This window comes from Strongylocentrotus purpuratus, unplaced genomic scaffold (assembly GCF_000002235.5).
Source record: "Strongylocentrotus purpuratus isolate Spur 01 unplaced genomic scaffold, Spur_5.0 spur5_scaffold_20, whole genome shotgun sequence".
NCBI classification, from domain to species: domain Eukaryota; kingdom Metazoa; phylum Echinodermata; class Echinoidea; order Camarodonta; family Strongylocentrotidae; genus Strongylocentrotus; species Strongylocentrotus purpuratus.
The window spans coordinates 37,146,673-37,218,761 of NW_022145606.1; the positions used below are offsets into that span (position 1 = coordinate 37,146,673).

The 72,089-nt window shown below is 37.4% G+C and overlaps 2 long non-coding RNA genes across 2 annotated transcripts; one reads left to right on the forward strand and one right to left on the reverse strand.

Moving 5' to 3' along the window:
• Positions 1-3,743: 3,743 nt before the first annotated feature.
• On the forward strand, positions 3,744-9,549 carry LOC115927433. The gene is made up of 3 exons (XR_004065628.1): positions 3,744-3,857; positions 7,435-7,611; positions 9,230-9,549. It is a non-coding gene; the product is annotated as an uncharacterized LOC115927433 (long non-coding RNA).
• A 10,067-nt stretch (positions 9,550-19,616) lies between these two features.
• Positions 19,617-29,983, reverse strand: LOC115927434. Its single transcript, XR_004065629.1, has 4 exons — positions 29,566-29,983; positions 21,634-21,750; positions 20,264-20,371; positions 19,617-19,805 (listed from the first exon to the last, which is right to left on the reverse strand). It is a non-coding gene; the product is annotated as an uncharacterized LOC115927434 (long non-coding RNA).
• Between the last annotated feature and the right edge of the window lie 42,106 nt (positions 29,984-72,089).

Sequence of the window (72,089 nt, forward strand, 5' to 3'; positions counted from 1 at the left end):
CTGTCTAAGGTAGTTGTCATCAAAATGTATTACGTGCATACATTCTAAATCTTCCAAGAGCCCGCCATCCCCCCCCCCCCCTCCTACAAAAAAAAATCACATGGAAACATGGACATGATAGAACGTCCCTGATTGCAGCATGGTTCTAAAAAAGAAGACTAATAGTAGATAGTCTGTGATATATGCCTCACTATTAATCGTATTGGTACATAGATTCAGTTTTCTACGACAGAACTTTAGGCATGTAGCCGTTGCAACTCCAGAAGAAGATATGAAAAGATAAAACAACAACAGCGCCGTAATATTTATATACCAAAGCATCAATGACAGTAAAAAAGGAAAAAAGGGTTTGGGTCCCCCCCCCCCCCTTTCCCCCTTTTGCTCTGCTCATAGGGGTTGTCAATATATAAGGAATGTGTAACAAATAGCTGTTTAATTTCCAGTACTTCTATACAAACAGACCCACCCCCCCCCCCCCCCCCCACCCCCTCCCCATGCGACACGATCACGAGGAAAGCGTACAGATGATAGAACGGCCCTTGTGAACAAAGTGTACTCAAAGAAAAGACTAGCTGAAAATAGTCTTGTAACTTAGGCATCTTAAGCCTTCCGAAGCGCTTTGTTAAGTTTCTGGCAGGAATTCACTTTCTTGCCCTGGCACTACCTGTCCAGGATATGTATAAACTGAATCAACCCAAGAACATGTGTATGTACTAAACGTAGCATTTGAAATATAAAGAAAATAGGGATATGGTCCCCCCCCCCGCCTCTCTTTAGAACCGCTATGCCCACAGGTCTGATCACTCTATAAGGAAGGCGAAACAAATAACGATTTCATTTCTAGCTTGGTCGCTCTGCTCCCTCGCCGTTAAAGCCTCGTTCTGTTGCTTCATCGTTTTACATATATTTCACCCCATGCCATTTTGTGCCCCCCCCCCCCGGTAAGAAATTCCTGGATCCGCCACTGATGCCCATACCCCTTGAGCTTCGGGGGGCTTCGCCCCTTGAACCCCACCGGTGCTTTTCCCCTAAACCCCACTTTGTGAAACGTAATTCAGCGGCCTGCATGTTAGAGTGGGGTGATTCAGATTTTTTTTTTGTCAGCCCCCCCCCCAAACGTTTTTGCTCATTACGCCACTGCCCCCCCCCCCCCCCCCCCACCATAGAAACGATCTGCCCACATGTTTCATCACTCCATAAATAAGGTGGAAATAAACAACGATTTCATTTCTAGTAATTCAACTCTAACAGCCCCCACCACTCACAATCGGACGCCAAAACGGGGAAAATGTAGATTATCAAAAGTCCTTTATTGAGATTCTGTTCTCAAATCAAAGACTAACTGAAAATAGTCTATTAATTTAGGCATTTTAAGCCTTCTGAAACATGTTGTTTAGTTTTCTGGCAGGAATTTACTTTCTAGCACTGGCACTACCTGTCAAATATATGTTATAAATATATATGTATAATCTAATCAACACTGGAATATGCGTATAAAAGCGGCAGCTGAAATATATAGAAACAAATCATCTAGGGTCGCTCCCCCCCCCCTTTCCCACCATAGAAACGATCTGTCCACATGTTTCATCACTCCATAAGAAGGGTGGACAAAATAACGATTTCATGTCTAGTAATTCAACTCTAACAGCCCCCACCTCCTCCCAATCCGACTCCAAAATGGGGAAAATGTAGATTATCAAAAGTCCTTTATTGAGATTCTGTTCTCAAATCAAAGACTAACTGAAATTAGTCTATTGATTTAGGCATCTTAAGCCTTCTGAAACATTTTGTTTAGTTTTCTGGCAGGAATCTAGTTTCTTGCACTGTCACTATACCTGTCAAATTTATATTATATTATATATATAAATATATATATATAACATAATCAACACCAGAGTATATGTATACTAAAAGCAGCAGCTGAAATATATAGAAACAAATCATCCATACTGCAGGGTTTGCCCCCCCCCCCCCCACCACCATATATAGAAACGATCTGCCCACATGTTTCATCACTTCATTAGAAGGGTGGAAGAAATAACGATTTCATTTCTAGTAATTCAACTCTAACAGCCCCCACCCTCTCCCAATCCGACTCCAAAACGGGGAAAATGTAGATTATTTAAAAGTCCTTTATTGAGATTCTGTTCTCAAATCAAAGACTAACTGAAATTAGTCTTTTGATTTAGGTTTTGATTTAGGCATATTATGCCTTCTGAAAAATTTTGTTTAGTTTTCTGGCAGGAATTTACTTTCTTGCACTGGCATTATACATGTCAAATATATTATATATATATATATATATATATATACATAATCAGCACCAGAGTATATGTATAATATACTAAAAGCAGCAGCTTAAATATATAGAAACAAATCATCCAGGGTTTGCCCCCCCCCCCCACCATAGAAACGATCTGCCCACATGTTTCATCACTCCATAAGAATGGTGGAACAAATAACGATTTCATTTCTAGTAATTCAACTCTAACATCCCGTACCCCCTCCCGACCCCAGAACAGGGGATATGTGAATATTAAAATGCCCCTATTGAGATTCTGTTCTCAAATCAAAGACTAACTAAAATTAGTCTTTTGATTTAGGCATCTTAAGCCTTCTGAAACATTTTGTTTAGTTTTCTGGCAGGAATCTACTTTCTTGCACTGTCACTATACCTATCAAATATATATTATATAACATAATCAACACCAGAGTAATATACTAAAAGCAGCAGCTGAAATATATAGAAACAAATCATCCAGGGTTTGCCCCCCCCCCCCCCCACCACCATAGAAACGATCTGCCCACATGTTTCATCACTCCATGAGAAGGGCGGAACAAATAACGATATCATTTCTAGTAATTCAACTCTAACATCCCGTACCCCCTCCCGACCCCAAAACAGGGGAAATGTGAATATTAAAATGCCCCTATTGAGATTCTGTTCTCAAATCAAAGACTAACTGAAAATAGTCTTTTGATCTATAGGTATGCTTTCTGAAAAGGTGTGTTAGTTTTCGGACAGAAATTCACTTTCTAGCACCGGCAATACCTATTATAATATATATTGTTTGAATATAAATACATGATTTTATCATCACTAAAATCTTTGTAGGCCTATATACTAAAAACAGCAGCTGAAGTATATAGAAAAATTGGGCTAGGGTTTGCTCCGCCCCCCCCCCCCCCCACACCATAGAAACGATCTACCAACCTTTTTCATCACTACATAAGAAAGGTGGAACAAATAACGATTTCATTTCTAATAATTTAACTCTTATAGCCTCAAATCAGCTTTCAATTAACATAAGAAAAAGGGGGTCATAGGGGACCAACGGGCTATAGAGGATGTGGATAGGGGTCCCTCCACCCTCCCTCTTTTGAATCGCTTAGAACAAAGGGGTGGTCACTCTATTAGGAAGGTATACGAAATAACTGTTTAATATCCTGTCCTTAAATTCTTACAGCCCCCCCCCCCCCCCCCATGCAAGACGACACGTAAACGAGAAATGTGTAGATGACAAAACGTCCCTTATCGAGAACAGAACTATAACAAAATTATTAATTTTTGTTTTGTTTTCTAGCAGGAATTCACTTTCCAGCCCTGGCATATTACCTGACAAATATGAATAGATATATATATATATTTATGTATATATATAGTACTGAATACTGAAGATGGAGTTACTCTTTACTTTTTACACTTTTGGTACACCTGATCAGCTAAATGTCACAAATAGCGTCTGCGTATGTTTAGACTAGAGAATGTTGTTATCACCTGACTTGGTTACTCAGTACCGACCCGTGACGCACAACTTCATAAGCCGTGAAAAATCTCTAGTCTACGCTGTTTTAAGGTAAGATTTGTTTCTGTTTTTCCTTTGATTTACCAACAAGAAGCATAATTTTCGTTTTAATCATTAATTGGCCCTCGGAACTATGTGATTCTGCCCGCGGCCCGCAGTATGTAACTACATATATATACAGCCTCTAGCACTGGCTCTAGTACTAGTACTAGTAGTAGTAGTGAATACTAGCAGAGGCCAGATAGCCTGGTGCTCCGGCCGTGCCAGGGCGGCTAGGCCAGGCGTGGCGTAGCTTAGCTCACTAATCATGCTAATCTGCAAATACCAATCGAGTCGTTGTTTAGTTCGTACAGGATTCCCATCTTGACAACCTCTTTGTCTTGTAAAATAATGTTGTAGTACTAGTTTATGAATGGGAGTGCACCTAGCACTGCATGTAGCTCGAGCTCGACTGATTAATAGACCAAAAGCTTCACTAAGTTCAGAGTGTCCGAAGAGTGTGATATCGTTGTTGGTTGTTCTGCTATAAACAATATGGACTTTTGCATGTTGAAATAGTGGACTGCTACGTGTGACGTCCTTTTAAAAGTACCTTAAAAGGATGTTACACGGAGCAGTCCACTATGTCGACGTGCAAATCTAAAAGTCCCTAATAGTAATACTAATATGTCCACTGCACTGACTGCCTCTAATACTAGTAATAGTAGAGTCTATGAAGAGACTGACTGTAGTGACAGTGTGTTGTACGGGTAAGTGGATGTACTGTAGGCCTACATGTAGGTGCAATGCAGTTTGTGTATGATTGCCATTCACAAAGAAGACGAAAAATACATCGTCAACGAAACATAGTTAAATCTTTTGTCTACTCTGTTTGTTGCTACGGCAGGTCGCCATTGAAAACTAATTTGTTTTCAAAGTTTTTTAACAATATCATCAATATTTTTTTCCAAATTGTTTGTTTACAAAAGACCGATATAAAAATCAATATCTACTTTATAGACATGCTTTATCATTTCCATTAATTTTTCAAAGAAGGGCATGTTCATTTCACAGTTCAAAAAAGCATGGAATAAATCTTCTCTACAGTTACATGTTTCACATTAGATCTACATCAGAATTACTAAATTCCCATAAAATAACATTCTTTTTACAGGAATCAATTATAAATTGTCTTAAAATCAAATTGTTTCAATTTAGTTTCCTTTACATTCATCAAATTTCTTTGGAAGATCTTTTTCCACTTTAAATGATCAATTAAGTTTGTCCCTTGCTAGAATATGATAAAATACCCTACTTGACACAAATTCCATTCGTTTTTCCTTTTTACCAATTTGTATAGTGGGATTTTCTAACAAAATAGATTCTTTTAAGTTATCAGAATATCAGTGCAAACTTTTGGTATTGCATTTCTCAAATAAAACAAAAACAAAAACAGTGCTGTCACTTTTGCTTTTTATTTTTAATTTTCAATGGTTGTTATCAATTTTGTCATCGATATAAATATCTTTTACAAAGATTATGTTACTCACATGTAGGTACCACTCTCTATAGAAGATTGGCTGTTTTTCATGCGTAATAGGCCTATATTTATTATACCATAAATCTGATTATCCAAATGAATATAATCCTGTTTCACAATATCATTTATATATGACCAGGCTTTCATAATTTCTAAATAAAACCTTGGCAGTTTGCCGACAAAATATTTTTTCTATCATGTTTCGACAGTACAATTCAAAAGTAAATCGTTGAGACCTCCTAATGGTTGGAAATATAACATTGCAAAGTCTTTCCAATAACTTTCTGTGTCATCAACTATTCTTCCAAGCCTATTTCAACCTGAAACTATGTATTAACTTGTTAAAATCAATCATTCTTATTCCATCATCAGTATAATCTCTAACTATCATTTTTCTTTTCACTTTGTCAACTTTTGAATTCCTTCCAAAATTGTATTTAATCTTTTCTATTTTTTTTTACAATATAAATTTGGTACTGAGCAAAACATAATCAGATGAACTATTTGACTAATAAGCAATGTCTTAATTATGAGAACTCTTTCTATAATTGTAAGTTTTCTCTTCCGCCAATTGTCTACTATTCTCTGTATCTTTTCTAATTTCATTTCCCAACTTAATTTCACCACTAAATCTAGGTCTGTGTCTATATAAACTCCTAAGTATTTGATACAGCCATCTTTCCAAAGAAGGCCAAACGCTTGAAAGTTTCATTTATGCTGAGTAGGGCCCACCCATTTCAAAATTGTTTTATCTTTATTGAGCACTGGGCCAGCAATGCTTCCAAATCTGCCTAATTCTTCCAAAATATATTTCACAGATGATTCTTCTCTGAAAAATATAGAAGTGACTGTCATCTGCATATTGCACCTCTTTTAGTTATTATACTTTTTTTTTTAAATAAATACTAATATGAACAAGGATAACATAAATTCTAGTACCTGCACATGCATTTCTCCAGTATTTTCATAATGTTTCTCAAATGTATTTCCCACTAAAAATATTATGTGACATTGGGCTTATCAAGGTAATGATCAATTTAATATTTCAAGAACATTAATCTTGTAATGGAGCTTGTAAATAGTAAGTCACAAATGTGAATATTATTCAGATGATTTACATGTAAATTCCAAATTAGGACATATTATGAAGTTTTATACACTAACTCAAGGAACCTCAGTAGACCATCTACCGGTAATGTGAATGATGGATATATTGATACTCTTGAATTTTCATTCTCTAGCTTCCTCTGAAACATGGAGTCACAAATTATTCAATAAACAAGGTTATACTTTTATCCAATCCAAATGTATGTTTTGAAGGGGTGGTGGTGTTGCTACATGTATGTTAAATTCAGATTCACCTAACATTACTGTATAGAGATGGCATTAAACTCATTCAGATGATTTTGAATATCTTTTTATTGAAATCATCAATTATTGACCGGCGCGATTTTCCAATTTTCGGGAGCCAAAAAGAAGAAAAACAATTATTGCTCCTCTTCCCCCCCCCCCCCTCCACCGCTTATTCACTGGCTGGCTTTTTCGCCGCTAAATATTCTCTCATGAATTGGGCCCCCTCTTTGGCCCCCTCCCCTGCTGCTGGCTGGATCCGCCCCTGGATACATTTATATGTTGATTTGATTAGATTGTATCTTAATGAAAAATTAAATAAATAAATGCATGAACAAACTAACGAATGATACATGTATACCTGTTATCAGTCATGAATTTCAATTTTGCTTTATCGCTTTTTTGAATTTGAAAAAGTTTGTTACCAAGATCATAGAGCAACATAATTCAGGGTTATTATCACTGATGCATATATATACACACTGTTGCTCGTACAATGTATCACATCTTTGAGATGCTTTTAGCAAAAGTTTATTGGAAGATGTTAATATCATAATTTGCATACGTGACATGAATTTCTTTAGCTTTGTCAAAGTAATTTTCGATAGTTGGTGTAGCATGTAGACATATTGATCAATAAATTACACATCTGTACTGAAATATTATACGAATATGTACTTCTTGTGATCCTGTATTGTGTATGATATGTTAAATATTTGATATATTTTGATTATTCTCAAAACACATATTCATTTCCAGAGGAGCAGGCAGATACTTGGTCACTATTAAGGCAGAGGCGGCACAAGGTGACTGTCAAGATGAAGAAAGAACTGCATACATGTGTACTCCACTGACTGGGACAAGAGGCTTTGATTATCCTTTGACAACGTGGTAGATCAAGATGATCCAGTATACCACTAGCAGCCAATCTATGAGGTATGTAGTATGTACATGTATATGTAGATAGATTTTAATTACTAGGAAACGTTGGACTTTAGAAAAGATGAGGGTATTTCAGACTCCTGCCCCATCATCTTAACCATTTTATTTTTTATTGATGGTCTATTACCTGCTGCATGTACTCTAGCTCTTCAATGAATACCTACTTAAAAATGTATGCCTCCGGAACATAATGTACTAGTATGCTCATGACCATTTTTAATTTGTTTTAAACTTATACATGTTTACTTTGCAATGAGCTATTACATTTACCTGTTTTGTATTATTGTTTCTCAATAGTCTGAATACAGTTAGTCATAACAGGGGAATGAAATGATTTTTTAAGGAGGCAGTTAACAAAGACATATGATTTTATATAATTAGAGTGATGGGAGATGGCCATTATTTTACCATGCATCCTCTTTTTTAAAAAGCCTTTTTGATAGCTACATTATATTTTCTCAATTGGCATGTAATTTTTGAAAGCAAAGCAGATTCCATAAAGAGATAGCTATGTGTACTATCTTTGTTACTAAATTTTGTTTTTTTGTTAGATGAATAATCAATACTTTAATTAAATCAGTGCCCAAGTCTATTTATTCAAAAAAAAACTACAATCAACGTATTACTGTATGTTCAAAATCTAAAGATTTCTGTGACCCAGTTCATTTGCAAACTTTTAAAAAATTGGTTACTTGTTGGTAGTAAAATAGTATGCTATCAGTATTGTAAGAGATCCATTGTACACCTACTGTAATATGATATCCAAGATAAGTTTGGAATAAATTGTGCACATACTTAGCATAAGTCTTGCGCATAATTGCGAATTTGCAATTGATCGCAACTGAACTTTCTAGCAATGCCCTAATAGTAAGAGAGAGAGAGAGATAGAGGGAAGAATAAAAGCTAGATCTAGTTAATTTTATTTATTTCTTAAAACTTTAATCCTAACAAAATCCTAGGAAATTTAGGAGACTAGTGGGCGTGGCAACAAAGTTGAGTTGCAATCAATTGCAAATATCAGTTGCAAATTTCGCAACTGTCTTGAATCGCCCTATTATTCTATTACATTTTGTAGTAATATGTATTTTTTTAAATATGGTAATGTAACATACTGAATATAAAACATCGTTTAGTGTTGCGAATTATTTTGTTCCTTGTTCATATTGTTGTCTTTTGATGTTATGCATTAACAGGTAAAGGGTTACTTAAGAAATAACCATAAAATGTCACTCATGTAGTAACCAATTCTTGTGCTTTTTCAGTTTATTCAAACTGCAGTGTAAATTTTGGACAGCCTTACAAAAATGTTTAATATACCTTTCCAAACATCTCTTTGTAAAAACAATTACAAGGAATATATAACATTTAAAAGTGAATTGCATAACCATAGCATGGTTTAGATGTATTCTGCTAGTTTGAAACATGTGTTGGAAACACCCTTCCTAGATAAAGATAATTGAAACAAAGAATGATTTTCACATTTTATCTGTTAGATATTTTATAGACATTTTAATGAATCCTACACAAAGAAACATAACTGTTGTCATTGTTCATACTGATCTTGAGACCAGAAATCAAATGAAAACTCTGTTCTTTTTTCTCAAACCAACAGATTCCATATGGGATCCCATCAAGTACAAGGTGATGCTGCTTGACACATGCACTGAGAGGGACCTGGCAGAGGCTAACGGCATGGCTCTTGGTTTTTCTGAAATGATGATGACCAAGTACACCTGTAGGAGGGTCTAGAGAAAGACAACCATGTGTAAACAAACATGAAATGAGAAGGTCTGCAGAAATTTAATTCAGAAGTTACAAGGGGAATTGAACCAAACGATGGAGTATCTAGCAGAACAGACACTTTCCTTGTGAAGAAGCCCACATTACAACAAAGATGCCGATTTACAGAAAAACGTCAAGTACCCTGCAAAAGAAATATGAACTCTAATAAATATTTTTTTCTTTCCTATCATAATGACATAGTTATATCAGGAGTGACAATTACCAGCGGGACAATCACCCCCTCAGAAAATTACCCCCAAGGACAATACCCCCCCCCCCCCTGAGGACAATGACCCCCAAGGATACCCCAAAATAAAAGTTTTAAAATCTGTCTTTATAAAAACCAACTTCTTATCAGGGTGGATCCGGGTGGTTATTTTCCTGGGGGGTGGTTGTCTTGATACGGCTTGGCCAAAGCCAGTGGGTAATAATGAGGCACTTTGCTATATATTTAAGTGGATGTACTTAATATTGCATATCTTCTACTTCTCATTTTTTACTACAGTTTTTGGGGCAATTTTTGTAACTGCTACTGCAAACCAATTTCCCTCTTGTTGGAATCATGTGCTTGTTCTAATAAAGGGATCGTTTAACAATGTTAAATCTGAGATACACGGCCCTACGTGCTATCAGTGTCTGTGATATGGTGTTAAATTGAAGTCCTAAAAAAATTGCGCTTCAAAATGATCAAGAAGTGCCTCAAAGAATTAAAAATCTTTGAGTGATCGGTTTTACCATACTCTTTTCCCCCAATAGATTGTAGTGTTATGAAAACAGTTTAGCAAACGGTTTTCAAAATTTGTAATTCCAATCATAAATATCTTGATAATCAGACAGGCGATCGGCTTGTAAAAGTCCTGGGGTTCCTGACTGACCTAAAGGTCTATAATTATCATTGCAGCATGAGCTAAATCCAGAATTTTGTTTCAGAATCTGAGACAAAGTTACCGGATCCCTTTAAATATTGTATGGTATTGTAGCTACACAAAGTTTTAAGTATAACTTTAATGTTGTGTGTAAAACTAGTAAAAACTACAGATTTTACAAAAGCCAGTGCTATATAGAGTGCAGATGGATGCATAATATTCAGCTCATTTGAGTTAAAGCAATTATGTAGCTACATGTATGCATCCTTAAAATTAGCAATTGGCAATGAAAGTTGCTAGTTGGAGATGTTGGCTCATGCTCATATTCAATTAACATTGTCCTAACAGGTGTGTCTTTTAAGGGTAGTATATTCATGTACATGCATGTGTGTGCATAACCTGATACACTTTAACCAAGTTTTTTTCTTCAACCATAAATATCCTAAAATCATATAGAGTGATTTTGAGGTATTTTCCCATTACATGCAAATCCAAATTCTGGGGAATGTGTTCAACTTTTTTAGTATTATCAACAACTTGGTAACTAAGGGAATCCTATCATTGACTCCTTCTAATCAATACTCTATGTGTAATATCTTTTGGCAATGCTAGCAAACCTATATTTCATTGTTCATTGCTGTTTACTTTCTTTTCGTTGTTTTGTGTAGATTTTCCCATTACCGGTAATTGAATGAACAAAATAAGCCTTAATAAAGCAATACAATTTCCAAATTTAACATTTTTTAGAGGACAATCACCCTCTTTGATTTTGGAAGCAACCTTATTTAATTCTTGATTTAATATATTTTTCTGCCACCTCTTTGTGATGCTTGTGTGTATATCATTGAGGATAGTATAGCAGTATAATGCAGTATAGTTTCAACCATATACCTTAACTAGCTGTGGTTTGAACATGATAGAAGTATACATGGTGTCATCCTTATGTTCTTATGTAGTGTTTTACAGGTTATGGTGTGCTTAAAAGGTTCTCTTTCATCAGTCTGAATACAATATCACTAATCATAGATATACAAAGTGTTAACAAATAACCTTGGGCATTGCAACATGAAACCATCTCATCGTATGTACATATATACATGTAAATACATATGATTATATGGTTAACTTTCATATAATTATGCTATATCCAGTACATGTATTTGCTCATTTAGTTTCTCTCAGTTGAAGGATTGAGCATTCAACCATACTATTTCTGTTACATTTGCATGTACACAATAACCAAATAAGATCCCTTATACAAACATGAAGTATCTTATAGCTCATGCACAATTTGGTAAACCCTTGCCCAACCAGTTTTTTCGCTTTCTCTAATATTGCGTTGAGAGATAGCAAGATGATCACCATTGTACAAGTTCCTCGAAGTTATCCCCTCCAAAAGTTTAGTACTGTACTAAACATATGAGAGGTGACAATTATAAGTCCTTGGTCATCATCTAAATTCCTTGATGGTTTCCTTTTTTTCGGTAACCCACTAGTTAAAATCTAGGTAAGTTGTTTGTATTCAAATGTGATCAAGCGCCCACTTCATACTTATTATTTACTTTGCCTGGCCTTATTACCTGATGTGCTATGTTTCAGGTGATGCCCCATCCATACTTTGGGATAATACCTGACTGCAGTTATGCCTTTTAAAGTTTAAATGTGTAACAATGATTGCATGTAAAGTTTTAAAGATGTTTACAGTATAGCTTCTGTATTAGGCTATATATATATATATATATATATATATATATATATATATATATATATGACCTGTGTATTATATTGTTAAATGTATTATTTTGATGAGAAATTCTATTTTTATTTTAGGATAATACTGCAATATATATATATCATTCAAAGTATGCAATCAGTTTATTATATGTAGGTTATGCTGAAATATAATAGCCTAATGAAGAAAGATTGCCATGTAGTTAATATGATTTCAGGAGCACGATGGTCAGTTTGCAGTGATTTGACATTTGCTCTAGGCTTTTTTTTAATGAAAAATTTTGGGTTAGGGTTCAGGTTTGATTTTTATTTAGTTAAAATTTAGGGTTAGAAATGGTATGGGTCCAGGGTTGAAGTTAGGATTTCAGTTAGTGTAGAAAACTATTGTTGAGCAATTTTGGTATGAGCATGTGTCATACAACCCAATTTGTTCTCAGATTTTGTAGGATATAATCATGGATTGCCCAAACAAAGTCTGTTTAATTTGTGCTTTATTTTATTGTTTAGACGTGTTTAGTTTGCACGTTTGTTTCCCTTACTGTGTGTATAAGTGAGTTTGAGGCACTGTATGTTGTAATGAGGGCTTTCAGTGATGTAGCATAGCAAGAGCGTGAGTTTGAGTGCACTGGAGCGAATTGGAGCGGGCGGTAGGGTGTCGTAGCATCTTCTTTTCACATTCCCTTCCCCTTTTTCCTCTGTTTATTCTTGTCCTTTTCTTTTTCTTTTCAATATTTGATCAAGTCTCTCTTCTACGCCGGAGAGGGGAGGTGGGGGGGGGGGATGATGATGTGTGTTGGATATGTGTTAAGGGGGCAATACATATATCTTTGTCCAGGAGCGGATGCAGCCGCCGGAGAGGATGGGGGTCCAATTCGTGAGAAATTAGTGTGGGGGGGGGGGGGGCGTTAAATTATGGTTAAGGTAAAATTGTGGTTACACATTGTGTTTTTTCCTTTTTTTTTCAGGGGTGAGGGACGGTGCCGCCCCCCCCCCCCCTGGCTTCCACCCTGGATCCGCCACTGCATGTGTCAAATGTAAACTGAAAGCATATTTCATAAAAAGTTGCATTTAGTGTGAAATAGATTGGATAAAGAGGTCAATCTTCATCTATTATTGTTCGCCTATTGTTCCACTTTTGGAAAGCTGGATTTATTGGTCATCCAAAAAGAGCTGATTGGTTGAAAGTAAGCCTAGTTGTAACCCCGATTGTAACCACAACCCTTGTCCTTACCCTAACCCAAATCCTGGTCCTAACTCTAACTCTCACCCAACCCTAGTCCTAAATCTAACCCTAGTCCAAACCCTAACCCTAGCCCTAACCCTAGTCCTATAACCCCCTCCCTGGTCATAACCCTAATCATATTCCTAACCGTATTCCTACCCCTAACCCTATTCCTGACAACGACCCAATTCATAATTATGGATGGTTGATTATTCTGCAGTGATGTCCCAATAGTGGGTTTACGTGGTTTTCTAAATAAAACGCCCCTCCTCCTATACGTCCACTTCAAGCATATTAGTGGGTATGTCTGTTGTTCAAAGATTGGGGTTTGTTTGTTTGTTTATTTCATTTTAGTACGGTGACATACTTCATCCAATGGCTGTTCTTCGGCATGACCGTGCATATAAAAAGCATTCACAATTTTACAAAGAAACATACATTATATATTAACATGATTTACATACTGAGTTAAATAAAACATACACATAAATATACAAATAGGTTGGAAGGCGAGAAATCCAAACAAGCCCTAATTTAGAAAAAGAATACGAACAGATTATATTTAAAAAAATAGAAGAAAAACAAATCACTTGTTTTTGTTTGCTATTAAAAGTCAAACATGATTACAAATATTATAAACTGCTTATAGTGGTATGGTTACTTGTATAGGTTAAGTTCAAAGTTTGAACAGGGTTATGATTATTTTATTCATAATTTGGTTTATACCGTCTGGTTTAGGGTCGGGGCCTATGAATAAGCTATGGAATTGGTGGGGGTTAGAGCAAAATTGGCGATTCGTGGCTAAGTTTAGGGTGTTAGCGTATAAAAGTTATGTTATAAGAGTTATGGATAGGTTTGGGGTCAAAATTATAGATATAGGTTTATCTTTAGTTTCAATGAGATAGTTTTGGTAAAAGATTCATGAAAACATTTTGATATTGGCTAAAGAAAAGGTAACAAAGAAGACGACGACCAAATTCTAAAACAAGAATGAACAATGATGATTGAACAAATGGAAAATAATTACGTTGAATTATTTGCAGATTTGACACCATGCACCACATATAGGCATGAAACAATCTTTCAAATGAATTAATTTTCAAATGAATTAAATAGACAAGTTTTAATCCTCTCCTGTTCATGGCGACAAAAAGAAAAAATGGAAAAGTACAAATTACGGCAGCCATGCAGGTGTATGAATGAAATCATAAATACGCATGCAGTTTTAGATAAAGATAGATTGCTATTACTCATTATTAATAATGATGTGCGACAATTTCCTAAATATCTATCTGCAAAACTAAATTATCTCACCTACTGTCAATTAAAAAGGCAAATTTTAAGAAAAGTAAGGGGTCTTGCTCAGTTTCTTCGGATATTTTATTTTAAACTGTACAGCGACAGAATTACGAGACTCTGCACCGCTGCCCAAAGTGGAAAAAGCCCTCTACGACTCTTTTGCAACTAAAGCAAATAAAGAAATTAAACTATGATCAGTAGCTTATAGTCTTCTTTTTCAGGATTGTTTACCATGTAAGCATTATCTGAACTTTTCATTACGAAGCGTTACGAAAAGTCAGACTTTAGCAATATCGGCAGCAATGTACCATATCAAACGTTGACTACCAAGTCATCATAGATACATTGTACAATTTTATTGTGCATGTTTATTGTCTTAGCTTAATGAAGAAGAAGAAGACGACGAAGAAGGGGAAAAAAGAAAGAACCACAAGAAGAAAGAAAGACAGAAAGCAAGAAAAAAAATGCTATGTATATATATTTTAAATAGCTGCATTTCACAAATTTCTGGAACATTTCTTGGACGACTACGGTGATTATAATTTGTTCATCAATGCCAATCAAACTTGCGTTAATACGCGACTAATATGATATCTTTCTCATCCCAAAAATGAAAAAGTCGAGATTCTTTATGTTGACTACCGTCTCGGGAGACGGAGAGAGAGAGAGAGAGAGAGAGACAGACAGAAACGGGGAGGGGGCGATGATGATAACGATGGTGATGGTGTAATGGGGATTCTTAAATTTTCGTTGATATTGGTCCGGGGTAATTGGTAGTTCATAATTCATTTTTCTTATACTTATTCATCATATTTTTTTATATTTAGTTTTACTGCAGTAAATTAAGTCGTAACGAATACCCCCCCCCCCCCTCCGGGAACGGAGGTATCGCATGCGTGTTCCCAAATCTCCGGCTCGATCGTATAACAAAGAAAAAGATCTGCCCGTATTGACTTTACACACTGGACTTTTGCTGAAAGAGGGGGGGGGGGGGGGTGCTAAAAAGGCTTGTATAACAAAGAAAAAAGATCTACCCGGCCGTATTGAATTTACACACCGGACTTTTCTGAAAGGGGGGGGGGGGGTGCTGGGAACACAAATATGCGTACCCTAAATAACACTGAGGGGAGGGGCCGGGCCAAAAATAATGAAATTGAATGCACTTGGGGGTAAGTTATACAACCACACCCCTACTTAGCAGCCGGGTCGCATTTTGTAACCATGAACTATTCAAGCCTATAGGGTTAGGATAAGTAATCTTACCGTATCCTGATTCATGAAACGTTTCTTGGCAGAAGATTGCATGCTCATTACACTCTACTCTGTCCGTTTTGATGGGATCAGGAGTGATACATCCGAGTTAGAGCAACTACATGTGATATACACTGCCGCTAAGCCAAATTAAGCTAGTGCCACACCCTTACGCATGAAACACAAATATGCCCTGTTGAATTACGTGGCCAGGTTTGTTTGCCTCTGTAAGTACAGTCATGTACTGTGGTCCTGTGCTGAAAATATGTTGTGGTTCATACTTTGAAGCAGATGATATTGTTTTATTGATATTGCATATTCACAACTATACAGGTCCAGTTTCGAGGTGTCATGTTCTTATAGCAATATTATTGGTCTACCAGGTGGAGCGATACTAGCCCGTATATATTTAAGATGTGAATATGAAAGGGGTTACAAAATATGATGTCACCTCCTATAGGGAGTTATGATGTCTTACATCCACAATGGAAATAACTAAACAAAGCAGGTGAAACTTGCGAGATGTATAGAGATAAATCATGATCTCATGTCATGTGTATTTCTCTGAAGAATGTTCTTCAAAACACAAAGAGAAGATGCATATAAGCCTACTTTTTTTAATTTATAATTTTATGTCCATGGCCCAGGTGATGGCAAATACTTTATAATAATTTGTTTAAACACCGTTTCTTTGTATCATATTCATACATGTTTATAAAGAAAAAGGCAATAAGAAAATTAATGAGTGAAATTAAAATGATTGGTGATTTTATTCAATCACATATTCTATCATAAATTTAGTCAACGTGAAATTCTGTTTTGAGTCACAAGAGCATAAAACTAATATATATATACAAAGTTAACGCCTTCATGGCTACAAACAGTAGAAATTGAAATGCCAAACGTATGTACGTGCCTGTGATGTTGGTTGTCTAGGCTGCACTAACCCGAATATAATAATTCTTCCAAAACTCTAGAAAAAACAGTTCTTACGTATATGCATTCAATTTCCAGGAAGCAGCATTAAATGTTTTACTTAAATGAACCCCAAGGTGCCTGCCTTTCTCTGAAAAAGTGGCGAAAAAATACTGGTGCCCCCCCCCCCCCCGGCCTCTCTCTCTCTCCTCCCTAACACGAATGCACACTCAAATCAAACTTCCATTCCTTTGAAACATGTTACACTACATGTACATTGAACAAATTATTTATACCCTTACCAAGTTTTTAAATTAGTATGTAAAAAATTGATTTGTTCCGATTTACATTTCTTGAGAATGTAATATATTAAAGCCAACATATAATTTACCCTTAGTGGACCTTTTATTCTTGAATAACGAAAAACACAAGAAAAAAGAAAAAAAAAATCAAATATACAAAGGGGTATGAATAATTCATGTGTTAACTGTATATCTAAAATCGTTAAGGAGGGCAAAAAGGGCATTTACATTTATGAGCTTATTTTCATGGCATAATGAAACCGACAAGGAATATTCAAACTTCACAACACATGTTCTGAGGAAAAGTAGAAATATTGAACAAATAAGTTGGTGAAAATTGAATGAAATGGACAATAATACAAAATAACAAACTTTATTCCAGAAAACACATATGAATGTTAATTTTAAATAAACGGTTGTATACTTGTGATGCGATTTGGACAACCCTTGCATACGCTATTTTATACAATATCAAAAATGAAAACAAAACTACATGTATAATTTCCAACTTTTGAGCATGGTAATTTGTAATCGAGGATATTTCAGAACTGGCTAGCTATGATATAAATTAAAATGTTCCCTGCAAAAGAACAATTGAAATTCATGATACTGCATGATAATTTGCTCATTTAGATTCATTCATGGAAAGTAATCGTATCCGGACACCGACCCCTGGACATCAACCCCGGATAACCATCCTCTAGGAAATCTACCCCCTAGGACAACTACCCCCTAGGGCAACCACCCTCTAGGACGACTACCCCCGGAAAACTACCCCTCCCCCCAGGCAACTACCCCCTAGGATAGTTGTCAGGAGGGTAGTTGTCCTAGAGGGTGGTTATCCGGGTGTGGGTGTCCAGGGGGTAGGGCACTGGGGGAATGGTTGTTCAGGGGGTAGGTGTCCTAGAACCGGAAGCAATACCAACTTCTGCACATTGCAACTGCAAAACATTGAAGAGAAAAATACATTACAGGATGATAAGAGAAATAAAATTGCCTTGGCAATACTTTTTTGTGTGTCTACTAATTGTCGCTGTTTTGCCAGTTAGAGTGAACGATGCAAAGAAGAGTAAATAATCAATCAAGAGTAATTAATCAACGTTTCTTATATCTCCTAGTCCTCCAAGTTATTTAAGCCATAACAACAACAAGATTGGATATATACATGTACATTTGAATTTCATCACATTTTGAAAAACCATTCATAGCATATGTAGACAAATATCTAATTTAACTCGATGTACATACATCTTAGTAGGTTCACATAGAAAATATATATTCAAATCGTAAATCCTTATCCATTCTCATCAATCTGAAAATTATCTAACACTATCATTTTGAATTATATATATATATATATAGTTTTTAAATTTTATTTCATTTCAAATGAAATTAATTTTCTGTATTCTATATTTTTCTGTATGAAATATAAACAGTTGATGATATCACATTATAGAAATTAACATGCATTACAAAGACATCAATTAATGGGAATTAATATCCTTGTAGGGCCTATTTCAGTTGATTTACTTTTCGGAAACTGGCAACTTTTTAAAATTCAACACATTTTTATAGTGTATTGTTACATTTCCTCATCAATTTATGCAGAATCATGCTCAGTAAATCAATGTGGTTGGAGTGAAGAGAACAAAATTGCACTTACTTTTACACGCTTAATCTTGGAGCTAAGCATCAGATAGTTATAGACAGAGAAATGATAATGATTTCCATCTCGATTTTATGAATAGTACATTTGAACTGAAACAGTGTTTCTTGATCCCTCTCACTGTGTAATTTTTTATGAAAATAGACACATACTGTAATATTGGCAATTACAGAGCATGGTTTCAGACCTATCAAGCGACAATAATGGTGGGACTATTCGTTTTGAACACTTTTACATTGACATATTTGGTAACATTCACTAGGAAATATGTTACACAATGTGGTTACTTTGTACCTTCACGTACATGTTATTTCAACATCAGACATTCCTGCAACATGTGAATGAAATATTAATGATAATATATGTCAGTTAACAATTTCATTGATAGCTGAAAATCCCCATCCCATCCCTTCATATTAGTACCCCCTCCCCCATCTCTCTCTCTCTTTCTCTTTCTACTCCTTGTGATTCATTTAAATAGTTTTTTTTTGGGGGGGGGGCTGGAAGCATATGAAGCTGTGCTTAGGCTGTAGCCCTTCTGTATCATCACATCTTAAAGTAGACATGCAATGATAATTACAATTATGGCCAATAATTCATCACTAGAAACCAGGAAGTTCAAATGTGAATCAGACCAAATAAAGTAACACAAATAAAAGTAACTCTCAGGATATAGGATATACGAGCACTACGCAAGAAAATTAAGCATGTGTTGATGATGTTGCATCAGGAAACAACCATGCTTAAGCAGACAGAGTCATAAAGTGCTATGCGGTGGTCCTGTGTTGTGGTCGAGTGGATACGTCACCGGACTGTTGATCACAAGGTCTGCGGTTCGAGTCCCGCCGCGGCACTAATGTCCTTTGGCAAGACATTGATCTACATTTGCCACACTCAACCCAGGTGAGGTAAATGGGTACCTGGCAGGATTATTCCTGATAACGGCTGCCGGAGCTAAAGGGTAATCATTTCCAAAGCTCTTTGGAAGCGCATAGAGGTGTTATTTCATAACATATCATGCGCTATACAAGAACTGAATATTATTATTATTATTATTACGATTGAAATCAGCCCAAACTCCAATTGAAAAGCCTGCCGAACACTACAATGGAGGGTGTTGACTCTCGGTTGAAACGCTGCACATATGTTGAAGTCTGCACAGTGAAATAAGAAAACGATAGCATGGATGGTGAAATACAATCACGCAAACAAATCAAATGGATTCTATTGGGGTTCTGCAAAAGGTCTCGAATAAGAAAAAAAATTAAATGAATTCTATACACATAACAATTAAGTAGGAGGGATCTCTATTTCAAATTCATGTATGCTACAAAGCCTTTATTTAAGGAATGAATGCATCTAATCAAGTACAACAACTGATCATTATCGAACATGTCATTATATCAAATCCCTAGATATAACTCTTCAAATACATGTATGTAGAATATGACTGGATATTCTATTCTCAATATATATTTCATGGGTATACTCCTAAAAACGTCGGAAAGGTTTTCTTACGCTGTAACCCCATTTATGTATAGTCTAAGAAGAGATCATGACAAAAGCATATATAGTGAGGCTTTGACACTTATCAGTTAAAAAAAAAAATTACCTTAGAGTTTTCATTGACTCAGTCTTTCAGGAAAGTTCAGCTATGGCATGATTGGCATGAGCACTTTGGAGGAATACATGAATAGTGCCACTTGTTGTTGTCCTTTTTCTGTAAGTAAGATTTAATTGAAACAGTACATTACATGTGCATAGTTATAGTTTAATAGAATCATGATTATAGTGTAGCTAGTCATCTTCCTGACTATGACAACGTTTACGAGTGAACGTAAAGTAGGTACATAACAATTCCAGTACTGTTTTATCAGAGTCAGCATTACAATACATGTAAAAACAAATATTGAAATCATGAAAATACGAAAGTGTGTACTTGCAAAGAGGCTAGTTCAATGCATTAGAGAATCTATAAATGTTAATCATAATGAAAAGGTGTATTTAAAAGAGAGGGAAGATTCACTACAAACACTGATGAACTTGATAGCAGAGAAATGACAGACAAAACTCAGTGGAAGTTTGAGGAAAATCCTATACAAAATAAATGTATGAATGCTGTAAGTCTCAATTGACCAAACGATATCATAGCAACACAGGCAATTTCAATGGCCTTGAGCATCAACTTTTGAAATGTGCATTCATTACAAAGTTGTATTGTGAACATGATTTCTTTGAGATGTACAATAGGGTATTAAAAGCTTGTGAATGGAGTAAACAAATGACTTTATTTTAGTGACATTCCCTATGATATTTCCTGAATAAGACTACAACCACAGCTGTTAATATAAACGTAGCTCTATGAGATAAAAAGTGACAAGTAACATTTGATATTAGATATCTTAAAATGACTTAAATGTATTCACTTTCTGTTTCTGCTATGGCCCTCTCTTGCTCCCTATTAGTCTACAAGCACAGACCCTATATTTAACACTTCATTACAATAATTACATTATGACTTGAGTGAAGCCTAAATCTGTTCTTACTGCTGTAAGTACATAGCCTGGATTGCATTTCCTTTTTTAATTTTTTTTTTAGCTCAGTGCCTCTCGTCCACACTTTATTTCATTAACGTAATTTGCTCTTATATATTTTTGGGGTAACATATCCCCAATATGTGTATAATGCATATGTTGCATATTAATGACTGAAGAAAGCAATGTTTTCATTTCAATTAAAAAGACCTAAACATATATCGTAGGTCTATGGGCTAGCTGAAATATAAAGGAGCAAGAAGCAACAAAAACAGGGGTGGGGGGAGGGGGGAATTTGACTAAAACTCATGATATTTCACAAGAAAACTTTATGAAAAAAGGTATATACATTTAATGAACATACTTTTGCTTTGAATAATCTCCAGGGAAAGGACTTCGGCAAATGTAAAATTGTAAATAAAATAAAACATAGCATTATTACATGTACCTGCAACTGCTACGTTGGGCGAACACCGATTCCTGAAATATAAGCCCTGAAATATTGTACGGTTGAAGGGAAATTCCATTTCAGCTGTATACGTCTGTCATATGGCTCCAAAGAAGACTGTAGTTAGGGTTATACAAAAGAAAAATATTGAAATAGATACAATCAGTAAAAACATGTAAAATAATTAAAATTCAAAGGAATTTAATTAAGCATGCTTAGTCTACAATACATTTACAAGTTTCAAGATTCTGGTTTTATTTTCCATAATACATTTGTAATACAGAAATTTGTCTCCCATTGATGTTACATACAATTTAACATAGGCACAAACATGATTTTGTATGCTGAGAGCCAAAGGGGTTAACTTAATGTTGAACAAGAATGAGTGAACACCATTCCATCTTTCAGCAGACAGTACAAAAAAAAACTTCATTCTGAGTCACATCATAAATGCATTCATACATAAATAGGAAACTGATGTAAATGACAATACCGCAACCTCTTCCGATCATAAAGAGAAAGACATAATAGGAGCAAATTGAAAAAAAGAGGGATGAGTGGTAGACAGAGAGAGAGAGAGAGAAGGAAGGTAAAAATCTAATCAGGAGCTGCAAAGACGTGTAGATAATCATACTCTACTCTTAAGGACCGCTAGATGAACCTCCATAGTAATATACTATACAAAAAAAAACTGCAGATCACAGCTATCCAGTATACAGTGTAGGGTAGGCCCCGATGGTACATTTATAATTACTCTCAACATGAACTTCACCAGAATCTTGGACCTGATTTTTTTTACATGTAAGTTTAAAAGAATAAATAAGAAGTAAGCACAAATTATTTGCATCAGAAATTCCTTGGAGCACTCTCTTTTGGTTCTAGTACTATGTATTTCAACTAATATATATTCATGACATTTCAGAGATTGCTAATGAAATAGCAATTTGAAATGTATCAGTGATGATTATCGGTGATGCCATGCATCATGCTTTCTTTGTAACATCTAAAATATGACACATATACATGTAGCAAAACAAATCCTAACTTGCAGATTAGATCCCCGTACGATTCATAAAGAGTACTCAGAAGATACTAAGACGGCACTACTGGCGAAATGGATGAATGAGTGCTGTTTAAGATGTTGCCAATCAACATCTTGTTGCACATTTTTTTGAGATGCCGTGTATAAACAAAAAGATTCATATCATGTTAGTGCCAGCTATGATTATCATTTGACATGGCAATTATATAATAATAAAATTTTGCCAAACCTTGCTATGGACTGTCCACAAAATTGGTCTCAAAGTCACTATAAAGGTTGTTCTAATCCATCGCAGTCATTAACTTTGAACAGAAGAGGGGTGAGGAAAACAAATCATCCCCAACCCTCCTTAAAATACTAAAGCCAAGGGATGGCTCTACATATTAAATAATATATGAAACGCAAATGAAATCATGCTGGAGTTAAAGAATAACATTTTATATTGAGTGCTGTGCTTAAGCATAACAGTGACCACAAAAAAACGCGCACTCACCACACACACACAAATCCAATAACGTTTAAAAGAAAGGCCAATCATTATGTGTAGGAGATTGTATTTGCATAAGGAATATCCTTATCACATAGAGCAACAGAGTGGAAATGGGATCAAAATAGAGAAACATTTTATTTGAAGTAGAAAAATTATGCAAAGAATAACTTTGCACACAGAAATTATAAAAACAAGTTATGCTTTAGTTTGCTCTATTTGTATAAATATTGAAAGAAATTTCAAAGTATCATGGCCATGGGCAGATAACTGACCATAGTTAGTTACATCTTGGGTTATTAATGCTATTTGGTGGTTAGGATCCTCAGGGAGAAGGGATTTATAAATAAAATAATAATTATTATTTTAGCTTTTACCAAATATATAGGACAGAATGGAAATTAAATGGACAAACTGCATCTTTCATTCAAGCGCATGACTGATCAGAAAATATGTGCATATGTACATGTAGGGCCATGCATGTCATTTTAAGAGCAAACATGGATGCTTGAAATTATACCATAGCTCATTCTGTCTTCAACATTAAGACACATACTAGGATATTTTCTTTACATTGTTTGTCACAAGATTAGTAAAAAAAAAAAAGAAGCTGTCCAGTTTTTTGTTAGAGGAATATGTGACCGATATATAAAAAAAAGGGCGATAACAGAGTTGATAGAAAAGGGCCGATTAGGAAATACAAAAGGAATACACTTTTATAGTATAAACATATACGTACTTAAAAGGGAATTTTGGTACTTAAAAAAACAGCAAATTTGATTTCTAGACCATTCTAGATGCATTTGACTGAAATAAGTTGAGTTCCACAAATTACTTCATGAAATTAACTTCATGAAAGCAGAAATGGATCCATCACCACTTTCAAAACATCACAGCTCTCTGTACTACTGTTAAATTTTAAACAGGCTTTTCTTACACATGTTCAGGGTGGTCCACAAACAAATATTCAAACAAGTAAAATTAGAATGTGGAATAAGTATGATTTGATGCAAATGACAAAGTCTCTTGTGGCTGGGCTCAAGGGCTTGTTTAAGGGTTCGCAGGAATATGTGCCATCTAATGAACCATTTCCATGACTACTATTTCGAAAATGATTTTTTGGTTGAGAAGTACTATTAACCTACTGGTAGCGATGATTTTCAAACCTGTACAATCACATTTCGAAACTGTTGCTGTTACATAGTATAACCCTTATAAGTATGTGAGAGTTATTGGCAAAATGGTATTAAAGGAAGGTATTTTGGAGAGACTTTGTTCAGTTCTGCATTCCAACTAATTGAATAACAATTAAATCTCTCATATCTAGCTGCAGATTCTACAATGTTCATGTAGCTGCACAAATCTAGAGTCAATATGTAGTGACTGACAATCAAAATGAAGCTGAACACTTCCAAATGTAAAGTTATGCGCATTACCGAATAAAAAATCCCAGGTCAACCCCATTACCATATTAATGATTATATATTTTAAGTTGCTACGCGATATAAATACCTTGGCATTGTTTTGAATAATAAAATGACCTGGTGAAATCATGTTGATTATGTTGTATCAAAGGCTAATGGAATGTTAAGTTTCATCATCAGTGTAGCAAACAATCTGTCAAGTGACTCTCTGCTGTGTTTGTACAAATGCCTCGTTCTCCATAAGCATTATTGAATATGGCCAACGTGCCTGGTTCATACACAGTAGAGAAAATGTTGAAAAAATGAATAGATACAAAGATGAGCTAGACGAATTATTCTCAAACATAGAAAACAGGAAATGGAGTATTCTGTACACCTCCAAACTTTTAAAGTGGTACACGCTTTTTTCCAGGCGACATTATCTTATGACTAGCTTTGTTCTCAAAGTCTTTGTTGGCCTTATAAAATGTGAAGCTGTCCAAAATGCTATCTGCATAACCAAAGATATTCTGACACTGTTTGATTCAAACATTTGACAGCTTGCACTCAAAGACTCCATGGCTCTGCCATCCACACATTTCCCAGTGTCTAGTATACTCTCAATACTGATTTGAAGACTGTTGTTGTGTTATTATTTCTTACTTTACTTTAAAACTAAAAGAACAAATTCTCAGTATACAGATGAGTTAACATAAATTAGTTAATTATGATGAGCTGTCTCTGTCTCAATTTTGTTTGTTTGCTGTTTTTGTTATCATACCCAGCTGCACAGTGCCATCTTCAGGTAAAATTCCAGGTTAAGAGTCGGATTTGAGTGCATGTATTCACCCTCCCCCCCCCCCCCATTTTTCCATGGTGCTATATAATGTACATTTACATGTACACAAAGCGACATTTTCCCTCTTTTTTGTTCAGAGGGGGGGGGGGGGAGTTTATTTATGTTTTTAATAAATTTTTATCTTATCAATGATTATTGTTGATTAATAGTGATTTATAAATTGTTATGTATACCTCACAATTTTATTGTTACCATTTCTGTAAAGTCACATGGATTGGAAAAGAAGACCTCTGGGACATAGTTATTAAGTTAATCTTTTTCTTTTCCCAGCATCCATGTGGCTCTTTTCCAAATGTACTCTTTTGGTATTCAATGATTTTCTTTGTTTTTTCCGAATAAAAAATATTAACAAATTTACAGAAACACTTGATTCTAATCTAAAAATCAATGTTTTGAAACAAACTTTTAAATTTGATGATTTCTTTCTTTCGTGCAAGCAGTTAAAAAAACATGGCCCCTATTCTACTACAATTATAACATAATGCTGAATTTGATGTACATGTAGTCTGAAGTCTAAGATATCTTTTGTTTTATATAAAGAGAAAATACAAACCCATTGATTTATTTAGACTATCTTTTGATTTGATGGTACAATTAGTTTGAATTTAGAAAAAAAAAGATGTCTAGAGTCAGTTTTACACGTTAAACAACGAGTGGTTGACGCCCCCCCCCCTCCCCCAGGGTAAATAAATTTAAAAAGCAAAAAGAGAGGAGAATAGGAGGAACAAGAGGGCTGATGACCTTATTAACATTAATTTAAAAAAACAAAAAACAGAAGCCCTACCCTTCCTGAAAATTGATAAAAATAGTATTTAGGTACATATATGTACCTTACTTCTCTGGAGCAAATTCTGTAAACAAAATAATTAAATGCTACAGTGTCCTAAAGCTTTGGGTACAAGTATGCAGTTTAACTCCATACATATGCACATGTTCACACAACCATTAAGGTAGATTCTCACTGGAACTCTTAACAATGTAGCTTTTGAATAATATTATTCATGTTTTGACATTTCAAAGGGAAAGTAAATCAGATGCCCTGACTGGGCTGGGTTGCACCTCCCTAACTGCCTAGGTCTAAGTTTACATTGTCCAAAATATATGATGTTCTCATGGTTAATTTCGTAGAGCCATGTCTACATGTTTGTTTCTTTGGCTTGGTGTACAAATGTCAGAAGTAAAAATACAAGTAAAAATGTCAAATAAGGCAAAATGTTCAGTTTTATTTGCTGTGAAAGATCAAACTCTGAAATTGACAAATTCATGATCATGAGCAACATATCAGAAACATAGTTTTACTGTACAAATTCATAGAATCATGAGACTGCTTGTATACGATAATATTGTTTGAAGGATATTCCAATATTTGGTGCAGGATTGATAAAATGTGTGCTGGCATACACTGTATTCCAGCAAGTATATATTTGTACAAGTCTACACATTAAAAAAAATGCACCATAAATTTGGCAGAAAACAACGAGTGGAATTTGAAGGACTTGAACTGTATTTCTCTCACGTTTCTTAATCACAAACATGATGTTATTATATACAGTTACACTGTGTTATGTTTAAACCAACAAATAGAATAACTTCTGCCATAAAAGGCGAAAGCACATTACAAAATACCTGGCTAAATATGTCTCAACGTTTACTACATGTACATGTAGGCCTACTATCTGACATTCTTCAAGCAAAGCTCTGACATTGTTTGTTAAAATTTTGTAATAAAGTATTGATGAGGGGGGAAGCATATGTGTGTCTTTTTCTTGATGTTTTCTTATACAGTAGGCTTGTTGGTGCACCGTGTTCTTGTCATAATAAGAGGCTCTGCTCAGTCTGCTGGGATCAACATGAAGATGGGTCTGATGTCTGAATTTGTGGAATTTCTTTGCAATCTTTATAACTGATTCCCTGTTTTATCTCATTCAATCTTAATATTCTATGTAATTACTTCCTCAAAACCAAATAAACATTAAAACATCAACCTACTTTAATAGAAAATCGAAAAAAAGGTTAGAAATTCATATACAATGTACATATGCAAACCTGATCACAAAATATAAGTTTCGAATTTCCACATAGTATTATCCTTAGGACATACTTGTACAAAGTACAATACACCACAGTCATTTAGAAAATATACATTATGATATGGAAGAAGGAGATATAATGGACTGGCCCGGTAGCTTGAATCTTGACATTTTGTGTGATACAGTGCTTAGATATTATGACAGCACTAATTTCCCCTCCCCCTACATTTTGTTGCTGTACCTCTTACTTGTTTAGTTATTACCTCTGACTTTTTAAATCTGAAATTTTACCTCTGACATTTTTACCTGGCACCGTCTCTCCATACATGAAATTATAGTCATCCATTGTCTGAGATTTTTTCATGGGTGGGGAGGGGGGAGGGGGGGGGGGGGTAATTGTCCACTGGGGTCATTTTCCGGGGGGTGGGGGAGGGGGGTTGTCAAAGGGGTTAATTGTCCTGATATGGCTTGTAGGGTATCACAGCGGTGCAAATGTATGAGGTAATTCAGGGTTATCTTATGGATAACCTTGCACTTGTGTCAGAACCCATGTATGAAGTTACACATGTAGGACATGCACTGGAGCTGACAATAACCATAACCCAGAACCATACATTCACATGTAATTGAAATGAGCCATGACAACGAGACTAGATATGACTGAGGCTGCAAGTTCCATCTGACCAAGGGCCCATAATAAGTTTCTGGTATGGGTTCCAGGGGCGGATCTAGCTTTTTGCCAAGGGGGGGGGGGGTGACCCAATGGCGATGCAGAGCCATTGTCCACGAGCCATAGAGCGGCAAGGCGATTTTGTTTTTGCTATTTTTAAGTTTTCCTGGCATCTACTAACATCTACTAATTACTGTGTGGGTCTGGACACATGATGGCGTTATTCTATGCACATCACATTTTCACCTGGGAGCCCAAAGGGGGGGGGGGGGGGGAGTAACCCCCTAACCTAACCCCCCCCCCCCTGTAGATCCGCCCTTGGGTTCCCGTGTGGTCATAACTCCAGTGGTTTAAATCGGAGCGGTATCATTGTATTATACAAGTGTGGAAGAACATTAGATTACAAAATGTTTCCGGAAAAGCATGGCTCTTCAAATGCCTCAATTTTCTAAATATGGCATGTAACATCATAACAATCGGGACAGAATGTTATGCCACATGTTGGTGTAGTCCCATACACATCTTTTTGTGTACAGTAATTGTATATTCCACAACGTTTCTTTCACAATGCAAATCACATGACCAGAACTCAGCTTTATTTTTAACTGACAATTTATACTTTGTTCACACTTCTCTTTTATTTTCTACAATATTTACTTGAAAATTTTGAAGGATATTACAAGAGCGAAAAGATTTTGGCATTTGTATTGGTCTAAACGCTGCTCTCTTGGACCCTCCAGATCCTAAAGGTGTGTTGCAGTCTTTATATAGTAAGTGTTTGTTTTGGGGGGCACTTTTGGAAATTTTCCGGGGAGGACGACCCCCCTAAACGAATTGCCACGCCCCCCTTCCCCCCCCCCCGGCCCTGTGTAAAATCTAGATCAGGATTTTCAACCTCTTTCGGGTCACAACAACATTTTACGAAACAATGTTTTTGTGTAGGCCCTAACCCTAATCTCATCACGCAGGCACTGGAGCTGGAGGAGGGGAGTTGGCTCAGCTCAGTCGGTCAATTCTCTGCCTGTCAAACAAAAAATTATGTGTCGGATTGTGGCAAAAGTCAGCCATTATCCCCCTGTTGTGTGTTGCGACAAACAGTACCGTCTGTGTACGGAAACGTATCGGTAGACAGAATTCAGTTTTATCAGGGATATGAGATACCCTGGTTTTATTAAAGAATTCATCCCCATACCAGATGGCTTTGTTATTGTCTGGTCCTAGCGGATGCCACCACCTCCGGGGCCCCTTTCTCAGCTCAGCTCCCATTGCGAAAAATACAATTATAAAATAACAATAATAACAAACATGATTGATACACTAGATCTAGGCGAGTAGATCTATCATCAATTAACATTGAATTAGGTTGTAGTGTAGACAGTGATATTTTCTACATTACAGACATAGATCTAGTCTTAGATAAACAGATTTGAAAGAAACTCACGTTATATCCTGTGTGATGGCTGAGATATTGCCGTCTACTGCACTGCTTCTCGCACGTATCGTGAGTGGATCTACCCAGTACCCCAGTTCGTTTACAGCAGCCACCCCGGGCTCAGGCGGGTCAGGCCTCATGATCTCCGTTGCTCTAGCTCACTGCACTGTGATACTAGCCCTGCAGGTATCGTGGGGCTCTCGCTAGCCAAATGACCGGTATTTCGCAGGTCTCGATATGCATGCGCGCGTGTACCTACGCGGGAGCAGCCTTAATGTGCACAGAGAATATGATTGCTATTCTGCCTTGATTAACCTGGGAGAGTCCAGCAACTAATGACCAATAGACGCACTGGAGAAGGAAAAACCAGGGAGACTGAGGTAAAATCTCCCTTGATTATCTTAGGGAGAGTTTGTGGATCAGGTGTTGATTGTGACCGAGTCATGGCTCAGAGGAGATTTCCGCGACAATCATATCATAGCTGATATATCCACCACATTACCAAACTACCAAGTTCTACATGTACATCGGCAGTCGCGTGGTGGTGGTATATGTGTCATTTACCGCGCAGGTCTGAAGATCACTACGAATGATGCTCATGATTTCGTAACATTTGAACTCATGGACCTCTCAATTCGAACCTCTCCATCAGTAGTATTCAGAATTTGTGCTATCTATCGACCACCCCCGTCTGCAAAAAACAAATATACCTTTGAAGGGTTTGTCCGTGACTTTCGTTCGTTGCTTGAATCAGTGACAGTCGACTGCCATCATCTTTTATTGATCGGAGATTTTAACATCCAAGTTGACAATGCTGAGAATAAAGATGCAAAGGTCTTTTCTGATGTATTATACTCGGTAGGACTTGCTCAGCATGTCACTGCACCCACTCATCAGGCAGGGCATACGCTAGACCTTGTCATTACACGTAAGGATAAACATCCACTTCTTGACACATCCTGCATTACCGGACTACCGTCAGATCACAATGCAATAGTCTGCACCCTGAACTTTACTCGCCCCCCTTCAACCAAGAAATTGATAAAGTGTCGCAAGCTGAAGGACATAGATGTAGAACACCTCATCGCTGATGTAAGAAGTTCCCTTAGTGATCTTCCTGGTGTTACCTGCCCATCTGATCTTGCTGAGCAGTACAATCACGTTATGGAAGATCTTTTGGACAACCACGCCCCGAAAAAGACTGTACTCATTTCTGTTCGACCAAACGCCCCATGGTACAACGAAGATGTCCGGGAGGCGAAACGCGAAAAACGTCGAGCTGAGCGTCACTTAACAAGAAACGAAAACTCAATCAACAGGGAAATCTATCGTGAAAAGTGTCGGTTATATAATGATATTCTTTCCGACTCCAAGTCCAGTTACCTGCGGGAGGAGATTGAGAAACTTGACAACAAGGGACTCTTTCAGTGGATGCAAAAGTTAACATCTCCTCCATCATATGAACGAAGTCTGCCGAGTCACGAATCAGATAAACAGTTGGCCAACGACTTCGGATCTTTCTTCCAGAACAAGATCCTAACAATAGCTGATGAGTTAGACGGCCGTCAAACTGTATATGAGGCTATGCAACAAGAGACTATTCATCCTACTTTCTCTGAATTTCACCCGATTTTCGAGGCTGATGTTCTCAATGTTATCATGGAAAGCCCATCTAAATCATGTCGACTAGATCCTGCCCCCACTTGGCTCATCAAGAAATGTATCGATGTTCTTATCTCTTTCTTCACTAAACTTGTGAACCTTTCACTTTCTTCTGGGATTGTTCCTTCCTCATTCAAGACTTCACATGTCATCCCAGTCTTGAAAAATCCTAAGTTAGATGTAGAAAATATGGCAAACTATCGGCCAATTGCCAACCTGATGTTCCTCTCAAAAGTCTTGGAACGAATTGTTGCCAATCAACTAAGGGCTTACCTCCAGGAGTTTCAGCTCTTTCCTCCTATGCAGTCGGCATATCGCGAGGGTCATTCCACAGAAACTGCTCTCCTTAGGGTTTACAATGACATCTTACTAGCGTTAGATAAAGGACAGGAGGCCATTCTGGTGCTGCTTGATTATTCAGCAGCCTTTGATACCATCAACCATGACTTGCTGATTCAACGCTTCAGTCACACATACGGCATAGAAGGTTCTGCTCTAAAGTGGCTCAAGTCATACCTCGAGAACCGGAAACAAATTGTAATCGTAAACGGAACCAAATCAGATGAATTCCCTCTAACTTGGGGGGTACCGCAGGGCTCAGTAATGGGACCTTTGGAATTTGTTCTATATACTGGTCCTGTGAGTGACGTCATCACAGCCCACAAAGGTATAAGCCACATGTTATATGCTGATGATACCCAGTTGTACATCGTTATGCAACGCAACGACCTGGCTGATGGCATCTCGTCTTTGGAAGACTGCGTGACAGATGTGAAGTCTTGGGCTAGTAACAATAACATGATGCTCAATGCAAACAAGACTGAGCTCATCCACATTACATCACAATTTAGGAAACGGAACGAGTCGGTTAGCCTTCACATAGATGGAGCTGTTATTACTGCGACCAATTCTGCTAGAGATCTGGGTGTTATCGTTGATAACTCGTTAGACTTAAGAGAGCACATCCGAAAGGTGTGTCGGGCAGCTAGCTTCGGAGTTTATAGGATTGGGAAAATCCAGAAATACCTTGATCGCAGCTCTACTGAACGACTAGTTAATGCATTGGTAACGTCCCATTTAGACTACTGTAATTCATTATTAATCAACTTACCTGCTTCTCATCTGGCCCCACTCCAGCACATCCAGAACACTGCTGCACGTCTAATCACCCGCACCAGAAAGCACGATCACATCACTCCAGTCATCCGCACCCTACATTGGCTCTTAATTCCCCAACGTATCCAATTCAAGATTCTTCTCCTCACGTTCCACATCATCCATCAACACGCACCATCATACCTGATTGAACTGATCTCACCCAAACAGACTACCGGCATGAACCTTAGATCATCATCCAGACCCCAGCTCGCACTCGGTCCTCGCACCCACAACCGCTATGGTGACAGGGCCTTCTCAGTCTGTGCCCCCACTCTTTGGAACATTCTCCCCGCCCATATCCAGGACTCACCCACCATTGACATTTTCAAAAAGAATCTAAAAACTCATCTATTCCAAAAGCAACCCAAATAACTCTATAATGTCTTTTCAAATTATTACTATTACTGATATAATGTGTTAATTTCCAAGGAATTTACATGTTTTGTTAATTTCTTTAGTAATGTTAGTAATGTTTGATCTTCTTGGTAATTTGAGTAATGTCAATTTGTTAAGTTATGATAGAAATATTTGATTTTCTTGTTAATATAAGTAATGACAATTAGTTAAATTATGTAGGTAATATTTTGTTTTCTTGGTAATTGAGTAATGTTAATTCCATTAGTAATATCGATTTTGTTTGAAGTAATTTTGATTTGTGTACATGTACAGCGCTTTGAAACTTTTGTCACAAGCGCTATATAAATTTGTCATATTATTATATTATTATTATCAAAATCATCATAAATTTGGCCGAGTCTTGGTAAAGTAACAAGCACTGTTCACAGAAAGCTATATATGGGACAACACACATGGTGTCGGGGCTAGTACTACCTTGATTTTCTTGTCTTTATATGCTCATTACTCAGCCAGTATACATTTTCCTCCAAAATTGTTTGGCACATGTCATTTATTTGTAATCATGAACATTCAGTGTAAGTTTCGTTTGATTATGTGAGAATGATTTTTTTTTTTTTTTTTTACCAGAACTGGAGTTTATCTTTAACACAAACAAATTTTAGACCATGGATTCGTGTATGCACATTACATATTGATATTGGTTAAGAAAAACTTTCTTTCAAAATAATGCTACATCTGTGCTTTAACAAGTGATTGATTAACAAATTATTGTATATTCGGCCTTAAAGAATTAAAGGGCGCCTCCATGCATATATGGTGACGATAACCAAAATCGTGTGATTTGAGAATTATCCTGGGATTTCAAGTGATTATACTTAATTACAAGTGTGACGTTTTACTTACTTCTGTCCTGTGAGTCGACGTATTAGGCTTGTCTTTCCAACACCTGCAGGACCAATGACCATTATTCGAGATCTGTTCCACCGGGCCATTCCGTTCCTAAGCGCTTCTTCCTGATTAATCGGTTCATCCAGTTCAATCGCTTCTTCCTGGTTAATCGGTTCTTCCAGTTCAATCTCTTCTTCCAGTTCAGTTTCTTCTTCCACGTCAGTTTCTTCTTTTAGCCCAATATCTGTTATCCCTAAAAAAAATATATATATATATATTAAAGGAAAACATTTTAAAAAAACAGGGGTCTGCAAGACTTTACGCTCATCTGAGGTGATGAAGGCAGGAGCCTTACAAAATTAGGGACCGAGCTCCCATTCGCTTTTTTGCAGGAACCATGGGCGGCGATACCGGGGGGGGGGGGGACGGGGGGGGGGGGGGGGGGGGGACACGTCCCCCACTCGATTTTTGTAGGGGGGATTGTCCCCCCGGAAAATTTGAAAAAGTGTACAAAAATAATGTACAGCAAATACCGACTAAAGACTGCAACACACTATTGGGCCTTGGAGCTAGGGCCCAAGAGCAGCGTTTAATCAAAATGCAAAAAATCTTCTTGCTCGGGAGCTATGCTCCCTCGCATATATCCTTCAAAATGTACAAGAAAATACTGTAAAAAAAGTGAAGTGTAAAAACAGTACATTGTTTGAGTACTATAGTTTTGCTATGGAATATAATTTTGTAATACAACAAAACTTCAAAACTTGTGAGGGGGTAATCACTTTCGTCAGCTTCACCCCTCTCATTCAATATGCTCACTCACTCGAGCTAAGAGCAGTCCCCCCCCCCCCCCCTCCTCTCCCGATAAAATTCAAACGTGGTTTATTTCTAATTCGATACCAGTGACTAATTTACAAATGTTGCTGAAATGGCATGATTTTCCCTGAGCTTCCGGGGGCTCTGCCCCCTTTACCCCCACCAAGGGCCCTAAGGCGGGGCCCTGGTTGTTCAGCTGACCATAATTAAATGCCTAAAACGCCTGAGCTTCCGGGGGCTCCGCCCCATGGACCCCACCAGGGCCCTAAGCGGGCCACTGGATGCTCATCTGACCATATACAAAGCCTAAAACCCTGAGCATCAGTGGGCTCCGCTCCTAGACCCCACCAAGGACCCTAAGGCGGGCCCTGGATGCTCATCTGATCGTTATTTAATGCCTAAAACCGCTGGACTTCTGGGGGCTTCGCCCCTGGACCCCACTGCGATTAGTGACCTGCATGCAAGTGTCACAAATAAGGTATCAAAATATGCTCATCTGACCCTTATCCTTATTAAATGCCTAAAAACTCTGAGCTTCATGGGGCTCCGCCCCTTGACCCCCGCCGGGGCTTTGCCCCTGGACCCCGCGTTAATATACGCCCCAATTGCTTTGATCTATCTGATCGCAAATACTTTAGCCCCCCCCCCCCCCACTTCCACTTTGAAAAACGTTACGCGGGGCCTGCATGTAACATGTAAGAGCGGTGATGATGCGGATTTTTCTCATCCCCCCCCCCCTAAAAAAAAAGAAGAAGTTTTTGCTCATTACGTCACTTCTCCCTCGTTCCTCGCATTTCGTCCCCCACCCCCCCCCCGGTCATGACAAGAAATCGCCGCCCCTGGCAGGAACATAGCATTTATTAAAACAGTAAGGTAAATTAGGGGTGCTGGTCCAAAGCCCGCTGCTATCCCATTCAAACAAATTAATTTCTAACCAAACCTTTGATTTGGTATAAATCATATCTATATTTCATGATATATCATAATACAAAAATTAAAAACATTACGGTAACCAGGCATTTTGAAGAGATATCCTTCATTGGAATAGAAACACTTTTTTCCAATTTTCAACAGTTTTCAATATTCGCGAGCAAGCACATTTTAAAGTTTGTCGTGCTTGCATTGCAATTTGGATCTCCCTTTTTTGCAGAAGATTCCTACATATTTTGGTAAAAATCTAGCCATGAATTTCTGAAAATAAGTTGATAATGTATAAAACCATAGGCTATTTGTCTTCTTTCTTTTTTTTTTTTGGGGGGGGGGGTTACTGTGATATATGAACTTACACATGTGATGTGTGATATAATACGACCATGGTGTGCTGGATTAAAAACGAGTGTGTTATTTTGTTTTAAAGCTTGGTACCAAAGGTACTACATTAATACATCCAAGTTATCATAGTTAGCAATGTCAGTTTGGAAAAATACTTTATTTTTATATTACATGGTATGGTTCGAGTATAAAACCAATTAATTTGTTGTTAAAGTCTGATCAAATATATTTCATGATTTGTTTTATTTGTGTATGTATGTGGATGTAGTACCCTTCAACAAAAATTGGATTTAGTACTTTCTGGAACTGAAAATATTGCATACTGTAAGCAAGGTACAATGCATGACTTGTATGGATGTAGTACATTTTGGAACCGAGCACTTTAGATGTGAGCGTAGCAAATATGTGACTTCAGAGAGACCTTCATACTAACCTTTGTTAAATGCTTTCTGGATATCACTGACATTTATTACGCAACCGTGATTACAAGAAGCAAGCACATCCTGGTCTTTCAGGATATCTCTTATGGGGACCAATTCCTTATCGCCGTGTTCAGAACAGTTTGGACACAATATTCCCACAGAATATTCTATCCGTCTTGCCCAACGCCTTTTGAGATCCTCTAGTGTTACATGTAGATAGTCAATAATCTTGATAAATGAAAGAAAATGCATTCACTAGCAGTATGATTAAACAATTTACACAGTGACGTATCAAGTTTCCCTCTCAATATTGTGTTACACGGAAATTCAGGGACATTAGCAGGAGACCAGCCTGTAGTCCCGTAGCCAAATTCTGGGAACAAAGGTGTTTTTCAGTTCCCTGATGAACACCGAATAATTGTGACCTGGGCTGCCTTCTTAAATTTGTCAGGCATTTCCGGGAGGGGTCAACAAAGGTCAAACAGGGGTAGTTTCGTTGACGAAACTGATTTTCATTGTATTTTTTTGATTTGCAGATACCATTACGTAATTCAGTTGTCGACGTGTACGTATGTGCTAATTAATGTAAAAACCGGCAGAGCACTATTGGGTTCCCGGCCCCCCCACTCAGTGTTATTTAGGGTACGCATATGCGTGTTCCAACCGACCCCCCCCCCCTTTTCAGCAAAAGTCCGGTGTGTAAAGTCAATACGGCTCGACCTTTTTCTTTTGTATACGAGCCTTTTTCAGCACCCCCCCCCCCCCTTTCAGCAAAAGTCCGGTGTGTAAAGTCAATACGGGTCGACCTTTCTCTTTTGTTACGAAAAGGACATTTTGGCAACACGCATGCGGTCATTTCGGAACCTGAGTGGGGGGGGGGGGGGGGCGGGATTGGGTTTCACAGAGGCGACATCTTGCGATATTCGCTCTCTAATTTTTCGTGCAGAATGTCTCATTTTAGAATGAGACAATCAGTATTTCGACAGTATATCCTGCCAAGAAGTGAGTACAGCTTGGTGTTAATGTGCTTTCAGAATGATTTATGCAGACATGAAAATTATGGATGTTTTCTTATTTGTTTTAAACGAAATGGAGTTTCGCTCAGTGAGAGTGTACGTACACGTCTACAGTTGATAGTCTTGTGTGCAGACCATTAAATATAAAGTATATATTTTACATGTATTTGACACATTGCTAAGAATGAACATTTTATAAATATTAAAGGGCATTAATTTCAGGGTTAACTGTAGCACTCTGGTATTTACAATTTACAGGAAAAAGGCTGATTTGGTGGTTTATTTATGGTCGTATTGATAGACTTTCAATTCATGGTCTGAATTAAGACTAGCTATTGATATTGCATACAGAGGTGGCTGTTGGCTTTGCAACTACACAAAGTCTTACAAAAGGGAATTTTATGATATATGTTGTATTTTGGTAAAGCTTTTTAATGAGTATGACAATCGATAAAGTCATTTAAAGGGATTTCTGTATGGGTTTTAATATGAATATTAGTGACTTGAAAGGTGTGTCACATTTGTTACGAAGGTCAAGAGAAATTATTTGACCTTGTGTTATCATTCATAAAACCTGAATGTTAAAGAGGGATATTTATAGAGACCTTATAAAAGATATAAAATGTCGTTTTGGTCATTTAGTAGTTATATCTATATTTAAATTAGTGCTTAATTATTCACGAGAAAAAGGATATTCAGGCAGATTTGCATTTTCTGTTATAGAGGTGACATTTATACTTGAAACTGATATAAATGAGTCCAGTTGACTTATGTATTTATGAATTCTTCAATCTGTTCTTTCAGATTGAATAAAATCAGACTACGGTATTATACGATTCCAAGCGGGATATTCTGTCTGTGGTCATCTTTCTTACGAGCAATCCAGGGGTCGACATTCAAATATATTCCAATCGTGTCGTTATGCATATCAAATTACTAGTCTTGTCATGAGGATTCAAAATGTATAGTTTGTTTAATCTCTGACCTTTAAATTATGTGAATCTGTATCAGGAGGAATCCTTATAGTCGATCAAATCTTCATCTCCTCTCACTTTTTAGGCCACGGCTTCTGCAAGTGTCTTGCTTGATTTATCCTTTTATATGGATTTGATAGTACACTTTAATACTATACTGCAGTTAGTGCAATATGTTCAAATGTTTGTGATGTCACTGGGAGACATTTACCAAGCCCTCTTTAGTACAATGTAGCTCTTGTGCCCTTTTTTGACTACATTGCGCTGTCAAAGACTGATGGGTTTCCACGGCCATAGAAACTGGAAATAGCATCTGCTCCAATGTGGATGTGAAATGGGATAATGATATCGCTAATATCCTTATCAAGGAGTGTTGCGCAATCAATGACATGCTTTTTTTTCCTTTTCAGTCCAAGCATACCTTGAATTTGATATGCCACACACGATACTAAAACCAACAAATCTGTGTCTTCTGCATTCAGTCTCAAAATGAACCCCATATCTACTAGTGAAATGCATCTATCCTGGAACTCCAGTTCAATAAATGTTAACTTTTGTGCCAGCTTAGATTTTGCCCTTTGCACATTGTTCCATTTACATTGAAGATGGGAAGAAACTCTTCTGTCACGCGGTATTCCATGACTTCAGATAACGCAAGACCATCATCTAACTCCATTGCCAAAGTGATGATCTCGGCCATATGGCTTTGTTTTCCATAGCATCTGTTTTTGTGACCTTCTTTGATGCAATTGTTTAGATCTTGTCCACCGCGCTCATCCAGCTACAACCTCGTTGTCGAGTTCTCTCTGCGGCTTTCATATGATTTGGTGACGTTTGCCAATTAATGCATGTAGTGAACTACTAACTCTATTCACAGAGTTGACGGTTCTTAAACTGTGCGAGTCAACAACATCTTTTCAGTTTTCAGCAAAGCACCAGTTATCAAACACGCATCAAAACTGCAGGTCGCAAAGACAGATGCTATGGAAAACAAAGGGTAAAAGTCTAAACTGGCACATAAGTTTAACTTTATTAAACTGGAGTTACAGGATAGATACATTGCCCTAGTAGATATGGGGTTCATTTGGAGGCTATAACCCCGTCTGCTGAGGATAGAGAGAATCAAGATACAAGTGTTTATACGTGGGGCGATTATGCTGCTAACATGTTTGACCTTGTTCTCCAACGCCATCCTACGGCGTCCCAGATCATATTTGTAAATGACCCATATGATCTACGACACAGCATCAAAGATAGTGTGCATGAAAGATGACCAGGTGAATTGTCTTTTGCTAATGGGACCATCAAGATAAATAATGAACTGCCATCATTCCCCTCGGCACTTCAACAACATGTCCAAGAGCCCAGGAAACAAACTTTGTTTGCAGCAATTTCTGAAGACTGCTTAAAACCATGTTACTCCAACATCCAGATACAATATTTATTTTGGTCATTATAATGCAAAACGATTTGGTTACAGGAAATGAAGAAAGAAAAAAAGAACCTACTTGAAAGCAATGCTTGTTAGGTGTAGGTTCGCACATTAATAATTAAACTTCATACATTTATAACTTGATTTTGAAAACAAATTACGGAATCCAAAAAACATGACAGACAATACAAAACAAACAATTAAACAAGACAAAAACAAATCGGAGACAGCAGCAGAATTACAAGATAAGGGTGATACATGAAGAAAATAAGAATGAGAGAGTGACAAACAGAAGAAGTGGGAAAACAGAAAGAGAAAAAAAGACAGAGAGAGGGGTAAGAGGGAGAGAGAGGGAGACAGAGAAAGAGATAGAGAGGGAGATAAAAAGAAATGGTGGCCAAAGAGGAAATTTTTTTAATTAGTATTACATGGATACAAATCATATGCAAGTCACAGTTACGATGTGAACAAATTGCCAGTTTGGCCAATTACGGGGGAAAAACAACGAACCACAAACAAAAACGGAGAACTACTTATTCTGATTCGTTTGCAACAAAAAGTGGTTGAGGGTATTTTGTTAACCACTTAACGAGTGGTTTTCTTTTAATGTCCCGGGAAGGGCATTCCAATATTTTGGCCCAGTGAAAGTGAAAATCCTGCTGGAAAATATCGTTCTTGGTTTTGGTAGGTGATAACATTTTGCTATTCTCGTGGGATAACTATAGAATTCATTTTTTTTTTTTTTAAACATATTTGAGAGTATTTTAAGTATTCCATAATTTAAGTAAGGAAGTACTAAAGTTGAATATAAATTAAGCAGTGTACGAGATGGAAACAACTATTTTACCTTGTTCAAAATACCAATATTTCTAGAGATGATTTTACAAACATTATCAACATGCAGCTTCCATGAAAGTTTATCATGTACTATTATTCCCGGGAACTTCGTAGAAGAGACTTTTTGTATGTGAGTATTATCAAGTACAATATTTCCTGGTAAGTTATCAATAATATTACTTACAAGCATATAATCAGTTTTGTGTTAATTCAATGACAATTTATTTGCCTTGATCCAGTCAGCAACTTCTCGTAATTGAGAGTTAATCGTTCTCAGTAAAATGTCTTGGTCTTTGTGAGAAAAGACATTGTTAGTGTCGTCAGCAAACAAAAGAAAGAACAGGGTTGTTGAAGACATGTACAAATCATTAATATAAACAATAGCAAGTAACGGACCTAAAATAGAACCTTGAGGCACGCTACATTCAATGTTCTTTATATAAGAATGTGCATCGTCTATGAGAACGTATTGGTTTATATTGTGGAGGTAGTTCTTGAACCACTCTAAGGGTAATCCTCTGATTCCGTAGTTAGAAAGTTTGTAAAGAAGTATTTCGTGATTTATCGTATCAAACACCTTAGAAAAGTCCAAGAAAAACCCCACCGTATGTTCGAAATTGTCAATTCAATTCAATTCAATTCGAGAGCGAGCCACCTTATTTATTAGAGTAAAAAAGGCATGTGTTGTACTTTTCACGGAAGCCAAACTGTGCCAGATAGAAACTATTACTAGCAGAAAAGAATGTTACAGTACGAACATATACCATTTTTTCAAAAACTTTAGATAAGGATGGCAGCAAGGAAACAGGTCTGTAGTTTCCTAACTCTAAAGAATCTCCTTTCTTGAAGATTGGAACAACTTTTGCCAATTTCATCGATTAAGGCATTACCCCAGTTGTAAGCGATAGATTGAAAATACAAACTAAAGGTTGGACAATATCTAGGGTTATTTTTCTCAGGAGATAATTGCTTATTCCATCATGTCCAGAACTCCGCTTATTCTTCAATCCGTTAATTATGTTTATAATTTCACTTTCAAGAATTGGTGTAAAATATACCATCAAATCCATATACAATGATAAATCAAGCAAGATACTTGCAAAAGCTCGGGCCAAAAAGTGGGAAGGGATGAGGAAAACGACTTTCATGATTCCTCGTGATACATATTCACATAATTTGAAGGTAACACGGACCAACTTCTTGTATCAGGCATTCATCATGTTAAATTTTATGAATCCAGATGCTCCATCATCTCCCCTTCAGCATGGTTGGAACTTGAGAGAGGGCAAATGTTTGCCAATACAATATTCACAGCTGACACTATACCTCAACGACTACGTGATGCCAGAATAAAACAATCTATTATCTGCCCAATGTCTCTTTCGATTTTATATTGTAGTATTCATGAAAATGAATAAATGAATGAATACATGACCTTTACATGTGATAATCATGTTGATGGTGATGATTTTGATAATAATAAAAAGAGTGGTAGAAGTATTAACGATGATAATATAAATATAAATAAAAGTAGTAATACTGAGGCTGATGATAATAATAGTACTGATAATAATAATATTAAGAATGAAATTAATAATCAACAATACTGTGTGGTGAGAAATTTCACGAAAATTGTAAACTCTAGAGTGCTAGTTTAATCATAAAAAAGGTTGGTCATTTTAGTACTCTCTCAGGGTAGGCGATTTAGGCCATGGAGTGAAGAACAATTCTGAAACTTGGCGTAGAGTTAGTGTATTTCGTAAATAATAAACCTGAAGTTTCAATTTATGTTTCAAATTGCTTTGAATGATTGAGTAATCGTCACTATTCACATTTACGCGAATTGAAAATTCTGCATTGTGTACAAAATATGTCACAATATTGTCATGTTGGCCGCAATTGTTGACGCTGCGCGTTACCTGTTGGTCAAATTTGTAATACATTATGTATCAAAAGATGCGTATAGACCTTATGAACTAAAATCAAGAAAGCTTGCAGGATAACAAACATATATCCATGAATGCACGCTAAAAGGGCGGGGGAGACTCCCCCAGTCCATTTTAGGGTTTATACTTACGTCCTTATTCAAGCTGACACTGTTTGTTGTTCGCTCGGGTGGTGCACCGGCTGGGACCACTGCATATATCGTAACCTATTAAGAATATCAGGAGAAGATGAAAACAAGTAATCGTGTTAAAGATGTAGGCCTAAATGGTGAAATTGTACAGGTATATCTACAAAATACTATTGTTATATTACCTGGGTTTTAGAGGGATAAGAGGCTACTGCACGTTAGAATTATATGGATATATCGAGTGTAACACAATTTCTTGGCCTGTATATTGACAGTAAATTAACCTGGAATGTTCATATATTTATTATTTGTGCAAAATATTATCAAGAAATACAGGTATTATACATAAACTGAAATGTAAATTTTCATCTCATGTATTACATATCTTATATGCTACATTATTATCACCTTATATACATTATGGTACTATTGTCTTTGAATCTTCATGTACCAGCTAACGTAGGTGATTGTCTTTACTTACATGTTTATACAAAAACAATGCCGTCCACTCATGATATCCCACCAGACAAAATGATTATTTTCACCTTTCCCGCGTCCACACTGTATTTTCACTTAAAATCAATATTCCATGCAGGACCCACATTTTGTAAAGCGCCATACAAGGAGGAAATGGAACCCCCGTCGTTGAGTTTTTTCAGCCATAAGCTTAGTCCTTCCTTTTTTTAATTCATGTATGTAATTAGAGTACTTATGCCATTCTACACTTCATGACCTACACAGTGGGCTTTCTCCGATAATTATATTCTGATTCATGAGTGCCTCGTCCCGGAGTGCCTTCGGACATGCGAACGTGCTCGCATAGCTGTGCAAGGTCCATGTTTTTCTTGGTGGGGTCATTTGCATGTCCGGTCAGCCTACGTGCGAGGTGCATTATACACATGTACATCATGCACGGAAATCATCAGCGAGCAACAAATGACAATGACAATTTATTATCATGTCACCCACATTGGGAGAAGTTTACAATGAGTTTGAAACTGTCAATTTAACACTGTACACTATATCTCTACCTCTTTGGTTTATTATTAACCACCCCAAGCATGCACCCCCCCCCCCCCCTTCGTGAAGCGATTGAAAAAGAAAGTCACCGACACCAGTAAATTGTTATATGAATTAATGAATTAATGAAAATATTCTTGATATCAATCTATTAATTTGATATAAGACAAAGAGAAACATAAAGATAGTATTTAACTCAATTATAACATGTTATGTGCACATATATATATATACTTAAATGAATAACTACTTCGATTCTATTTACACATAGGAGTATAGGCATTATTAATTTTAATAAAAGCGAGACTGGCTACCTTTGTCCTCTACGCATACATTACTAAGGCATATACAGATGACTAAAGACTAAAGTTATACATTAAGTATTTACATACATGTCGATACATGTATGTAAATACTTAATGTATAACTTTAGTCTTTAGTCAAAATTCCCTCTGGAAATTCACCCGCTTGAGAATTACCCCCCGAGGACAGTTACCCCCAAGGGACAATTACCCTCAAAGGACAATTACCCCCCCCCCCCCCCCGGGAAATTTCCCACCGGTGAATTACCCCCGAGGACAACTACCCCCCCCCCCCCAAACGGGGACAATTTCCCCCATGGACAATTAACCCCCGATGTATTTGAATCTCTGAATTTGCGTTTAATATTCACATCATTAAAGAACCCCCCCTCCCCCCCCCCCAAAAAAAAAAAAAAAAAAAAAAAAAAGGTTAACGGAAAATCAAACAACTCGTAAGGCGAGGCGTCAAAAATAAATATACCAGCCAGCGGCAGCTAACTGCACTTGTGCGTCCTGGCTGCATTTTTTAAATTAGCTCAGCCGGCTACCGCTGGCGGTAGGAAATGGCATTCAAAAGCATGCGCCGGCTGCCGCCTTTCGAATGGAAACCAAGCCTCAGATCCCAGCCTGGCGCAAGCCGGCTGGGCTAATAAGTGAAAAATAATTGCCCCCAGCCAGGCTTCGGCCGTAATTGCAGCCTCGATGCGCCAATACGTGAGGCGGCAGCCTGCTGGTATCGATATTTTTGACGCCTCGCCTAAGAACGTTACAATATTATTAAACCAATTATCAATTTTTGTCCAAGAATATGTTTTAAATCATAGCTTCAATCCAAATTAAATACATGTATATAACAATATGTTTTGCATGTACGCTCTCACCTTTTTTTTAACCAAAATGTATTTACCAAAATATTTATATTGTTTTTTAAATATCAAATTTTCATAAGCACTCATGTTTATTATTTTTTCTTATCAAAGTTTATATATTTCATCATTTTCTAGAAAAAAAAATATTACTGTGTGTTCATCGTGTTTGTGTCAACATGCACAAAAAATATTATTTTTACATATTACTTGCTTAAAATTGTAAGGAAATCATATTCACGAACAAAGATTGATAATTTGTATCTTGAATTTAGGAACATCAGTTGGCGAGTTGTGCGAAAATTATGACATCGTGAATTCACTGGCCCGAATTCACAAAGCAAGGTTTGAGCTCAGACCAAGGTTTGAGCTCAAACCTTGGTCTGAGCTCAAACCTTGCTTTGTGAATTCGGGCCATTAGTGTCTATTGATTTTTATAATTTGCCATGTCATACAAAAATATTAGTTGCCTAATTTTCATCCTAACCGTTTTTGATCTGCATACACATGACATTGGTTTTGTCAATATTAAGGTTAATTTTGTTATGAACAAACTATGTATTATACGTAGACCAATATTGATTTTCTTTCAACTTTATTATTCACCCGCAAAATAGATCACTGCGTCATCGGCATCAAGATGTAATTTTCATTATATAGATCATGAGGTATTACAGAATCAATACAGGTAAACCCCCATCAGGTATATAAATAACCGTCTCTCAAACCCCAGTGAAACATCAACATGTTTGTGATAGTGGTACATGTAGTCCTACCTTAATTTGATGACACTCTTTACTGTGGATCTCATTCGTCATCACCAGTCTATGACGACTGTCAATATAGAACACCATTTCCCTGCAGTGGAAAATCGGTTTGAAAGACTTCTTTCTCGTCATAGACCATTGTGCCATTCGAACATAGAACCGATGTAAGAAACCATCTATCAAATAACAATTGATTCCCAAACATTATACATATTTAGACTGTTTAAGTTTAGAATAGGCTGGTTACTTCTAAAGAATATATAAACTTATGGATATAAATAATATGATAGTAATGCAACAACAAAAATGATGACGATGATGATTATGATAATAGTCATGATAATAATAATTATAATAATAAAAATAATAATAATAAAAATAATAATAATAATAACTAGACATGATATTCGTCACGGTGACGAATTTGGTGATCTGACGCTTTGATCTAGACAAAACATTTGTAGAAACCCAACGGGAGATGCGGTCTTTAAACAATTCACGTCTTCCACTCATTTGACTATGTACAAGCTCATCAAGGATGTAGAACAGTATAAATGATTGTGCTGACTATTGTTCGGTGCAATCCTAGGTATATGTGTGTGTGCCAAACGGTAAGGAATGAAATGTAAAGGAACATGAAGAGAATGAAAGAAGAACAATTGCACAAGAGAGGAAAGAAAATGTGGACGCTCACGGATCGAAGAGGAGGCAAGATCCTTGACCAATATAACAAAAATATCTCAAATAGACTAAACATGCAAATCTGAAAAACGGCCTTAGCATAGTTGCAATTTCAACTTTCAATAAAAACATTCGACATAAACCCGACATAAAAAAGGCAAGTTGCATGTAGCCTATAGTCTCAGCTATAACATACCCCCCCCCCCCCCCCCCCCAAAGAAAAAAAAAAGAAAGAAGAAGAAATAAGCAAGATACTGCTCAACTGACAATGTCAAGAAGATTCATGATATGAACGAAATTCACCTTCCATAGGCATAGGCAAAACAAAAACATTAAGATCATTTTGACATGTCACCATTAATCGGAATGTTAACTATGATGACGTCATCACAAATGACAATTGTGGTAATTGATTTTGTAGAAAATCGTCTCAGCTACAACATATCAACATTTGGAGAAAAAAAATCAACTGTGTATGAGTGACATGTTTTTAAATTAATATACAAATTATGACATAATTTTGTGTAAATCATTTGTTTTTGTTCAAATGCAAGAAGGATGACGGCGCGACCAATGACCCCAAAGTGTTATTCATGAGTTCTAATCTTCAACTTATATGATTTTATAAATATAAAAACTAGATGGAACTTCGATTGCGCGCAGTTGAAAATGGTGCCTCCGCAATAGAGCGATTTTGTTTGTTTGTTTGTTTGTTTGTTTTTATTTCTGCATTTTCAAAATGAAACATAATCATATACATAAAGTAACAAATATTTCTTCATTTTACATAATTATACATTTTTAAGTACATTGAATAAGATGCATACAAACACAAATATAATTTCAATGAAAAAAAGAAAGAAAGATAAATTACAGAAAATGTAGGAGACCGCCATCATGAGCGGTAAGCTTGAAATCGATGGCGGCCTCGAGAGAATAGCGGCAAACTCTTAAATTATATAATTTTAAACAAGAAATTGATCAAGTGGGTGCAGTGAAAGTGCATGTGCAAGTGCGAATAGGGTTGTGGTATGTAATGTTTATAATACAATACTATTGTATTTTAAGAATTAATAAATTAAAAATATATTCGGATTAAGAGATGAAGTTTAATGAGTAACGATTTTGTATGAGGATATAATGTGACGTTTTAGTGTCACTTTAAAAGAATAAAGGGTCGAGCATGATTTAATTATTTTAGATAAATTGTTGCATAAATCGGGGCCATGGTGTCTGATTAATTTATGTGTAGTCAACAATCTGGGGTTAGTTAAATGAAAATTCTCAGAAATACGAGTTGAATAAGAATGAATTGTATTATTATGAACAAAAACAATTATCGAATGAAGGTGGCAGTTGCTTATTCATGTATTTGAACATAAAAATTGCAACTTGGAGAGTATGTAAGTCAGTGACTTTTAAGTTTTTTAACTTAAGAAATAATGGGTCTGAATGGGAAAAAAAAGAGATCCAGTACAAATACGAAATGCCCTTTTTGGTGATAAAAGAATTGAATTAAGTTTGGTTACACCACAATTTGCCCAATCAATATCACAATATGTTATATATGGATGTACTAGTGTGTTATACAATAAAAAATAACGTAGTATGGGGCAAAAGAAATTTTAACTTATTTATGATTCCAACACTTCTGGATATACACATAGATACATACTGTAAGTGATCATTCCATGTTAACTTGTCGTCAATAAAAACTCCTAAAAACTTTAATGTCTTTTTTTTTCGATTGCCATATTATCAATTTTATTATTAATACGGGAATTAGTCAAATTAGAATTATAGTGTTTAAAGTGCATAAAATGTGTTTTTCTTATGTTTGATGAGAGCTTATTACACTTAAACCAGTTCGAAACTTTGTGTAATTCACAATTTGAAATATTCACTAATGATTCTAATTTCTTATGAGAGCAAAACACATTTGTGTCATCTGCAAAAAGAATAAATGACAGTAAAGAAGATGTGTTGGATAAATCATTTATGTATAAAAAGAAATAACAGTGGGCTTAAAATGGAGCCTTGGGGAACGCCACAATTAACGGAAAGTAAATCCGAATTAAGACAGTTAAAATTAACATATTGTTTTCTATTTGTTAAATAATCCTTAAGATATGAGAGGACTTAAAAACCAAACGGAAGCATTTTTTTATATTCAAGTTTGATTGTAATCCACTAACAGGTTCTCAAAATATCGTGATACAGGCTATTTTCCATATAAATGGCTCTGCAAAATATTTTGATAGTAATCCATCTGTCCGTGCTAATGATAATGCGTTCACAAGCTAGTAATAGGCATACATAATGAGCTCCATTACCTTTGACCTTTGACCTCACGACCCTTAAATCTAAGCAGTTCATTGGCTCTGCATAATACATAAACATGTCTTAAGTTCGTATCAGGACAATTACCCCCTGGGCAATCATCCCCCGGAAAATTACCCCCCGGAAAACTACCCCCCGGAGAATTACCCCCCGAGGAATACCCCCCGAAGACAACTACCCCCTGGGGACAATTACCCCCCGAGGACAACTACCACCGAGCAAAATTACCCCCCGAGGACAATTACTCCCCAAGGACAACTACCCCCAATGATGATCCCCCCCCCCCCCGAGGACAACTACCCCCCGAGGACAATTACCCCCATGGACACTACTGGGCATGTTTGCTCAGTGGTTAAGGGCCTATCTCACTGAGCGGCGAATGCTTGCGAACGTAGCGAATTTGGGGTTTCGCCAGAGTTTGTAAAATGTTGTAAAAGGTTGCAAGAAAGATCGCAAACAGTTTTCTTTGTTGTAAACAGTTTTTCTTGCCGCAAAGAAATTTTGAACATGTTCAAAATTTCTTTGCGAATTTATTTTTCCGCAAACGTTTGCAAACAGTTGTAAGCGTTTGCAAAACAGTTGCAAGCGTTTGCAAAACAGTCGTAAGCCTTTGCAAACGGTTGTAAGACGGTGTCGCTCTTTGTTATCGCCAGTTCTCTATGTTTCACCAATGCTAGCGACAACGTCACCATATGGTTCCTGTATAAAATCGACCCATTGGGTAAAAGGAGTTAGCAAAAGGTCTCAAACGTTCGCAAATAGTGGCAAAGGATTGGCAAATAGTTGCTAATCTTCGCAAAAACTGTCGCTAACATTTGCTTACAGTCGCTAATAGTCGCCAACTACCTTTTGCAAACACGTTCGGAAACATTCGCTCAAATATTGTTAATTGTCGCTAAACGTCACTAAACGTCGCTGATTTTCGCCAACATTCGTCAGAAAAGTTGGCGAATCCAAAATCGCAACGTTCGCAAGCATTCGCCGCTCAGTGAGATAGGCCCTTTAGAGCGCCCGTTTCATGAACGGGAGGTCGTGGGTTCGAATCCCGGCCGAGTAATACCAAAGACTTTTAACAATGGACCTTCTGCCTTCTGGCTAGGCGCTTAGCATATTAGATTGGAGAAGGGTAGTAATCACATATTATGTTATGCAGGGTCCGCTGGAAGAGCAGTTTCATAACTGAAGTGGCTACCCTGAGTAAAAAAAACCTTATTATTATTATTATTATTATTACCCTCGAGGACAACTATCCCCCTGTAAAACGACCCCCGAGGACAATTACCCCACGAAGACATGTACCCCCCCCCCATCGAGGACAACTCCGCCCCCCCCCCCCTTGAGGGCAATAACCCCCGGAGGACCATTACCCCCAATGACAATCACCCCGAGGAATTTATAACAATGTGACGTATAACGGAAGCTTCTCTCCAAATTAACCTTTAATTGTTATTTTATTTATGAAGTTCATTTCAGTCTTTTGCAATTATTCAATTTGATATGGGGGGGGGGGTGGTTGGGTGGGTGGAGGTTGCCCAATTCCCATGTAGTTTTGCTACCGAGTAAAGAACAGAAATTACATTTCTTAGAAATTGATCAATACATTGCGCGCAGATGAGTACGCGTTACAGCCTCTCTCACCATCAATGGCACAACAAAGAAATTAGGATGTAAGATTTCCTTTATGCATCCTCTGTAACTTTTGTAATCAGCTGATCATGTATTTGCATTTGTATGTATAATGGGCCCTTATCCATGCCATGATCCGTAATAAGGTTTTCTTTAATACGTGTTCTATTTATTTCTGTTGTCATGCTGAAGTATATGTTTTCGCGACGTTAAATTATTTTGAAATAGAAATTGCCTTCAAGTTATATGTACGGTGCCATGTCAAAAGAAAATAAGTGTCCACTCTCTGGTAATTCATCTCATTTGATTTTGTAACTCCAGCACAGCGTTTTTCAACCGGGGTGCCGCAAGAGAATGATTTGGATAAAAATGATTTTGTAAACAAATCAAATACCAGAAACGGTTAACATATGTAATTACATGGGAAAATACAAATTGTAATATACTAAAGTGTCTTCCTTCCTCGCTCGCTGACAATATTTTGACAGCAAGGCAAATAAGGGCAACGAGAGGCCCGAATATCCTCATATTCGTGTAACAAGGTCATGACCGAATATATCATTCTTTATTGATGTACATTCGGCGGCAAGGTGCCCGCATACAGTACTTTAAAAAGTTTCTAGTGTGTGGATTACAAACTAATAAAAGGGAAATGTGTAGTAATGAGGAAGATAACGTGCTATTGTATTCGAAAGAATATGGGTTCATGCAGGGGTTCTTATTGGCTCGTAGCCATCTCTCAATGTCAGATCAACTTTTGCTATTGAATCCTGATTGTCCACGGGGGCAGTTGTCCTCGGGGGTAGGGTAATTGTCATAGGGGAATCGTCCTCGGGGGGTAATTATCACCGGGGGGAGTTGTCCTCGGGGGTAATTGTCCTCAGGGGTGATTGTCCTGGGGGGGGGGGTAATTGTCCTTAGGGGGGTAATTGTCCTAGGGGGTAATTGTCCTCGAGGGGTAATTGTCCTCGGGGATAATCGTCCTCGGGGGGTAGTTGTCGTCGGGGGGGGGGTAATTGTCCTCGGGGGATAATTTTCCGGGGGGTAATTTTCCGGGGGGTAATTGTCCTTGGGGGTAGTTGTCCTCGGGGGGTGATTCTCCGGGGGGTAATATTCCAGGGGGTAATTGTCCTTTGGGGGTAGTTTTCCGGGGGGTAATTTCCGGGGGGTGATTGCCCAGGGATTAGTTGTCCTAGAACCCTGGAGTTTGATGGTAATCTGTCCATCTGTTTTCAAGATAATGTGATTACAAGCTAGTTTTTAATACATAATAAAGCCCCATGACTTTTGACCTTTGACCTCATGACCCTAAATATAATCAGGTCATTGGCTCTGCAAAATACATTCATGTCTTGAGTTCGATGGTAATCTGTCCACCGGTTCTAATGATAGTATAATCACGAGCTGTTTTTGCATACATCATGTGCCCTGTTACCTTTGACCTTGTGACCCAAAAATGTAATCAGTTCATCGGCTTTGTAAGATATATACATGCCCATCGTTTGGCGGGAATCTAATAATCGGTTCTTGAGATAAAGCGATCACAAGCTATTTTTGCATGCATAATGAGAACTGTGACCACTGACCATTGACCTCATAACCCCCCGAATATAATCAGTTCATTAACTCTGCAAGATACATATATGGCAGTATTCCATCAATCTGTCCTTGAGATAACGCGATCACGAGAACGGGACGTACAGACGTACGTACGGACGTACGGACAGACAGACAATCAGAAAACCTAATGCATAACAAATACGGGGTCTCCAGGCTTTCTAACGAGCTATGGCGGATTCAAGAGAGGAATGTTTGTTCTACTTTTTACATTATAATGCCTATTGACGTGCGCGTGGAATGTCGAGAATGACTGTAAATAGTTGAAAATTGTCAAAAATAGTGTCAGAAAGGCAAAAACCATGCCAAACAGCGGCGTTTCTACGTTCTGTACATGCTGCGCGCGCGTATAAGGTGGGTATGGGCACGTACGCACGTACAATTTTGAATGCTTGAAATATCCTAAAACATACATTTTGTTGACAAGTTATCTTTAACCATGATCTGAAATGTATGCATATTAAATATCATTCAGAAATGACAATGCAAGAATGAAATATGGCCAATAATAGAAATTAACAAAATGGCGCTTAGATCATGTCAAGCATCAGTAACAAAAAAAAACCCTCTTCGTTAGGCACAATAACCATACATATGCCACATGCCATGAAAGTTTCATGGTCATTCACCATGCCATTCATGTAGTGGCAGCGATTTCTTTTCATGACCGGGGGGACAAAATGCGATGCGTGGGACGAGGGAGCAGTGGCATAAAGAGCAAAACCTTTTCTTTGTTTGTTTGTTTGATTGTTTTTTTTGTGTTTTCTTTTTTTTTGGGGGGGGGGGCACAAACAAAATCCGCATCACCACCACTCTTACATGTTACGCAGGCCGTGGAAACGTGGGGGAAGGCTAAAGTATGTACGACCAGGTAGAGCAAAGCAGCGAAGGAACTGGAGCGTAAATTTGTGGATCTCAGGGGTTTTAGGCATTTAATTAAGGTCATATGAGAATCCAGGGGGTGGAGCCCCCGGAAGCTTAACGGTTTTAGGCATTTAATTACGGTCACATGAGCATACTTTGATACCTTATTTGTGACATTGGCATGCAGGTCACTAATTGGAGTGTGGCCGTATGTGTAACAGGGAAGCTCAGGGAAGAATCATGCCATTTCAGCAACATTTGTAAATCACTGGTAAACCACGTTTGATTTTTCCTTAGCAATACTTTACTATAACAACAAGCAATATAATTTTTTCATACCTCACTTTTCTCAGTATTTACTTGTACATTTTGAAGGATATTATGCGAGGGAGCGTAGCTTTCGAGTAAGAAGATGTTTGGATTTTTATTTGTCTAAATGCTGCACTCTTTGGCCCTCAAGAGCATAACAGCGTGTTGCAGTCTTTAGTCAATATTTGCTATACCTTTTTTTTGTGCACTTTTTCAAATCTTAAGGGGGTCGTGCCCCCCCCCCACCCCCACCCCCGTCCACCCCGAGATCGCCGCCCCTACATTCGTGAGATATCCATGTACAAAAAATCATACCGAAAGAACAGAAAAAGAAAAAAGGAAACAATTCTGAAGAAATCAATAGGTACTCCGTTTCCAATGCTTCGTGGTAGATCACCTAAAAAGAATAATAACTGCAATCACATTTATAATAATTATTAGTTTAATAATAACATTATGATAATGATAGTAACAATAAACAATTAAATGAAACAGAACATAATTAACATAACTAACCTGGTAAGAAGTGATGGAAGTCGATGATAAATTTGACTTTATGGTCTATGTCGTGCAATTCCTTCTCATAAAGCCTAGGAGAGGAACGACAGGGAACGAAGAACCGCCTCTTCTGAAAAAAGTGATGGAACATATTAAGGTTGTTACACAGTACTTTATGTCTACGCATACCATTATAATTATGAATACTGTAATTGTGAAAGATGTTGAGTACACTTTTTAGTGAATCATATTTAATGAAATAAACGCTATATTTTCACAGGTATTAATAAGTGCAGTTATCATTATACAAGCGCGGATCCAGGGGGGGGGGGCCGAGCGGGCCTTGCCCCCCCCCCCCCCGCAAAAAAAAAAGGAGAGAGAGAGAAAGAAAAGAAGGGAAAGGGAAAGAGGAGAGAAAGGGGAAAAAAGAAGAGGAAGAAGAAAAGAAAAGAGGGAAGAAGGAGATCGGGGGGGGGGGGGGCTAAAGGACTTGCCTCTCCCCCCCCCCCAGTCAAAAAATAAAAGAGAAGGAAGGACAGGGAAAGAAAAAAAAGAGGAGATAAAGGGAAGGACAAAAGAGGAAGAAGAAAAGAAAAGCAATTTTCCCGCCCACAGGTTGTGGATCGGGGGGGGGGGCAAAAGGCCCTTAGCAGGAGGAAGGAAAAGGAAAAGAGGAGAGCTACACTGTCGCTCATAAAGGTGGAATATTTTAGTTTTACCCCAATTTATGGAATTATTTTAAAAATTATTTAAAAATAATATATCTAGATAATAGTATACATTCTCAGATTTTATTGAATGATAATTTGCCAATGTGTGTTTTGCGGGACTGCTAAAGCATGTGTATGCTACTATGCTTATTAACTAGGGGACCTACGCCCCCAAGTCATAAATGACATTAATGAGGATTAATGCCCCACAAAAGGGCACTAATATAGCACAGCGACACGGATTTGATCCTGGGGGCTCACAGTTACGAGGCCATTGTTTTGACACTGAACCATGAGTCGGAACGGTACGACGAATCGTCCTCTTTCGCTCATGATTTAATGAAACGCAAAAGCTTCCGCGCTTCGCGCGAGTGGGGGAAACTTAGTTATTTTCGAGAGCGGAACAACGAATCGTCTTCATTCTCTAAAAAAATAATGAAACGTCGAAGCGGGGGGGAAACTGAATTAAGACAAGGATTGAGAGTCGAGAACGGTACAACGAATCGTCTTCTTTCTCTAATGATTTAATGAAACGTAAAAGCTTCCGCGCTTCGCGCGGGAGGGGGGAAACTGAAATTAGACAAGGATTAAAAGTCATAACGGTACAACGAATCGTCTTCTTTCTCTATTGATTTAATGAAACGTAAAAGCTTCCGCGCTTCGCGCGGGAGGGGGGAAACTGAAATTAGACAAGGATTAAAAGTCATAACGGTACAACGAATCGTCTTCTTTCTCTAATAATTTAATGAAACGTAAAAGCTTCGGCGCTTCGCGCGGGTGGGGGGAAACTGAAATTAGACGAGGATTAAAAGTCATAACGGTACAACGAATCGTCTTCTTTCGCTAATGATTTAATGAAACGTAAATGCTTCCGCGCTTCGCGCGGTGAGGGGGGAACTGAATTTAGACGAAGATTAAGAATCGATAACAACACAACGAATCGTCTTCTTTCTCTAATAATTTAATGAAACGTCGAAGCTTCCGCGCTTCGATCGGTAGGGGGTGGGGAGGGGGAAACTGAATTTAGACAAGGATTAAGAGTCGAGAACGGTACAACGAATTGTCTTCTTTCTCTAATGATTTAATGAAACGTAAAAGCTTTCGCGCTTCTCGCGGGATGGGGGGAAACATAATTCAGACGAGGATTATTTTTGGGAATGGTACAACGAATCGTCTTCTTTCTCTAATAATTTATTGAAATGTCATGGCTTCCGCGCTTCGCGGAGGAGGGAGGGGAAAAACTCGCCCCTCCCTGCACCCACCCACCCCTAATTACGTCACTGCTGGTCACCATTACGTACAAATATTTGGCTCGCATAATTTCAAATTTGGGCCTCCCCCCCTAAGAAATCCTGGATCCGCGCCTGCATTATAGACTATTATGTTAAGATGAATTAAGTTTACCTTCCCGTAATCTTTTAATAGTTCCCAATGGCAAAATATATTTGTGTAACCAAAATAATAAATTGAGGAGAACCAACACTGAAACTATGGAATACAAAACGTGTTTACATCTTACCCCACCAGGCCTATTGGGTATTTCACAGATCAGATCAAACATGATCATCATCTTGATAATGTCATCGAGCTGACGATAGTCTCCGTTGTGTTCCTTCCAGACAGCTTTGATCAATGCTATACTAAGAATACCATTTGTATCGAGATCTCTCCAATATTTGACTAGGTCCCCTTCCTAGGTCATAATGAAAGGTAAAGAAATGTTGAGTGTATAATTATTTATATTTTTTCAAAATATATATATTTTCCAGTGCTGGTCCCAAAAGGAAATATATATATATATATACAGGGCGTATCATAATAAAGGATATTGAAGTTTAATGACGATTTATATGAAAACTACTAATTTCATAATCAAGCATTTTATGTCTGTTGTAAAGGACAGAATGTCCTCTTTTTAATGACACCCCGATCATACTACTGCTGTCACAGTTGACTGAATAACAAAGCATTGCTGTCCACCATGTGAAAGGTGCACTGTGACAAGTTAGCATTCACAGATAAATTATAAAGATTAGTGCTTGTGTCAGCCCAGACATATTGAAATGCTGAACAATGAGTGGATTATGTGTCTAAGAAGGAAATGTTATCAAACTTGGCACAGTGCACCTTTCACATGGTGGACAGCAATGCTTTGTTATTCAGTCAACTGTGACAGTAGTAGTATGATCGGGGTGTCATTAAAAAGAGGACATTCTGTCCTTTACAACAGACATAAAATGCTTGATTATGAAATCAGTAGTTTTCATATAAATCGTCATTAAACTTCAATATCCTTTATTATGATACGCCCTGTATAATAAATAGTTTAGTTTAATGTTTACCCGATTTGAATTTGATGTGTTTATTTGTTCCCATATACAAATTGCAGATTGCTAAATCACAAGATAAGAAGACTTTGCTGAATGTCAAATCCGCCTGTGGTAACGTTCAATTCATTGTCTTTCTGGCATTCTGTACTGCTATAAAAAATCTCTCATCAAGAATGAAAGAGGAACAACTTGCATTTAAAAGAGGTAGTCGTGTTTAAATTACAAATTTGTCAACCTTAATGGGTGAAGATAAATAACTTGAATCAGATATAGAAATTAGCAGCTTTCCTGCATCTGGAAGACGACTCTTATATTGAGCCACAATGAACCACTTTATAGTAAATTTTACAAATTCTAAGTAATTGTTTATAAAGTTTGACGAGTAGCATTACACAAAAAATCTAACAGAAACACCAGGCTGTAATGGCTGTATAGGGTTGGGGAGAGGGAAGGGACAACATAATTGACTGACATCTTCATTATACTGGACACCGCGATGGTTAAGGTTTTTCTGATAGTCTGCTTATACCATAATTCATCAAATATTGTAGAAAATATAGATATATAAATATATATAAAAAACAAAATATATATAAAAATATTTTTTTCTTAAAAAATATACATATCATTCCTAATGCAATGATAAGGTCGCTGCATTACTTTTTTCCCTAGCGGCTTCGATTTTTGACCTAAATCGCTCGATTAGATCGATGCCCGGGCAGCGATCGCCCGGGCACCGAGCGTATTTTTGAGCCCCGCCGATCACTGGCCGGCCGCCATGCAATATCTTTAAAATTAACCGGCGGCCGGTAGGAGACTGCTCGGGAATCGGTGGGTCACCGGTCGGTCACTGCCGGGAAGCCGCCAGGAGAAGCTCCCCGATTACGCCCAATTTTGACCCAAAATCGACCGGCGATCGACGAGAAATCGACAGGGCACCGCCCAGGCATCGCTGGTGCTCTACAGCTTGCTCGACTTCTCCAAAAATCGTTAGGCGATGCCGAAATCCCAGCGGTGACCGAGCAGGCTACAAATCGGTCGGTCCCCACTCTGAGTTATGACCATAGCTTAACAGACATTAAGCATGCCTTTACTGATGCAGAAGAACAATAGTATTTGATTCAAGAAGGACATCAACACTTTTGGAGCACCACAACGCTTCTTTGTATTCCTTTTTCATGGGTTTGAATGCATGTTCGAAACTGGATTGTATCTGGGCTACGGCCTACATATTATTCTCTACATTACTGTATTATGGTTGTTCATGTCTACTGCCTTGCTCGAGTGACCTCGTCCAATGACCTCGTTTAATGACCTCAATATGTTTAAGAGACTATCGTGTCATTTCTTTGGTAACAAATTAATTTGTTTGCAGTATTTGCTATTTTTGCTATTTTTGCTTGTTTCACATTGTATATGTCAAGGCCTTTTTGCCCATCTATTATTATGTTTACGTCCTTCACCATCTCAACCACTCCTATCAAATGTTAGTTTTATGTATGGGAACCTATAATCTACAAGCTGAGCTTTTTAATAGATTCCTCACATCTCACCTTGTATAACCTTCTACTCCATACAATTAATTTCGACGTCTTTTCAAAGAATTAATTATATAATGTGACACTTTTAGTATATTTCATAATATTTTATAATTTTGTCAATTATGTGAATTTTTGTTGTTGTAAAATGTGAATCAAATAAACATGAACTTGAACTTATTATTAATACTTTGTTTTTGTGTTACTCTTATAAGTAAAAGAATGACTTAATGGATATCGTTATGTCAAGAAATGCAAATTTATATATTTTGCAACATTTTATTGAATCACGTTTCAAATCATAGAGACTTCCGAATAAAGATCCCGCCCCTAGTACCGGAGAAACAAGATAAAGGGGTCATAAAAGCCAGTCTCATGATGTGAATGTAATGTAGTTGCTATGGGAAAAGCTGGACAGCTTGCTGTAATAGCTGCCAGGGCAGGATCATTGATGAAAAGTCTCTATGATTCTTTCAACGATAACATGAAACCTTGAACAATACAAGACAAGTGCATCTCATGACATACCAACATTATTCATTTTTGGCATTATTTCCATGTAAGACTAACAAAAAAGCAAAGAGTAAACAATGAAAACAAATTCTCTTGAAAAAAAATTGTTATGTTGTTCCCAAAGTGTTGATGAGCTTTTGTTTAGATAAAAATACTAATTTTCTGCATATTAATGCTCATGAACAATTGTCGGATTTTGTAAAATACCACAAGGGCAAACATAATGTCACCTCTTTTTTTTTGCTGGGGACGATATACCTTTACATATGTATGTGTGTGTGAATTTCCTTTTTTGTTGGGGGGAGGGGGTGTAGGTTTTAACACATAACTGCTTCCTGAAACGCTTTAAAATTCTTTAAATGCTGTCAACTTAAATGCTGATGTCTATATGTATATGTGTGTGTAATATAATCACACACATTACACACATGCTCGTGCCCAACATCCTCAGAGCAATCAATTAAACGTTACAACATTATCATTAAATTAATATTTTGTCTCTCTTTTTAATTTTACTTCCTCCCATTTTTCATTTCTCATCTAATTTTTCCGGTACTTTTCTTCTCTTTTTGGATATTGATTACACGTTGTAAAACAAAAGTAAAAAATATTACGAACCATTTTCTTGTCATCGATGACTGTTATGATACTACTGACGATCCTGTTCAGAAATTGTGGCTTAAGTACAATAAGCTCACATCCCTGGTGATATATGAGGTGTCCTAGGTCATGGTATAACTTTAGAACAGCATCCGCTTCTTTGTCGTCGTCGATTCCCAAACTTGTCATCGTTGAGCGTGCCTATGTAAAAATGTAATCAAATCAAGTCTGTGACCAAATGTGTTATATGTACCGTATAGCGTTAACGTTCCCAAAGCTCATTCATTAGGGACTTTTAGATTGAGTGGACGAGAACACGACGAACGGCGACTGATCATGCGTGTCAACGTACTTAACTGCCTATGTTGACTACAATTATAAATCTTTTAGATTGCACTCGACGATATACATGCATGCAGGAAGTAATACTATGAACATCACGGACAAAGAAAGAGGACAAAATATACAGTTCCTCATTCTACCCTCAACAAAAGAACATCCCTTCACTGCTATTATGTCAAAATGTGTAGAACAGGTGAATATGCATGTGACACCTGTTCTACACATTTTTACATCATAGCAGGGAAGGGATGTTCCTTTGTCTACCTTAGGAACTGTATATTTTATGAGCACGCGGCATACTAGTACCTTGAGCATGTACAGACGCTATATAAATATCAATATGTATGTATGTATGTACTAGATTTAGGAAAATCATGATTGTCGCATTCTCGATCGCCGACTGAGATGACGTAACGCATGCGCAGCGCCGCAAAATGACCTCACACGTTGCAGTCAAAGCTGTCGACGTGCAAATCTAAAAGTCCCTAATATCAATGCAATTTGCACTATTGCGTACCTAATAAAATATCATGGTTCGGTTCTTGAGATTTTCCTGGATTTTGTTTATATTTTAATCAATTTATTTTCATCTTCTTGGGGTTCATAAAGTTAAGGCACTAGGTGATACAGAACAAAGCAAATACAGATATACAACATGTGCGGAATTAATAGTTATAATTACGATATTCATCATAATAATGTTATTATTGATCAAAAAGGTAAATGATGATGATGATAATAATGATTATGGTATTAGATATTATTATAACGCAAATATTTACCATGGCAAATGGTAGAGGTGTCGTGGTCGAGTGGATATGTCACCGGACTGTGGATCACAAGGTCCGCGGTTCAAGTCCCGCCACGGCACTAATGTCCTTTGGCAAGACATTGATCTACATTTGCCACTCTCCACCCAGGTGTTAAATGGGTACCCGGTAGGATGCGAAAGCTAATGTGGTTTGATTAGCAAGTGGCGCTTGTAAAATGGCGACTGGCTGGAATGCTCCCCAGGGAGTGGAGAATGTGCATACCTTGTGTGCGGGTAAGCCTGGATCCGATGACCGGGGTAATAATATGTTCCGCGCCTAGAAACGTAGTATTAGGCGCATTATAAATGTGAGCTATTATTATTATTATTATTTATTTGAATAATAATGATTCTCCTATTCAACAAGACAAACGTTACTGCGTATCCTATATGTCTCCGCCATAAATTCAGTGTAGGAAATTATTCATGACATATCACAATGAAAACAAACAGCATAAATCAAATGTCAAATGACGAGTAAGATCTTGACATACTAACCCCAAATTGTAATTGGATCATACAAACTATCACAATGTTCAAAGCCAAAATTATGCCTGGATTACATGTGCCCCGGGCGTCGCACGATACATGAGTCTACGATTTTTCGTGCGATTTGGGGGCATCGTAGGAGGCTACAGGCTACGATGTTAATGTTAACATTATCTACCAGCATCGAGCCATTTCTTGTATTCGCCCTTAGCGGCAGGCCGGGGCAAATCCGTACAGAGGCTGCTCGGCGATTGTACGGAAATCGTGCAATATCAACGCAGTAGCCGTGCAGCTTCACTGAAAAGGTTGCGCGGAGAAGGCACGGTTACCGTGCAGCCGCCGTGCGGTTTTTAAGCGTTTTTACCCTCCATGTTCACCGAAAAATCGAGCGTTTGCTAAACGATCAGCGCGAGTTCTCAGCGCGATGCTCGTGCGGGGATTGTGCAATGTCACCTACAACATGTCTACGGACTACGGGCTTACAATTTTTCGAATTTGTAAAACTTTCTGCCAAACAAAATCGTAGAGGCCGCGGAGCCCATGATTCCGTACGAGAATCTCACGGCCGCCTCCTTTCTCCGTGCGGAGGCCGCACGAAAAAGGGGATACGGGAAGGATACGGGCTCCGTAGACTAATCGCAGGCCAAATGTAATCCAGGCATTAACTCATAGCCTGCCATGAGGCTGCATGCACGCTATTGTTACTCTGCTTCTTGCATGCTAGCACGCATTCGTCATAGCAGTTATTGTTCATGCCCATTGGACTGTGCCTAGTGTTTTGCACGCGCTATTGTTAGTACCATCGCGTTAATCCGATTATCTCGTTATAAATCTGGCACTGGGGGGATTAGCCCTGTGGCAGGTTAAGAGTTAAGGTCTAACATATCTACGGCAAATAGCGATTAAAGGGCCGCTGCAGCATTCCCACGGTCATATACGGTAGCAGTCAAACATATAAGGGTAGCCGCACGGCGTATTTTGAATTTGTGGAGACAGAAAACCTGAGGAAACCGTACGGCCTTTGAAGTGACGACGCACAGTCGCCTTAATGCGGCGGCCGTAGGTTTTTGACAAATACCAAGGCAGAAGCAAGGTGCCGCAATGCCTCTTACGCCAAATGTATGGTCGCCGTGAAACCGATCTAGGCAAGGCTACGGTGTGTCTAATTGTCTAAGTGCTACGGCGAACATAGAAATGAAAAAAATTATAACTCGCGCAATAATCCCACGTTTACCCGTACAGCCTGAAAAAATAGGGATACGCCCTAGATGTGACCAAGGCATTACTTCAAAATCTAACCAGATGGCCTTCTTAGAATTGGACACTCTGTCCCCAATTGTGAAGGTCATATAATAAGTGGTTCTTGAGATATCGTAATTACAAAGACATAGGGTACGTGTAGGAAATTGGAGACCGCATGGAATTGGAGACCACCAAACTTGAACCCATCACCAGGCGCGGATCCAGGATTTTCCAATAGGGAGGGGGGGGGGGGGCGAAATTTGAAAATTGCGCAGACCGTTTTTTCAACTCAACATACCAATACTGACAAGGTCATATTAGAAGCACCATACCCAATTTTTGACATTTTCATCGAGGGGAGGGGGGGGGGCTATCGCCTCTTGCCCGAAAAAGTATGTTTTGGGTTTCCCAATTCGGCTAGTGAGCGAAGCTCTTAATCCTTGTTTGAATGCAGTTTTTCCTCTCCCACGCGAAGCGTGGAAGCTTTGATGTTTCATTAAATTATTAGAGAAGAAAAGGATTCGTTGTACCATTCTCGACTCTTAATCCTTATCTGAATTCTTTTGCCCCCCTCCCGAGCGAAGCGCGGAAGCTTTGACATTTCATTCAATTATTAGAGAAATAAGACGATTCGTTGTACCGTTCTCGACTTGTCAGAATTTTCAAAAACGTTTCTTTGCCTGCTCCTTTTTCGTCCTATGTCCTCTTACTGCCCCTATCGCCCCTGGCTACGCGCCTGCTCTAAAGGGAAAATGAAACAATCATGATTGTGATAGCACACAATAATGTAGTAATGAAAGAAGTTTTGTGTTATCGGGCGAGGGCCGGGGCGTAGCGACCAAGCGAGATTTTGCAATGTCGAATGCTGAACTTATGCATTCTAGAAAATTTCTAAGCCCAATATGTACGTTCTTTCCGCTATATTTCTTTCTAGCTATATTTCTCAAATTTCTGGGGGACGTGTCCCTCTATCGGGCCCAGGATTGCCGCCCCTGTCCATGATTACTACCAACATGAGTTCAAATACAAGCACAAGCGAGTTGGTATGAGCTAAATCCAAATGAAGGGCAAAATAAGAGTTGTGAAGCGGCCCTACCGTTAATTTGAAATTTGACTGTTGAGTATATAGCTTCTATTTAAGAGACATCCAAAATATTGTGTCCTTTTCAAATTTCTCACTAAAGAGTGATGACCTTTGTAGCGCAGGTTTTTTGGTTAACGTTTAACTTTGAATCCGCGGCTCGAGATTTTTCTCGAAAGACCCCAAATCTCCCGATTACAGCAATTTCCTTGTTTTTCCCCCTTTCTTACCCGACTTTTCTCTTCTCTTTTCTCTTCTCTTCTCCTTTTTTTCTTCTCTTCTCCTTTCTTTTTTCAATTCTTTTCTTCCTCTTTTTCCCATTTTTTTTGCGCCGCCAATAGGGGGGGGGGGGCGCGGCCATTTCGGCCCCCCTGGATCCGCCACTGCATCACTGTCTGTCCGCGTTGGCTCCAATATTGATGTAGAGCCATATGTGGCCTTTAACAACACTACTGCATATATCCAATTCATTTCGAAGACTACAATGCGTTATTTCCCCGAGAAAATTGTTGGCAAATTGACCAAGGTAAGCAATTTTGATCGTAATATTTTGCTCTGATATAAAAACACAATTTTCACTGAATGTTGTGGTGTATGCATATATTTAGGGTTGGCTCTTCAAATGTATTTTTAAAAGGAAGTTTATGAAGTGCGCCAACCATCACAGAAAACTCTTGGCCATTGTGTGTTGTGAATGGGTGTTGCAATGCATATTATGAATGGTTACTGATCATTAATGTGCGCAGGCAATGGGGGACACCAGGTCCAAGATGGGGTTCGTTTGTTGTTAATGTCGATTATGCCGAGGACAGTCAATGACCCGATTCTGGTTGGTTAATTGTCCATGTACAGAAATATTTTTCCCACATTGTTTTTAATGAAATCATTTCAAAATTACAATACGTTCATTGGCTGCATGTATCTCTTTCAAAAAGTGTTTGAACTAATTAATCAGTTACATCATGACCACAATTCTGCTACCAAATAAAGAGAAGAAGTTACTGAAGAGAATACAAAACTTTCTGTATGTGTAACATTTTTCATGTTTATGTAAATTATGCAAATGTGCTTAAGGGTCTCCAATACCCCCACACCTACCCTACACACTAAGAAAAGATGGTGCAAGTATGCACATTTAGGGGTGCAAACCGATGCAACAATAACAGCACCTTTAGGGGTTAAATCCTGCACCCTTTAAAAGGGTGCCAGATTGAACCTTTAAGGGGAAAAGGTACCCTTTATGGTTTATTTCTGCACCTTGAGGGGTGCAAACCGATGCAACACTAGCAGTACCTTTAGGGGTTCAATCCTGCACCCTTTAAAAGGTGCAATCCTGCACCCATCATCGATGAATACTGGTAAAATTTGCTCGTACACAAATACATATTAAACATGCATGATGTTTCTTGGTTAGTAATCATATAATCAATATATCTATTGCTAAAACGTGAATGAAATTGTAACATGATCAGACAAAATAATCTATTCGTTAATGATTGCCAAAGGAAAATACAAATCACAAAATCATGCATATAGCTCCGTTTAGTCTCATATCTCAACGCCCCCTATCGTCGGAGTCAGCAGCCATACATGTTAGCCTATGTACGTTTTTTTTTTAATCGTTAAAAATTCATTTTTTGTTTAAACGAAAAGCACATCCACCCGACGTACGTTATCACTAGCTCTTTCATTGAAGCCCTCATGTCTCATTGACTTTTGAAAGTTCACCCACCGTAATTTTTCAAAATAGGTTGCAAGCTCGCCATTGCCTATAATACACATGTGAAACAAGTCGAACTTTGGACTCAGTCTGCCAAGTGATTGTAAGATTATATGTCAAGCACACGAAGGCTAAGAAGCATGAATTATCAATCATCGCTTCTGCTATGTGCATTATGTCCATTTTATCCAACCCCCACCGTAATTTTCCATTTAGTAAAAATAAACATTTTGCCGAGTTTAGCAAAAACATGAATATTCATGAACGGTCAGACAATACAGCCTTTTAGTACGTAACGTATAGTGAATGGGAATGGGCGATGATCCGTCCAGGAGGTAGAGGTCAGTGTTTTGTGCTGGCAATGTTCACGCGAGCGAAAATGAGACAATCGGAGCAATATGTTAAATGTATTTTTATGTGAACACGTGGAAAGTAATCATGAATATGCACTCAATATGCAAACTTTTAATTTGCACCCTTTTTTGGTCGATAGGGTTCATTTTTGTGGGAAGGGTGCAACATCTTATATTGCACCCTTTTTTAACCCCTTTTCCTTTAAAAGGATTCATTTTTATGTAAAGGGTGCAAACTCTTATTTTGCTTCCTTTTTTGCACCCTTTTTTCTTAGAGTGTACCTTTAATATATTTTTTTTAATTGACCTCTATTAACTTTGACCAACACCCTTCCCCGCACCCCTCCATATGGAAACGATTGCTTGTATTTGTCTCATAAAAGAAGTTGAACACAAACTGACTCCCACACGGTGTTGAGTGCTCAGGGGTCACAGGCCACAACCTTCATCGGGCAGGTAGTTCCATTATGTGAATGGGTAAATTAACTATTACAAAACTAGGGGACACATTACATTGACAATAGGGACACACATTGGTTTATTGTGCAGACTTACTTATTGACTTACTTATTGCATTCAACTATAAAACCAAAATGCATTTTGTATTCTAACATTTGGAGTACAAAGAATAATAACAGGTGAATGAAATGCATAAACACCACAAACACCTGGGGAGCAAGCATTCATAAATTTGAATACATATAGTTGATAAGCGACTCCGATGAAAGTTTAAAACCAAAATGAAATTTGCGTTCTGGCAATTGGAGTACAAAGAATGATAGGGTGAATGAAATGCTTCAACATCAACACAAACACCTGGGAAGCTAGAAAGCATCCATAAATTTGAATAATTTAGTTGATAAACGACTCCGCATGTGGACGTTTGTTGGAGCAAAAAGCAGTGGATTCTTAACAACACGAACCCATTTAACTGAATGTCGGAACGTTAATTAAATTTGGCGCGGTTTGGAAAATGCATCTTTCTACCCTGCGACCTTAATGGTACGATCCAGTAAATTAAAACAGTAAAATGGCTCTTATTTAAAAATTACTCATTAAATAAAACCCAAAACTTCAGTGATATCAGAAACAATATGTTAAATCTTACTTATAATTAAAAAAGATGTATAAACATTGTGAAAGTGTCGCATTTTACAATAAAAGACACCGATTTAGCAAAGATGACGTCATTAGTGTGCTTGCATCAGGGAATTCAAGGTCAAAAGGTCAATTCAGACACTGATAAGTTATTGGTCGAGCCTTTTTGTTTCCTTTATTCCGACAAAATTATACAATCAGTCAAAACAAGTTTAATACTAGAAGAAAGCTAACGATTAGTATTTTCATTAACCGCTTGCCCCAAAGTCGCTTGAACACAGTAAAACGAGTGAGAGCTTGCGAGAGCGGCCAAAGTGTGATTAAAACTCGCTATTTGCTCTTCTCCAACGCAAAAAGAGACGACATTGTGCTGGATAAATGTATTTTTTCCGACAAAAGTACAGAAAATGTTCATATGGTCTTTTTATATTATTATTTATGAAATGTTACCCGAATGACTCCCGGGCGCCCCAATGCTGGAAAGAAACGCACATTTTTAGAAAACTTCACTTTTTCATGGAAAAATGCTTATTTGTTCTATGCACGCAAGTCAGATTGAGCGGATGATACAACGTTTCCATATGCCCCCCCCCCCAAAGAAAAAAAAAAAAACTTTGACCTATTAACCTAAAATGTATTAAGTTATGATATTTACCATATGTCTGAACCGTTTTCTGGAAAGTTTGAAGTCAGTAGTCCTCATAATCTATTAAATATCGGGATATATCTATTTTGGCACAATTCATATTTTCAGAATACAAACGAAAAATCATCTCCGAACCTTTTGAATGTGATATCATCTTGTAGAAATTTAACTTTTTTCATATGACACGTGACACATGGTAAAATGATGTTTCGTTTAAAAGTAATCCCCATAATTGTTGTTACATATGGCGTGCGTTATTTTTGTAAATGGTCGCCATTTTCTTCAGCAGCATATTGTCAAGGTGGTCCACCTAGGAATTAGCCAACGCGGTGCCCTGAACACGTTGGAATCCAACAACTTTTTACAATATTCCATGTCTTAAGAACCTCCTTTGCTCCCTGGGTAATATATTAAAGCTTAGATCTAAAAGTATTCAAATAAAGACCATAGATCAGTCCACGTTTCTTTCGTGAGTTACGGAAAAAACACAAAATACATCAATTTTACAAGGGGTATGAATAATTTAGTTGTTAACTGTATATTTGTTTTAACTAAACTAAGGCAAAAAACTGAATGCCTTCTTACCCCCTTTCATGTGACATATATGTATTGATTGTAATTTACACTCCCGAAATGTCTAACGACTCCTTGAAAAAGAGGTACCTGTCATATACAATATGAAATTTGCTTTAATAGCAATGCTATTAAAAAAATAACAATGGTTAGTTTCTCTCTGATCTGGCGAATCAGCTGTATAAGAGGCTATTAAAGGCAAGCAAAGGAGCAGATATTGTCTCCATGACTACACGAAGAACGCAATGAGAACCGCTCTGCTTACCTCTGTCATTCTTAGGGTGTTTTGATCACTGTCCTCTATTTCAGTTAAAAATGTTCTCCACTTAACTGGCATCCGAACTTTCATATATGCTGAGTCCTCTACGAGTCCATCAATACGTTCTTGGATTTTGTTCACCTGCAAAATAAAATTTGATAACTTAGAGATAACCTGAAACATCCAAAACATTTATATACCTTTCCGAGACTTCTCTTTTCTTCTACACTTTATTGTTCTTACTGCCTGTGGTAAAACATGTTTACTGAATGTTATTAGTGTGTTAATGATTATCTGCTGATGTGTGAAAAATCTATTGTCGCTGGAAATAAACTTCAAAATCATCTGAAAGGTAGTCATTGAAACAACCAAGCAGGAAACTGATATCGTAATCAATGAAATAAAAGTGCAGCCTTTCAAAGTAATATTATTACGTTTACTAACGGTACTGCTACTACTTCTTTTATTACAACTACTTCTTCTTGTACTACTACTACTATTACCAATGCTACGTCTCGTTCAACTATTAAACATATAAATAAGGAACAACAATGATGATTATAATGGTTTACTTTACCCTCACTACCTCAAAGTGTGCTTCCTAGGAGTGTTTGTAATGAGTACAGGGAAATTGCACGAAAATTCGCGAGCAAGGATACACTTGCAATTTTTGTTACTCCACAGAGTGTGGATGCCGGCGTGAATTGTGGGTGCAATATGGACTATTTTGACCGTGATGCTTAGGAATCACAGTGAGAATGGCCCCTATTCCAGTGATATACACATTGAAGGCTTTTGGTATTACCATGTGTTCGACTTCATGAAAAGACTTTTAATATGTCGTGAAAGGAACTCACTTAAGGGCCATTTACAAGGAATAACAAAAAAGGATAAGGAAAGGGAAGAAAAAGAAAGAGATGAACCAAACAAAATGATTTCATATTTAACAATTACACAATACAATTTTTGCGTTTTTTTGTTTTCGGTGTTTATAGATGAAGAATGAGATAAAAAGGTAATATAAAAATGAATGAGAAAGAAGAAACCCTGGTGATTGAGAAGGTTTTGTGCAGACCTTAAATATTGAAGGAAAGATAAAACTTTTGTTTTCTGTAGAGTCTTTATAAAAGCGATTTTCAAATTATTTTACCGTAAGCCTTCAATCTTGAACATTCACATAGTGGAAAGTGGAAACCTACAAAGAGCATCTGATAAAGATGAAATCGCAAACTACAGTGCGCCTCAATAACAAAGAAACAGTTGGAAATGCCCCAATTCCCCCATTTAACTACTCCAGCAGGGAAAACCGTGATGTCTGTGTAGAGCTTAAGGTCTCTTTTATCACCTTCCACCAAAGAGGAAAAACATTTCCCGCGCCAATGAGAACAAGCCACTTTTGTGAAAAACGGTAAAAAATCCAGACTTGATACGAAATTGTGTCTGGTCTGGCTGGTATCCACAAAGTTGAGAGTCAAGAATCGTGAAAGGCTTAGAAATTTTCATATTCTGATCATTATAAAAGAGATTTTATAAAAGGATATGCTATATTAAACCTCTGCATGCGATGGGATATCCTACCAGGCATGATTGAGTAATCGACTACTTTTTAATACAATTCAATATGGCATTACACTTTTGCAAAGAAATATACCCAATGATCTGAGGATGGACCATATAGAAATATTCAGTTTTTTAATATCTATTTTATTTATATATTTATTTCTAATCTTTTGTCAGGGTAGCCCATATTTAAATCAACAAGCATAACTTTTTTATACAGACCAGTTAAAATGAAATTCCATAGTACATTTAGAAAGATAAGACACAGCAATACTAGACGTGGCTCAAACGAATACTCGTTTGCAAAAAAAAACATATATCATTAACCTAGTTCAACTGTAATGCCAATAGGAAAATATTGATTAAGTGGCAATTATGTGAATAAATCATGTTAATATACAGAACATGCACAAAGTGTATGTTCGGCTAAGCCATTCACAAATTACAACTTATTTCATGACCTTTACTATTTGTTCAATGGAGCAATGCAACATGTTCTTGTCCCATTTTTGGCCAACTTCACCTAGGTGGAAGTGGGTACGTGGCAATGTTTGGATAATAATAATTGCAGGACCTGCATGAAGAGCAATATCAATACTGATCAGCCTAAATAAGACGAAATTACTGTCATAATTATTATCATAATAATAATAATAAAGAATAAAACTGCAAAAAAAGTTTGTTTTCATTTGAAATCTAAACTCCGTTATCTTTCCATGGGTATGATAATCTTTTGGGGGAGATAACTTTTCAACTGCAAATTGCTTTTGAGATGGACTAGGGCTACAATTGTAAAGCGCATGGTAATATCACCTCATGTAAATATCATCATTGGGCAATAACTTACTTCAGAGTTTTGAGAAAATTGATTGTCAATCCCAAGCATGGGAGAGAGAACTTGCTTCCAATAGGGGTTGGATCCTAACCGGTCCTTCAGTTCTTGGAATTTGGCCGTGACCTTTGTAGAAATGAAATGTGTTGGTAAATGTGCCATATATTTAATTTGTACTAGGAAGTCTTCTCTCTCTCTCTCTCTCTCTATTTTAAATAGTGGATATCACGCGATATGATATACAGTGCGTCCCAGAAGAAACGAAACCGAGAATAAATGACACATGTGTAACTGTACTCCGTGTCGTTGACGATCAGCCATGCATCAAGTCTTTCGTCTCCTCTGTGCATGGCTGATAGTCAAAGAAATTGAGTTAACTCTTTTGTCAACTCTGTTTGTTGCTATGGCAGGCAACCAATACGAAAATTCGTTTAATCAAATTATGGAAATGCAAGCATTACTTTAAACAAACATAACCTTTTTTTTCTTGGCTCATTTTTCCTGATTGAGGTGTCATTTGAAAGGACAGAAAATGAATTGTCTAGAAATGTGATTTTTCTCTCCGAAATTCAAATACCGCCCGCCAAATGACCTTTTTGGTATCCTGTATTCAAATTGTTTTTAATCACTCATGCGTGAAATATGCGTCATACGAGTTGCATCAAATGAAAGAGGAGGATCTAAGCTTCACAAATGTGTGTCATTTATTAATTATAAATGTGATTAAATTATGATAATAAATCGATAATTCTCGGTTTCGTTTTTACTGGGAAGCACTGTATAACAGTTAAAATAATGGCAATTGATATCAAGCTTCAATATTTACTTTAATATTTAAATAACTCACATTAACATTTTAAATTGAAATTCATGTAATTGTACCTAAAGGGATAGTTGAGTTCTGTTGCAGAGGGCGCTACACAAAATGATTTTTTTTTGGGGGGGAGATTTGAAAGAACATACAATCTAAAGGACAGAATCATTTTGTTTGATCAAAATCGGTTCAGAGACGGCTGAAATATCCATAAATATAACGATTTCTAATGTTTGTGTACCACCACGAATATTCCATAATTAGAAAAAGCCGTTGATAAAACGAAATAGCGCCTTTTACGTTGTATTTCAGCCAATGGCGATGTTGGCTTTCTTTGTTGGATTTTTTCGTGTTGGTTATATTAAGCCCAACCAGCCGACCCATGTATTGTTATTATTAATTAATTAATTAATTAACAGTCACCGTTTTTGTTTTAAGTGGAGCTGAATTGGTATGATCGTATTGGCTAAATTTCACACATGTTGGGGTCTAAAATTACCTTCATAGCAATTTTGGGTCTTCAAAAGGCACTAGAAATGTCATAGATAAGAATAAGAGAAAAACCATGCACTTTGAAGGCAATTGCGGTCTGAAGACATAACTCAACTATCCCTTTAAGTTATATACATGTAGTTCATGAGAGGAAGAAACCATCACTGAATTTTGTGATAGTAAATGAGTTGATGGTTGAGGTTCAGTTGCATCATATTCCAATTTCAGTAAATAATAATTTGTTTTGTTGGTATCATTATCATTGTATCATTCATTTGATTTCGCAATGATGCGTGATATTATTTTTATGAAGGTCGTTTGTTGTAAGCTTTATGAACCGTGACCTTCACCTCGCGTATAGGTAAGCAAGACTAAGTTTTTAGTTGTGTTTAAATTGTTATATTTGATGTCGTGGTGTAAACGAATCAGTATAACAATAGGCTTATGATATTGACTTGTTTATACCAGGATGTGAACGAAACATAGTAGCAATTTTATCAAATATAACAATTTAAACACTAACAAAAACTAAGCCTTGCTTACCTATACGCGGGGTGAAAGTGGGGTGAAGTTCACGGTTCATAATGAATTTTATCGCACGTAGGGCGATATAAATAGTTTACATTCATCAGTGACAGCACGCGTCAGGGCGGCTTCTCTTTTGGGATGAGCTTAAGCGGCATCTTGAGAGAAAACAATAACATGCCGACACCCTTTGTGTCAGCCGCGCAGTAT